This window comes from Aristolochia californica, unplaced genomic scaffold, assembly GCF_029961685.1.
Source record: "Aristolochia californica isolate CCGP_79_NKW_82.1479 unplaced genomic scaffold, dmAriCali1.0.hap1 SCAF_7, whole genome shotgun sequence".
Classification (NCBI taxonomy): Eukaryota; Viridiplantae; Streptophyta; class Magnoliopsida; order Piperales; family Aristolochiaceae; genus Aristolochia; species Aristolochia californica.
In genome coordinates, this window is record NW_027182268.1 from 874,386 (window position 1) to 938,517 (window position 64,132).

A 64,132-nucleotide genomic window follows, 5' to 3' on the forward strand; every position below is an offset into this window, starting at 1 on the left:
TCCATTATGTTATATGTTAAACAGTCGACTGGATGGAGAGTTTTCTGACGATTAATTTGAGATTAAGCTGCAAAAAGACGTTTCCGTTAGGAAGAAGGAAAATGTCGATTTTGTTTATGGGGGTGTGATATTAATGAAGGGTGACAGACTCGTAGGCCAGTTTCATAACATCGGGGAGACATTCAAATCCTTGGACCTTCCGGTACCGATGCTGTCCTTGTTTAATGGGTATGATGGCTCACTGTGTTACCGTTTTGGGATGGGTTATTCCTTTCTTGTTCTTCTTCCTGGTATTGAAACCTCAAACAGAAAAGAGCCGTTGAGCTCTGTCGTCGGGAAGGTGAAGTCGGGAAGACGAACAGTGAAAAATAAAATTTGATTTCTGATTCGTAACTTTACAGATTACAAGTTAGGGTTAAATACAATGACTAAGGGTAAAAGGGTAAAAATATAAATATTATAAAATGATAAAAAATAACATTCTAATACTCCCCCTCAAGGTGGCTTGTAAATGTCCTTGACAGCCATCTTGGACAACAAAGAAAAAAGGTGGGTAGAAGGGAGAGGTTTAGTAAACATATCGGCTAGCTGGTACTGAGAACGAATGGGAAGTTACTTGAGGACTCCCGAAGTAACACGTTCACGAACAAAATGACAATCAATCTCAATATGTTTGGTGCGCTCTTGAAATGTAGGGTTAGAAACAATGTGAATTGCAGCTTGATTGTCGCAGTAGAGCAGCGCAGGATAGTCAACTTTGACTTGAAAATCTTGAAGAAGTTGTTGTAACCAAATAAGTTCACTGGCAGTGGAAGAAAGAGCTCGATATTCAGCTTCGGCGGAGGAGCGGGAGACGGTGGTCTGCTTTTTGGTCTTCCAAGATACCAAAGAATCACCAATGAAGATGCAAAAGCCTGTAATAGATCGGCGAGAATCAAGGCATGATCCCCAATCAACATCAGAGTAAGCGCGTACCTGCAAAGAAGAAGTAGAAGAAAACAACAAACCTTGACCAGGACTGGTCTTGAGATAACGAAGCAGGTGATGTACTGCCTGGAGATGAGGAAGGCGGGGTTGGGCCACAAATTGAGTGAGCTTGTGAACGAAAAAAGTAATGTCGAGGCGAGATAAAGTAAGGTAAAGAAGTTTCCCAACAAGCCGCCGATAGTGGGTTATATCAGGAAGCAGGTCACCGTCAGTGGCAGTTAAAGGAAGCTTGGGATCCATGGGAATACTAGTGGGTTTACAAGCTAGGTAACCTGAGTCTTTAAGTAATTGTAAGGTGTAATGGCGTTGAGAAAGCACAATACCGGCCTTGGACTGAGCAATTTCAAGACCAAGGAAGTGCTTAAGACAACCAAGATCCCTAAGCTTGAACTGAGTATGCAGAAAATGTTTGAGCTCAGTAATAGTACTAGATGAAGGGCCAGTAAGGATGATATCATCCACATAAACCAGGAGGGCTACAAAGGAGGAGCCATGTCCTTTGGTGAAAAGAGAGTAATCGGATTTCGATTGAAGAAAACCAAAGGTGATTAAAACGTGAGAAAATTTTGAGTACCATTGGCACGAAGCCTGTTTGAGACCATAAAGGGACTTGTGAAGCTTGCAAACCAGTTTGTTGTGAGAGGAAGAGGACCCCCCCTGTTGAAGGTAGCCAAAAGGGAGATCCATATAGATTTTTTCAAAAAGATCACCATGTAAAAAGGCGTTATTGACATCAAGTTGAGCAAGATGCCAACCATGGGAGGCAGCAAGGGCAAGAAGAACCTTCACCGTTACTAATTTGGCTACTGGAGAAAAGGTGTCGACAAAGTCCAAACCTTCTTGTTGGGTATAGCCTTTAGCTACCAAACGAGCCTTATGGCGCTCAAGAGAACCATCAGAGTTAAGTTTGATTTTATAAATCCATTTGCATCCAATGGTATGTTTATCAGGGGGCAGAGGAGTGACGGTCCAGGTGTGGTTTGCTTCCAAAGCGGCCAACTCGTCACGCATAGCCAACCTCCATTCAGGACACTTCACTGCTTGATGATAATATTGAGGTTCAACCTGAGAAGAGAGACTGAGTGCAAAGTGTTTGTGGAAATAAAAAAGGGCATGGTAAGAGATGGAGTTAGAGATTGGATAAGGCTGAGAGAGTGGAACAGATGGAGGAGAACCAACAAGTAAATTACAGTGATAATCCTGTAAGTAATGAGGTGGATGAGTCTTCCTAGTAGATGTGCGAAGAAGAGCACCAGCGGATGAGGAAGAAACAAGTGTGGGAAGATCATGAGGTGGATGACCAGCAACTGAAATATCAGAAATAACGGGGGAAGCGGGAATAGGGGAAGAATTGAGGCCGGGAAAAGGATGAGTTTGGAGGGAGGAGTGAGGCAAAACTAAATCAGGAAAGGGATCATTAAGTTGATCTGAATGTGTGATAGTATGGAAAAGGAAAACTTCCTTATGGAACACGACATCTCTGGAAAGAAAAACCTGTTTGGTTTCTACATCATAGAATTTATAACCTTTCACACCAGCTGGATAACCAAGGAACACACAAACCCGAGCACGAGGGTGAAACTTGGTGCGATGAGCAGCTAAGGTGGAAACAAAGGCAAAACAGCCAAAGACGCGGAAGATAGAATAATCAGGAGAAGTGTTATAGAGCAAATGGAAGGGGGTGTTATGGCGTAAGAGAGAAGGAGTTCGATTAATTAAGAAAGCCGCTTCGATTAATTAAGAAGGCCGCAGTAAGAATACACTCGGTCCAAAAAGGGACGGAGATGCGGGATTGAAAAACCAACGATCGAGCCACATTCAAAAGGTGTTGATATTTACGTTCAACAACCGAGTTTTGCTGAGGCCTTTCAACACATGAGAACTGGTGCAAAACTCTATGAGTTTGAAAAAAGTCAACAAAGGATAACTCAGGTACATTATCAGATCGAAAAACCTTGATTTTGGCATTAAACTGCGTAGAAACAATGTTAAAAAAATGTGGTATCACAGAGACAGCATCAGATTTAGTCTTCAATAGGTAAATCCAAGTAAATCTAGTACAATCATCGACAAGAATTAAGAAAAAATGATGACCAGTATAGGAAACAGTTTGATATGGTCCCCAAATATCATAGTGCACAAGATCAAAGGGAGATGCTGACAAATGATTATGAGATTCAAAAGATAATCTACGTTGTTTAGCAAGAGGACAAGTATAACAAGGATCAGATTTATGTAATCTAGTTACATCACAGTTTAATTGATCCTTCAAAAAATCGAGTCTCTTAAAAGAAATGTGTCCTAGCCTATTATGCCAAACATGGGTAGAAATATTGTTAACAAAAACATGAGAAACATAATTCAAATTCTGAGCACGGAAGACATAGAGATCTTGGATTTTGTCACCCTTGCCAATCGTCCTCTGGGTGGAGAGATCCTGGATAACAAAACAATCAAGAAGAAAACTTACTGTGAGGCCAGAGTTAGTAACTAAAGCACTAACAGAGATCAAGTTGAATTTGAATTGAGGAACAAACAGTACGTCTTTAAGCATAAGGTGAAAATGCAATTTAATATCACCAGCAAAGTGGACCAAAAACTGAGAGTTATTGGGCAAAATAATAGTAGTGTGTGGGATAGCATCCAAGGAAACAAAAACATGAGCGTGAGAGCAGATATGTCTAGTGGCCCCTGAGTCTACAATCCATGACTGAGGTGAAGAAATTAGAGGATTTAAAGTTACAGAAAAACAAGTACCTGCCAAGCAGTTGGATGTAGAAGATGTCGGAGTAGTAGTGACTGTTGCTGAGCTATGCAGGTGTGTAGAAAGCATTGACATGAGTTGCTGATATTGAGTAGGGTCCAGATTCTGAACAAAGCTTCCAACAGAAGGAGCGCCTTGGCTATCATCAGCAATAGAAACTTGATGAGCAACAGCATGAGGATTTTGGTGGGTTTTGGTTGCGGGGCCAGGCGGATGGCCATGGAGCTTGAAACAACGAGCGATAGTATGACCAGCAATCTTGCAATGGGTACAAAAATATTTTTCCTTGTTCTGAGTCCGGGGAGCACTGTAAGTCTGATTCCGAGGAGCATTGTAATTCAGATTCCGAGGGGCACTGTAAGTGGATTGGAATCTCTGAGAGGACTGTGAGCCAGGTTTATGAATGGCTGGTTTCCCAGATTTAACTGTAAAGGCCATCGTGTCAGTAGGAGTATGCGAACCCGAGGCTTGAGTATCTTCCTTTGTTGTTCCTCTTGAACAACCAGAGAAAAAACACGATTAATAGGGGGCATCAGATCCATGAGAAGCAACTGACCACGAACTTGGGAGAAAGAGTCATCAAGTCCCATTAAGAAGGACATAGTTTATTCCATATGGTGGAAATCAGTAAGATGTTTAACACCACCACACGAGCATGTCCCACAAGAACAATTAGGGCGGTAATTACTTAGTTCTTCCCAAATGGTTTTCAGCTTGGTGAAATAAGTGCTAACAGAATCCTTGTCTTGACGCAAGGTCATCAATTCTTGTTTAAGCTGAAAAATACGCGGGTCGTTGCGCTGTTGAAAACAATCTCGAAGGTCGAGCCAAATTTCTCGGGTAGAAACAACAAAGATAACACTCGCAAAGATTTCCTTGGAAATCGAATTTAGGATCCAAGAGAGGACCATGTTATTATTCCGGGTCCAAGAGTTAAGCAAAATAGGATCAGCACTTTGAGGTTCAGGTATGTAACCATCGACATCGCACTTTGTTCTTCACGGATAAGGCGATCAACATCGCACGACTCCAACTGATGTAATTTTCACCGGTGAGCAGCTGCGAGACAAGAACTTGCCCAGGGCTGTCCAAGTGGTGAATATAATATGGGTTCGATGGTTCTTCAAAAATGGAATGAGACGCACTGGTACGACGACCATAATCGGGAGCAGTCGTCGATGGGTAAGTCTCCATGGAGTGCTGACCGAAGCAGTCCATCAATGCAACGCCAAAAAAAATTCACCAATCCAATAGAAATCTTAACACAAATCGGCCAACCAAACAGATCCAACCAAATATTTTCCTCAAGGCCAACCGTGAATGCTGCGCGGAAAAGTATCTTCGCGACCAGCCAGAAATTTTTTTTTAACAGATCCAACCAAATATTTTCCCCAGCCAGTTAGGTAGCGCCTCAAAAAAAATTCAATCGACCACTGCCTATACCACTGCTAACAGTTCCGTATCTCCTCAAGAACAGAAACGCCCAGACAGGAAATCTAATCAGTAGCAGAACCAGACGAAGAGAAAAAAAAAATTAGAAGAGGTGTGAAAGCTAACCTCTTTGCCGGGAGATAACCAACGGAGCCAACGGAGGGAGAAATCAGCCGCTGCAGAACGCCGAAGGCCGAAAATCTTCGCCGAAATCCATCCTCTCGGTAACGGAACCAGACTCTTTTTCGGGATGCCGATGGCCGACCCAGACGGAAAAATAATCAACGGAGTGAGCCACTGTCGAAAAACTGATGGCCGAAACCAATCGCCGAAATTTTTGGGGAAAGGGACGAGTAGAGGTCCATCGTCCGGAGATAATCAGAGAATGAGGATTGATCGCTCTGATACCATATTGAAACCTCAAACGGAAAAGAGCCGTTGAGCTCTATCGTCAGGAAGGCGAAGTCGGGAAGACGAACAGTGAAAAATAAAATTTGATTTCTGATTCGTAACTTTACAGATTACAAGTTAGGGTTAAATACAATGACTAAGGGTAAAAGGGTAAAAATATAAATATTATAAAATAATAAAAAATAACATTCTAATACCTGGCTTCTCCAACAGAGACGGATCAGCTGTCGGCCCTCTATCAATTTTAATTTCCCACTGTGTTTTTATACCATACCCTAAGCAGGAATATTTTCGCTTTCATTGAGGCCTGATTCACGCCAACAGGTCTTTAAGGAATTGAACTTCCTCTGCGTTATGAATTAGGAGACTGGAAAACAAGTAGAAATAATATTCGTCTCCTGATCTAGAAGAAAAGCCTTAGATTCATGAATTTGGATAACCCCGAAATGAATTAATTAATTTAGTGGAAAATGAAATGGGGGCACACATAGGTTTCTGCAAAACTACCGAGAAACTTAACTGGTCTCCGCCATGTGTGTTGACGATTTCCGAGATATTCTTCCACGAATGTCCAGTCTAATTAGGAGAGGTTTATACAGAAGGTGAGCAGTGGCATATCTTCAAGTATCTTTCCTTTCTGGTCTGGCCCCAACACTCAAGAGTCTCATCGAAAGAGGGCTCTTGTAGCTTCTCTTCTTCGTCTACTATTCTGGTTCCAGATTTGTATCTCCCAGCGTCTTGTGCTGCCATGCCAAACTCCTTTTCCCCTCGACTGAAACCCATCTGTCACAGTCCAATCCTTATACCTTCCCCTTGCTGAAAGAATAGAAGGCGTAGTTAGAAATGATGACTGTTGGATGCCAGAGGATCATGGACATGAATATGTAGAATAAGAAGGTTACGTTTCAAAGCTTGGAAGGGTTTCTTATTATATGTTTTTCAATGTTCGGTTATGGGTGGTCATGAAAGTCAAAATTTCAAAATATGCATGGATTTCAGCAACTCCTTATATGGTGTTCAAATAAAGACAACATAATTTGGGGCCAAAGAATCACCATTTACTTAGCAAGCTTTTTTTATTTAATATTCTTCATAAAAGAATACACTGTTTTCTTTAAAATTTAGGGTGGTCGAGTACCTCTTTGAAGAATAATTTTTTTTATAATATTGTATTTCATTGTATACATTTGATTTCATAATTTAGTTGATTATATTTATATTTTTATTAAATATAATTAAAATTTAAACAAAAATAAATATTTCAAATATATATAAATTATATTTTTATGCTTTCCCATTGAAAATCAAGTTTTTGTTGGGAAAGAAACATTGCCCTCTGATAGTGAATTTGAATATTCATTGTTAGAGATTTTGATTTATAAATTCATTGGAAGAAGTTTTTTGAAGAGTGGGTATGAAATAGCCTTACATGACTCTCACTGAGAAAGAATTAACATGGAGAAATCTTATAGAAGTATCATGGGAGGAAGCCCTACAAGACTGTCGATGTTAAAAGTATTTTAGTTATTTTAATCTTCTATTATGTTCAATTATTTAATTATTCTAGAACTTATCTTTAAGAGTTAGACTTTGGGTGTAATTAGGATATGGGTAAATATGATTCTACTTGTTTTCTCTGTTATAAATAGTGGCTCATTGTACTTAATTATAATCGAGTCAATGAATTTATTTCTCTTTCATAGGGTTTGTACTAGAGTTGGTCAACCCATAGAGATAATGTGACCTTTTCCTTACCTATCAACTCTATTAGTTTAATTTTGTGTACTTCTTTTTCTTCCACGTTAATGTTTTCCAATCCTTGTACCCATTTTCCCCTTAAAATTCATAACTCCATAATTCTTTTTTTTTATATTGCAAGTTATATATTGACGGAAAAGATTTTCAGTTTATTTTCCAACATAAAACAAAATTTTCAATTGGAATTTTTACAAAGAGAAATCGATATCTTAAACAACAAAGATTTAGGTAGTAGGGAAGGTTTGAGCTACATCGCAATGCTTCATTTTTAGAGATGTTTTATGCCAGAAAGAATGAAATTATATAAGTAATTATATCTCGAAAGAAATCTATTTGAGTTTAGTTTCTTTAGAAACAAACTCGTTTGTGATTTTTAGGCCATATTTTGAGAGATATCTATATTTGAAGTAGCAAAGGTAAATTCTTTCGAAAATATCTACTTTTTCCTATATTTTTAAACATATTTCCCTTCTAATCACAATTTGGCACGGGGAGTCCTCTATAGTGTCAATTTGCATGTCTGCATCTATTATGTATCTTTTGTATCGGCATCCCAAAAAATTATACTCACCCCCTAGAATTCTTTGAGGTCATACTTGGTCCAACTTGTTTTTTTTTATAGCTCTATCGTAATAGTCTCCCCTAGTTTTTCAAAAAAAGGTCACACTAGTTACTGATTAGATAAACATGTCCTTATTATTCTCTTTATAAACTCGGTTTGACGTAGTATGTTGCATTGTTGCCTCCTGTCAGAATTTGGATGTGATGTTATCCTTGTGTTCTTCTATTATTTCTTCAAATTATAAATTTTTAATCACTTCAAAGCAATGCCTAGAGCCACTATCTACAAAATATAGGAGTATGCACAACATCAAGCTTGAGTCTAGTCTTTTATTCTTCACCCGATAGCTGATTTTTGTTTGACCTACCTGTTGACTTCAAGTCTCCATAATATTAATGTCTTCAATGTTGAGGTGAGGAAGGAGAGAAGGAAGGAGAAGGAAAGGAGAAAAGGAGAAGAGGTGAAGATGAGAGCTCACGTCCAAGAGGGAGAGACACGAGAGAAGATCACATTGAGGAGAAAAAAAGGAGGAAGATTAGGGTTGTGGATTTGTCCAAACCCTCCCCCTTAAGCTTTATTTATAGATCCCAAAAGTATCAATATTACAAGTATACTCATCACTCTAGTAAGAGTGAATAAGAGACAAAAATCATAAACTAATTACATGAATGACACTCCAACGTATTCGTATGTTCCAACACTCCCCCTAGATCTAGGAAGTAATGTCAATTATCCCAGTTTGAAACAAATAATATAGATGTAGTAATAAGGTTATCCATCACAATGTCCCAAGGATAAGTACGAAATTGGACACAGACTCTCAAAAGGTAAAAATGGGTGATAAAACATATGTCGAAACCAACTTCAAAGGATTTCGAACAAAAATAGTGATAATAATCAAGAAAGAGGGTAATGTTTATCACTCACAAGATGAAGATAAAAACACAAGATTACCAATAAAAAGTCACTCTAGACTTAAAAATACCCATATATAAAAAGGACCAACTTTAGCAACACACCAAAAAAGGTTAGCCAATGGGGGTAAACGAGAGTAAAATAGAGGATAGAAGGAGAAATACTTTCAAATAATAAAAGGATAATGGGGAGGCAAATAAAGATAAGATGAAGAAGTCGGGGCCATCATGTGCTTTATTTTCTGAAGTAATTCAAATTCTCCGTTATATGAAATTATGAACCATTGCTGACAACAATCAGCAAATAATGAACCCAAGGCAAGCAACCGAAGATTTATTCTTCAATAATAATGTCTCAATCAATGAGACATAATAGTAGTTGTGGTAATAAGCCAATGCCCAAATAACACATAGCAAATATGTTGTTATATAGCAAAAGATAATCGGTAAATACTTCAGAGTAATAAGGACACATAAAATAATCTACAGTGAGTCAATCCTTAAATAAGGAAGTTGTGCACCAAGTAATAAGCTGGTATTCCAAAGGCATGTGCTAGAATTATCATTAAGCTAGTGCAGCAAGGATAAGTACTCGACATCTTGAAGCATAAAAAATTGTATTATGGAGTTGCAGTCGATGGCTAGTTGGAAGGAAGCATGTGATAGCAGTAGGTGCAGGCGCCTTCCATGCAGATAATTCAACACATAATGTCTCTCCGTGACAATAGTAAATAGCAAAAAATATAACAACAATAATTTGACAATATCAACTCAATCAACCGGATTACACATGTGATGTTGTAACTAAATTACCAACTAAATTGTTTCCCATATCAAGGCAGGTGACAGATGCAAAAATCTGTCTTGACACGAAGAACTTGTTGAGATAACAAATGTAAAAAAGTCCAGAAATCATCAATGATCGGAATTTAGAATTAAGAAGGTTCTCAACAGCTCGCCATATCAGAATATTAACCTCTACTACTGGTAGAATCAAAAGAATTCAAATAAAATAAAAACTCTCTTACTCTATTGCGCCCCAGCGTCTACTGCAAAATAGAGAAGACACCGAGAATAAACCAATTGTTGGAAGATAATCTCTTGATCTCTACTGCTGCAATTCTCCTCTCAAAAGAAACCAGAGAAGAAAGCAAACTTTGAAGCTAAACCAATGTCGTAGTAGAGAACTCAGAGAAGACACATGATGTGGTTAGCATATGCTATTGCTATCAGAAGAGTCACAAAAGTATTCTCGATACAGAAAAGATTCATGGAAGCACTGCTATAAGTATTCTCAAAACAGAGAAGAGTAAGTATTCAAATAGACTCGTCTTCTTCCTTATGCTGTTGTTAATCAATATGTCATACAGAGGTGAAACAGTAATGTTGTTGCAGAATTGCTGTTAGAGGACTAAATAACTGAATGGTACTTGCTGCATAAAGTCTCTAATATGTAATTACAGAACTGACACAAGTTCTGAAAGACAAGATGAAAATCTGAAGGCAAAGCAGGACAAACACGAAAAGAGACGGAGGGAAGAATGTAATAAGATTTTTTTAGTTTTCTAGATTCCAGAATAGTCTTTAATTTTCTGAAAATAAAGAGACAGAGTTATAATTGGGGGAGTGGAGGAGACGTGAGGCTACGGGCATGAGAATGCTGGAAATCGAAAGAAAGAGCCTCGCTTTTGGAATTCTGAGACGTAGACACCCTGTGTCGGCCGTGGCCATTTGGTAAATTTATCAAACACTTTCTGTTTACCAAAGACCAAATTTCAGAAGCACGAAATGTCTTCAATGGTAAGCCGGGGCCCCCTCGCATTTAAGCCAGGTTTGGTACGAGAGAAAGTGATGAAAAATAAGTAAAAAGAGAGAGCCTCTCATTAAAGCCCTCGCATTCAAGATTGGGTTGCGATTCGCTGGAAAACCAAAAAAAACAGAGTAGTTGGTGCAACAATGTAGGAGAAACAGACGCTATGAGAAAAACTATATCTCATGAAGACGATGGTGGTCAAAATGAAAGTGTTGATACAAGGGAATGAAAAGGATTAAGCTTATTGTGATCATCATCTCAATGCATTGATAAATTCCAACTTTAAGAAAGGGATTTTGATGTTTTTATTACCTTTTTGTCTTATTGGCACATAATGTAAGATCGCACATGCTAACAATTGGCTAATATGATGTCGTTTTAGGTAGCGGTCGAAGAGTTCAAGTGGCTGGAAAATAAATTCTAGTGTTAGTGCCCCAAAATAAAAAATATGATATAAAGAAGAGAATAAGTAATATTTTATAATATACTTAAATAGAACATATACCTAAACATATAATTAACCAAAATAAATATGGTTACTACACTTAATATCTTAATTAATAAAAAATTATATTATATTACTTTATGATTATAGTTTATTATAAATTAAAATAATAATTACGTATGTCTAGAATAAATTATACAAAATTAATAAAAAAATTAAAAAATAACATAAGAGAAATGGATAATTAAACCAATTAATGATTACAGTTTTATTATAAATTAATATACTAATTACGTGTGACTAGAATAAATTATTTAAAATAAATAAAAAATTTAAAAATAACATAAGTGAATATAATAAAAAATAAATTATTCTGTAATAACATAAGATATAGTTTTAAATTAAAACTCACTATTTTAATATAAAATAAAAAAATACATAATAAATAAATAAATATATATTAATTTATCAATAACATAATATATATATTTACATATTATTAATTAATAATATATTTAAAAAAATGAAAAACTAATGGTTTAATTATCCATTATGTAAAGTTAAATGAAGACTAAGGCATGATTGTGTGTGAAGCACACGAGGAGATTTCAAATCGTGAACAAACTAACGGCCCTCTTCTCACCTGATTTAAATTCCTTTTCTCCCTCAGAATCAAGTGATTTGTACTCGTCACATAGATTGCCTTTCTTGAGGTGAAAACTTGATTGACGAGATATTTATGTGTGTGGCCCATTTAAAGTCACATCGTGTGGAAGTTCATTCATGATTCATTTTTGTTTTTCCTTAAGACTCCAAAATGTTTCTTTAGCGGTGTTAGGCTACGGTTGGTTAGGTCTCAAATCTACCATGATGCCATTTGCTTTAGGCATATAAAATAACTGAAAGAAGAAGACTTAAAATAGTAAATTTTATTTTTTAAAATAAAAAATTAGAAGATGAATGATAAAACCCTGTTCGTTTTAATTATTAAGTTAGGGTTTGTTCGATTCCATGCGTCCACTCCCTTGTCACTTGTCACTTCCAATTAACCTTTTTTCTATTCTTTCAAAGTCAATTAATTGCCAAATCAGATTTTTATCTCGTAAATTAAAATATTTGGAGCTTCTCACCGAATTAAATATTTTGGTGAGCTCACAGCTGGATCTGCCCCCTTCTTTTGTTTTTTTTGTTTTTTTTGTTTTTTTTACGTACAGCGAATTCACTCCCGAGAGTATCCGATCAGCGACCCTGATTGTGTGTTCTTCAGTGGGTCCAGCCAGTTATAGCTTCTTCCAACACTCGCGACGTACGACAGATTGACGGTTGTGGGGTCCTTTTCCTCACTCGACCCTAGGATGCGGAAGCCGAGAAACGTAAAAAAAAAAATTGCTTAATTTCTTTATTAAAGAGCGAGAGTGGACCTCATCTGACAACCGTTGTCATGCGAGCGAACGAGACTTCCCCTCAACTCTTACCAACCAGGGCCCACATCCCGCTCACTGGCATTCAAGACAACCGCGACAAATCCCCACGACCGACGCACCCGAAGCTAAGAACCAAAATCGGTGAAAACGAATACGGAACCAACAGAAAAAAAGGAGTGCATTATCCGCTCGCACGCCATTCGAAGACAGTTTCGTGCACGCCAGATCTCTCAAGCCGTTCGAAATCCCCACCCCAATATCCGCTCCCGCGAATTTCTAAATAACTAGGGAGGCGTTCGTTTTATTAACCGATTTCCTTTTCGATAATCTCCACCGTCTGATGGAACACAAGAAGACCCGCTTTTTGGGTGACTCTCATCTTTTTATGTGGCTGTGATGCCCCAAGTGTTAACATGGAATGATTTGAACAACTAGGATCGAAGGATCCGATGCGCTTGTTCAGGATAAGGCTTCCCGCGCCACGTCCGGTCCTCGTGGACGTGAACGTCTTTTTCTTCTCAACTTAAACTCAAATAATAAATGCCCATATCTGGAAAGGAATCCTTTTATCTCAAGTTTTATTCCTTCGTTTATGATTATTTAATCATCAAAAGCAAAATAAAAAACAGGTTAATTAATTATTTTTCGAAATTACTTAATCAAATCAGAAACTTGAAAATAAAAATAAAAAATAAAGGGAAGTGTCAAGAGAATGGATAGGAAAAACTGACAAAAAGGGTTGGCGATTGACGATTCGGATTTCGGACACCGAAGCAGCGTCGAAAATACGCTTATTAAAAAAACGGTCACAAAGACGCTCTAAATCTCCCTCTCCTCCCCCTCCTTTTCTCGTATTTTCAGTATTCCTCTCTCCTCGTTTCTCATTATATATATATAATGAGAGGCACCGCTGCAGCTGAGTGTAGCTCGTAAGCAAAACTCTCGCTCTCTCTTCTTCCTTTTCTTCCCCAGCTCGCTTCTTCTGGTAGTGTTTTTCCACAGGGCGCCATGGGAACCGTGATTCTCTCTGACCTCCTTTCGGAGATTCTTATTCCGGTTGCGGCCGTCATCGGTATTGCCTTCGCGCTTGTGCAGTGGGTCATCGTCTCCCGCGTCAAGGTCTCGCCGGAGAGACAGCCATCGACGACGACGAACAACAACAAGAATGGATATTCTGACTATCTCATCGAGGAGGAGGAAGGACTAAACGACCATAACGTCGTTGTTAAGTGCGCCGAGATACAGAATGCTATCTCTGAAGGTATTAGTTTTTTTTTCCAGATCTGTAGTTTTTTTCACTGATCTACTGATTTTATTTAGTACTCGTATCTTTCATTTTACTAGATCTAGCGTTATTGATCTCTGTATTTCCTCTTTTACTAGTTTCATTACCTTTTTCAATTTTTTTATTTTTATTTTAATTTTGACTGTCTTGTTAGTTTTCTTTCAATGGGAGGAGGGACAGTATTTCACAGAGTGTCGGCGTTAGGGTTTGGCGGCGTTAGTGTGTGACCTTCAGGCTCTACTGTAGGGTAGGGTTTTTCTACTTTGAAAGGCCTATGTCTATATGCTGTGTCGTAAATTTTATGATAAAAATGTTAGGACACCAGTGAAGTCCTTTTTTTTTTTTTTTTAAATATATTTTTACTTTCGTTAATAATATTAAATAGTCTTTATTCTTTGAATAGTCTCCCTGGCTTAACACTGATAACGCTCAGGATTCAGTGTGTTAGAGTTTTCGTGAATGCAGGGATAGATAAAACTGAGACAAAACGTTATGTCTGTTGGGAATTATAGTATTATCTTCGCTATTTTTCTAGATTAAACCACATTTTATTTCCGATTCGGATCTTCTTCGCTAGGCAGCAGCAGCCCGCCGTTGCTTCTGAATTTTTTATGTTGTTTTGTTCAGTATTACTTTGTGGTGCAACAGACGTTGGTTTCTGGTTCTCGTTCTACTTCAATCTAACTACAGACTTTTCTTTTTGGGATACGGGATGACGGATTTTCAAATGTGTGCAAAAATGTTTTCTTTTAGATCCGTAATGTCTTTTGTCTTATCTGATCATTTTATTACCAATTTTCCTTTTATGCTCTCTCTCGTTTCTTCCTCAGTTTAGATGATCATTTTTTTGTGAACAACATTGAGCTGTTTGTATCGTTAGCCAAGTGACCCTCTTTTTTCACTGCATAAAGTCATAGGGAATCAAAGAATTTCAATGGATAACGACCTAGTTTAAGGAACAGCACGTCATTAAAATCATATCTTTTGTTATTTAAAAAAAAAAAATAGTCGTGAAAGAGATTTATAGATAGGCAAGACGAAAATTTGGATTCACTTTCTCAAGAGTCTTCCCTTTAAAATGCATCCTTGTTGATATTGTGTCTTGATCATCCTGTCTGAGCGTTTATCTTTTGTGAGTCCAAAATTTGTATTATGATGTGCTCATTTATTTTCTGATTTATGCTTGTTACAGGAGCAACCTCTTTCCTTTTTACCGAATACCAGTATGTTGGGATTTTCATGGTGGCATTCGCCATTCTGATCTTCCTCTTCCTTGGATCGGTGGAGAGCTTCAGTACAAAGGTCCAGCCTTGCACATACAGCAAAGACAAGATGTGCAAGTCTGCTCTTGCCAATGCCATCTTCAGCACTGTTTCCTTTTTACTTGGTGCCATCACGTCTCTATTCTCTGGTTTCCGTGGCATGAAAATTGCTACATATGCAAATGCAAGAACAACCTTAGAGGCTAGGAAGGGTGTTGGCAAGGCCTTCATTACAGCATTCAGATCTGGAGCAGTTATGGGCTTTTTGCTTGCTGCAAATGGGCTTTTGGTTCTTTACATTGCCATAAACCTCTTCAAGCTATATTATGGAGACGACTGGGAGGGCCTTTTTGAGGCAATTACTGGTTATGGCCTTGGTGGGTCATCCATGGCTCTGTTTGGGAGAGTTGGAGGAGGAATCTATACGAAAGCTGCAGATGTTGGTGCTGATCTTGTTGGAAAAGTTGAGAGAAACATTCCTGAGGATGACCCAAGAAATCCTGCTGTGAGTACAAGAAATAGAACCAAGATTTCTTGTGCTATTGAGTCTTGTATTTCTGTTTGAAGTTGTTCTTGTCTGCTCTTTGTATTTCAGGTGATTGCTGACAATGTTGGTGACAATGTTGGAGATATTGCTGGAATGGGCTCTGATCTTTTTGGCTCTTATGCAGAGGCTTCCTGCGCTGCCCTAGTTGTGGCATCAATCTCCTCTTTTGGAATTGACCATGAGTTTACTGCAATGTTATATCCCCTCCTCATTAGTTCTATGGGTATTATCGTCTGTTTGATCACTACCCTCTTTGCGACGGATTTCTTTGAAATCAAAGCAGTGAATGAGATTGAGCCTTCTTTGAAGAAGCAACTCATCATTTCCACTGTTCTCATGACTGTTGGTATTGCTATTGTTAGTTGGATTGGCCTGCCATCGACCTTTACAATCTATAATTTTGGAGCCCAGAAGGTTGTGAAGAACTGGTAAGAAATCCTATAATTCTCTATAATCTTCTGAACTAACAATCAGTTGCTTTAATTTGTTACTTTTTGTTGCAGGGAGTTGTTCTTCTGTGTTGCTATTGGTCTGTGGGCTGGACTTGTCATTGGGTTTGTAACTGAATACTACACCAGTAATGCTTACAGGTAACACTGCCTGGTGTTTCTTTTACTTTGGATGGGGTCAGTTTCCCTGAAGATCCTAATTTACTTCCTTCTTTGCAGCCCTGTGCAAGATGTTGCTGATTCCTGCAGGACAGGAGCTGCCACAAATGTGATCTTTGGGCTTGCCTTGGGATATAAGTCTGTCATTATTCCCATTTTTGCAATTGCAGTCAGCATTTTTGTCAGCTTTAGTCTTGCAGCTATGTATGGTATTGCAGTGGCTGCTCTTGGAATGCTGAGCACCATCGCCACTGGTTTGGCAATTGATGCGTATGGGCCCATTAGTGACAATGCCGGAGGTATTGCTGAGATGGCTGGCATGAGCCACAGGATACGTGAGAGAACCGATGCCCTTGATGCTGCTGGAAACACTACTGCTGCTATTGGAAAGGTATGGATTATTAGTTATCTGGATTTTTTACAAGGATTATCTAATATCTGCCTTTTATTGAGTATATAATTAGTTATTATACTATTTTTTTGTAGGATGTCAAATATTCTTGACCAAGTTTTTTATTGCTTTCAACAATTATATGATCATTTTTACACATAAATTTGCTTTATTTTCATGCAATGTTACTGTATATAATCATAGCTAACCAGGACAGCCCTGAAGCCAAGTTATTGTGGCTGATCAGTTGTTTTATGCCACTGAAAACTGCTTAGGCTATTAGTGCCTCCATTTTTTGAAAATGGAAATATTGAATATCTGAGGTTCCTGTACGGAGGAGGAAAGTAGAGGGTTGGGCTAGCTGCTATAGGTTTTGATCTATCATTCATTTACAGAGGGAAGGGAAACTTATATGGTTTACTTCTTAATTCAGATTGATCATCATTTTTACTGCACTCTTTAACCCATTCATGGTTGAACAGGGCTTTGCGATTGGTTCAGCCGCCCTGGTGTCTTTGGCTCTTTTTGGTGCTTTTGTGAGCCGGGCTGCAATTTCAACAGTGGATGTTTTGACACCTAAAGTCTTCATTGGGTTGATTGTGGGTGCAATGCTTCCATATTGGTTCTCAGCCATGACCATGAAGAGTGTGGGTAGTGCAGCTTTGAAAATGGTGGAGGAAGTTAGGAGACAGTTCAACACTATTCCAGGTCTTCTGGAGGGTACTACTAAACCCGACTATGCTACTTGCGTGAAGATATCTACCGATGCATCCATCAAGGAAATGATTCCACCTGGTGCTTTGGTTATGCTCACACCCCTTATTGTTGGCACGTTTTTTGGTGTTGAGACCTTATCAGGCGTCTTAGCTGGATCTCTTGTTTCTGGTGTTCAGGTCAGTGCAATAGACATCGCTTGTTTCTAGTTTATCCTTTGATTTACTAAATTTTTTTTTGCCCTCAATAGGTAGCGATATCTGCTTCCAACACTGGTGGTGCATGGGATAATGCCAAGAAGTACATAGAGGTAAACTTTTGTGCATTTAAGGAAGTCTTGAATTGTTTCTGTCAACTTTAAACATGATTTTCATCTTTTTGAGTTTTTATTTCTCCGGATTGTATTAATTTTAATTATTTAATTTTTGTAGGCTGGTGCTTCTGAACATGCAAGGACCCTTGGACCCAAAGGATCGGACCCTCACAAAGCGGCTGTCATTGGTGATACCATTGGAGATCCTCTAAAGGACACCTCTGGCCCGTCACTGAACATCCTCATCAAGCTTATGGCTGTGGAGTCGCTTGTGTTTGCTCCTTTCTTTGCTCGGCACGGTGGCCTCCTATTCAAGATCTTCTAAAGTATTGCTTGCGTCTGGAGAAGAGAGAAAATAACCAAGCTAAGCTCTGCAGCCCGTTTACTCTTTACTTGAATCTCCTTTTGCTTCATCTTTTTTAATTTAGCATTCTAGTACTAATTTAAGGTCATTTAAAATTGTTAGGGTGCCCATGTTCTATTTTTGTACGTTAATCCGAGATGGGCAAGAAATTTTTCCTTTTTTTTTGTTTTTTTCTTCTTCCTTGGGTGATAGAGATAGGAGATAGGAGTGGTGATCATTATTGATGTCGTCTGAGAAATTGAGTTTAATTGGGCAGCTGTCCTTGAAAAAAAAGAATATTTGAACATGCAGGGCTCTCGGTTCATATAACTGGTGTAACGTTTTTGGCCCACCTATGATTGAAATAGAAGGGTTTAGTGTTCTTTGCTAGTTGCTATCAAGGGTCTGGAAGAGTGTGAAGTTATCCCAAGGATCATTTTTGGCTTTTCAACGAGAAGGGGTTGATGCCTCTCGAAAATCTGCTGTCTTTCTTGAAAATTTGAACTATCATTTGCTCTTTTATGTGCCTCTCTAGGAATATCAATTTAGCTGTTTTCTTCTTCTCCCGAAATTCATGAAAACTCCACCGGACTGTCTGACAATGCTGAAACAACTAATAAATATTATAAAACCAACAGTAACAAATTTTGTAGAAAACTAAAAAATGGTAAAATCATATAAATTCTAATCTCTAAATCTTAGCTCTGGTTTCATGTTGCCATGGGGTTGCAAGTGTTACTCTATCATGCTATTTTTGAATGTTTAACGTTGCGGTTACATATTTTTAACATATTTTTAACATAGTGATAAGTAGCGAGTTTTATGACGCAATAACACTTTTAGGGGTCATTGGATTCACACACAATAAAGAATTTTAGGTTTTGTTATGGGCCAGGTTAGAAAAATATCGGGTTCCATCTAATTTGAGTGCTCTGAAGGGATTTAACACTCTCCTCCATCTTTTAACACTACTTTTAACACTCTCACTCTCTCTCAAGTTGGATGGAGGTGAGAAAACATAATAAACATCTATCTTGTTACATATAAATGAGAGGATTTTTCGATTTTGAATTTCTTGAGAAGATTCTTTCCAATTGATAAAGGGTGTTAAGTTTTATTCTTCCTTTTGTAATTTTTTTTTTGTGAAATGTTCATCTAGAACTTATTAAAATCTAGATAAAAATTGTTAATCTAGTTAATCTCTTGAGAAGATTGTTTGTAAAAATGTGTAATATGGTTAAAAGAAAATCGAAATCTCTTTGATGTAAATTAGTGAGATTTTTTAAACATGAGTTCTTGGACTGAATATTATTAGAAGAACATTGATAAAAAATTATTTTGTATTATCTTTGTAGTATGTGAATGCTTTACTTTTAAACTTACAAGTTTGCATGAGTTCTGTCCACACTTTAAGTAAAATTTTAATTTGTAATCTCAATTCTTCCCCTTCTTGAGGAATCCGAGAAATCACTTGGGCGTAAAATTTTAATTTGTAATCTCAATTCTTCCTCTTCTTGATAAATCTGAGAAATCACTTGGGCCAACAATTGGTATTAAAGCAAGTCAAACATATAATTTGAGTAAAAACTTATTTGATTTTAAAATCTATTAAATAACATCTCAAAACAAATTGTTCCTCCCCGCATGACAATCAGCCAATCGTCGTTTATTATGCAATGGGTAAATTATGGATATTTTAAAGTAAGAATAAAATTTTTTCTCTAATCCATAAATTAATATATATGGTATGTGACCAAGAATGTATGTGACCAAGAATGGGCTATTTTATCATCAAAAGTTGGAAAATGATATTCTAATCACTAAAGAATTTATATAGGTGACAAGGGGCGAGTAGCTTAAAGAACTCTAAGGCCATCAACCTATTATTGTGTCATAAGACTTTACATGTAATATCAAATTGAACTTTGCAATTTGTATTTTCCAAGTCAATCATTTGGTATACAAAACATGATTGTTGTATCATTTTTTCAATAATTATATTCATAAATATAAAAAATCTTATTAAATTTTTTGATCAATTTTCTAATTAGGGAACAAATAAAATTTTAAAAGCTAAAGATATTTGAAACTTATAATCTGGACAACCATTTTAACTACAAATTTCAAACCAAAAACAAAGGGCCTAGATTGATATTACGAAGTCTTACCTTCAAAATTTTACATTAGGTGCCGATGCCTATGTGACATTCTAGACCTCCTTAGTGCATAGGAAACAACATCATTTTGCCTTCATATTTATAAACTATAAACAGAGAAAGATTTCAGAGAGTAACAGCTCACACTGCTAATGAAGTCAGCTAAACTTTGTTAGTAATTAAAGTATGGAATTGCCGTTCCATTTCCGCGCAAAGAATGTCCAGAGCTTTGCTGACGATGTCTCTGATATTTACACTTTCTTTTAAGCTTTTACAAAAGCATCGAGAGTCCATTTTTTCATCTGGTCGGGGCGTAGAGGCTCTGTGGAAGAACAAAACAAGATACGGGATTAGCAAACGTAAACAGTTTCTGAAACTAAATATAATACTGCCGAGAGAGTCTTGAAAATAAAAACTGGAAATCCCAGTATTGGATTTCAAATCATCCGTCGAAATCACTATTCGCATTTTTACAAGTAAATAAAATAGCAGCCTCGTTTCAAAACAGAAATCGCAAATCAGAGAACGAGTAACCTTATCTGAATTTCCGGAGTAATAACCAAATAGCGAGGGATCGGGTGTCTGAATCATATGAGCTGGCCAGGGCGGCTGCGGCTGCGGATGCGGATGCCTTCCTCCGCTAGGTTGAATGTCCGGCCACGGTAGCGCCTCTATGGCCATTGAGCCAATGGCGTTACCGGCAGTTGAACTCCCATTCTGCGAAGAGATGGGAGTGTCAAAAACAAAACGGATTACAAAAATACAGCAGGATTGGGCTTCAGAAAAAGATTTTCCATTGTAGTAAGCTCCTAAGCTTGATCGTGGCCCACGAGCACCACATGAGACCGCCAGGTTTGGCGGATCAAACTGGTAAATTTCTAGGTGGCCGCGCCTGATCCAGTTAATAAAGCACCTTTCACTTCTCTGTTCCCTCTCACTTTCTTCGCTAGTTTCCGAAGCGGTACGAAAATTTACAGTAGGGAGAGGCAAAAACACTGAGGCGCACTTACTTTTGCAGACAAGAAGCTGTCCACGCCAAAGTCGATTCTCGGGTTCACCGCCGCGAGTCTCATCGACAGGAACTGAAACCGGAATCAGTGAAAAAACATAAAAAAGGATTGCGTGAACGAGTTACGGGCAGCCCTTCATGACACGGAATCTTTCACCACTAATACTCAAAAACAATAATAAAATAACTGAGTCATCTGACCTCCACTTGACGTTGCAGAGACTGTACGTGGTTAATGATCTCGTCCAACACCAACGCCGTACCTGAAATCTGCGAATTCCCGTTCCGTCAAAAAACCAAGATCCAAACAGAATCGACATGGCCGAATTCAACTCGATTCACCGTGAAAAAGCGTAAAACGCAGACGGCTAGAGTGCAAAACAGAGATGAGGATATGCGCCTCAGCAACTCATGTTTAAGAAATAAAAATTAATGGATTCTGATGAGTAGTGAGTTCCTTCCACCTAGTCTACCAGACGAAGGCATTCCAGGGGAATTCGTATTGCGGATATACCAAAGGGTCGAGAGACATGGGAGGAAGATGACTGGACTGAGGTCGGAGATAAAAAAATAAAAAAAAACGGACCTTGTTGCAACCGGGGACCAGCTCCTGAAGCAGTTTCATCCGGGCATTGATCTTCTCTCGCCTCGCCTGAGAACGTAATAAACAATTAAATAAGATAATGGGATGAAACAGAAATCTTATCATTTTTAACACGATTAAACAGCCAGTGACAAGATAATCAAGCTTTACTCGCTCTGCGAGGCTGTGGCTGTCTGTGGCTTGGCCTCTGCGCGCACGAACGTGAACGTAAGGAAGCTTCTCACCGCCTTTACTATCTCCACCCGTTTTCGAGCTGCCGTCGTCCACTTTTTTGCTTTTCTTCGCGGTCGTTTTCACCTAATCCAGTAACGGAAAGTTTCAGGACTGGACAGATTTACAACCAGTTACCTGAAAAGGAAACACCTCATCTCCATTACCTTCACCTTGCTGTTCTTCTCCGTTTCTTTTCTTTTCCAGGGGCGTCGCGTCTCGTTCAATGGAACTGGAGCAGTAATTGCCGGCGAGGAATTCGGGTTGGAGTCGGAATCAGCCCTTTCCGTCTTCGGTTGGAGCGAATTTTCACTCGAATTGGATGGATCAGAGCTGGAGGCCGGCGATTCTTCTGCAGCGGCGTAGATCGAAAACTTGGCAGCTCGCTCCACAAGAGCTGCGTTGGAAGGAAATGTTGGACAACAGGTGTAGGAAAGCGCAAGGGGCTTTTCGTTCCGTTGACGGTCTCTCCATAGTCCGGCAGCGGAGATGAGCGCAGATTCGGAATGCGGAGTATGAAGGAGCTCCAGCGCTTGGCTGGATGGAAGGCCGAGCAGGGCGGTGAAAGAGCTGCCTTTCTCGGTCGGTGAATCAATGTTTAGGTGGAGTAGGTTATGTGTCATCAAACTCTGGATCTCGTCTCCGAAATGGAAGGTTTCCTCCATCTCCTTGGAGTGATTCTCATTATTTCCAGATCCGGGTCCGGAACTCAGCGTGTGCTCCATGGCCATCCAATTCTACCCCTAGGTCACCAAAAAAAAAAAAAATAGCCGAATTCGTACCAAAACCTAGCAACGAGTGTTCGTCTCGAGGTAAGTCACAGAGGTGGATCTCTCGGCACGTCTATTATCCTCAGGACACTTTTTTTCTCCCAAGAATCCCAAACCGACCCAAAGTCTTCCAAGACCTCCCCAACACAAATTGGCAGCTCAAATTCCGCTCCGAAATCACAAAAAAAGGAGGCAGACGAAGACGAGAATGAAAATGAAACAACTTAGTCGGGTAGCCTGGCGGAAGATTGCTAGTGGAGGCAGTGTAGTTGAGGTGAAGAGGAACCCAGAGAGGCTGGAAAGCTGAAAGTACCTTTTATAAGAAATTCGACATTTGAGGCAGAGAAACGGCGGAGAGAGAGAGCTCTATATGATGCTTCCATGGCTCTCCCTCTCCCTATCCCTCTCCGTTTACGGGTTTTTACCAAAAGCGGTTGCTTTTGAGAGCAATGTGCATCACATTGCATTCCCCCGCCGAACTCCGTCCGTAACAAAGAGAAAAACACCCGGCTGTATAGAAAGAGAGAGAATGGCTGGAAACGATGACTGGATTTTTTAAGCGGTTCAACGTCACACTTAAATGCGAGTTCTGGAGGGCCCGGGCGAAGCGGGCCGTGTCCCCCTCTCTTTATACGACTCCGGTCCTCCTACTCTTTAACTTGTACATACGAGATACGAAAGCGTACTTCTACATACCACTTAAAGAATGTTTGGATAATAAATTATAATTATAATTAAATCAATATTAATTTATTTAATTCAATAAATTTATATTAAATTTAATTGATGATAGATTTATAGAAAATAATTTTATTTTCTGAATCAATTCAATTAAAATTTTCGTGATTATTTATTATTTATAATTATTTTAATTAAATAAACTATGTAATATCTTATTTTAATTTATATGTAACTTATCTGTATAGTTTATTTTATTTTATTTACTTATAAAATTTAAATTGAAGTTATTAAATTAAAATTTATTTTTATAATTTAGAGACTTGATAGTTGCATAAGTTTTCATTTTCTTCTAATTATCTCATCCTAAATCTATTTTATTAATTAATTCCATAATTTTCTACTAATAAAAAAAATATTCCATTACTTTCTAAATAATATATTAAAAATAAAAAATAATATTATCTAAAGAAAGTGATCACATTTACTTTCTCATTTACCGCCAAAGCATTTGGTAAGGCTTCAGTAGGAAACCAGCTGACACGCGATCCCGTTATAGTATTATACATCCCCTCCCGCGGCGGACACTGAGCGTCCGGCAGCCGAAGTACTCCGTCGCCCCCACTTTGCCTTTAAAAAAACGCTACAGAACCACAGGTACGCCTAAACATGAGGCAACAGGAACAGTTCTAAGTTCTAATTACGCCATTAATTTGGCTGCTAAACCAGGAAAGTTAGAGATATGGAAGGCACTTGGACTATCAATTCGACCATTAGACTCATACGGCTTCTCACTTACGTGCCGCGCCCAGAAGTCATAGATTAGATTAGCATAAACCTGGTTTTGGAATACCGGCCCTGTGCAAAATTAACCAGGGAAAAGGGTGGCTGATTCTGTAATCTGTATTGTGAGATGATGAAGCAGGTACACTCTACAGAGATTGCTCAGATGTGTCTCGGATTCAGGAAGGGGAGGGGCCGCAACAAAAGAAATATCTGCGACCGAGGGTGAGTAACGAAACAGTAACGTCTTTGTCGCGTCCGTCTTGAGTTTCGCATGGGCCACCTAGTTGCAGGAGGGACCGCTGCCCAACGAGTCTCACCACCGCCGGCTATCATCATTGAGGCTTGAACCAAACCCCGTTTTCAGGCTCTGTTTTTACGTCGCCGGAACTGGGATTGGGGACTAACGGTTATCATCATTGACGCTTGAACCAAACTCCGTTTTCACAATCTGTTTTTACGTCACCGGAACTGGGATTTGGGACTAACGGCTATCATCATTGAGGCTTGAACCAAACTCCGTTTTCACTCTCTGTTTTTACGTCGCCGGAACTGGGATTGGGGACTAACGGCTATCATCATTGAGGCTTGAACCAAACTCCGTTTTCACTCTCTGTTTTTTACGTCGCCGGAACCGGGATTGGGGGACCCTTCCATTGTCTTCTCCATGAAGTCTCTTGCTCTCAGCAGGAAATCTCTGTCACTGGGTGGAGAAACTAATGAATTACTGAATCCTCATGCGATGGGGATCATTTCCCTTGATGTCCTGAAGCAAGACGAACATATCCCCACCAGAAAATGCAACGATGAGTGCGAAAATAGATTCTGATCTTCTCCTTGTCTGTATTTTTCAAAAAAGAAGAGCAAAAAGCCTCAAATGATCTTCTCCTTGTATTTTTAAAAACCAAATCAGGCTTTTATACTTGAAAAGTGGGACGAACAAATTTAGTTGGATTCAATCGTTGTTGGGGAGCTCAGAGCTACAGGAAGAGGACCAAAAGAATTGCTTGTGACATTCTTTTGGTGAATTTCTGACATGTTTGATCTAATCTTCGATCGTTTACGTCGGCAAAGTCGGCGCACGTTCTCTGGAATTGAAGGTTACATCATGCAAGATTGACCACCCATGGAGGATGTTAACTGACATGGTAATATTTTAAAATAAAAATTATTGTAAAACTCTAATCAAGAGAATGGTTGAGCTCCACCATGTCTCTATTCCTTTACCAATAGGGAAGGGACCCCTACCCTTGCCTCAACCATATAGAAGTTCTTCTACATCAAAGACACAAAAAGAAAGGGGAGGACATATCCAATTATAATAATGTTTAAATAATGTTCTTCCCCATGAGAGCCGCCCCAATCCTTCCCGGAGACCTGCCATAAGAGGTATTCTTTAATTACTATCATAAACAGAGAACAGAGTTGGGTCACCCTTCTCTCTTATAATAGGATTAAAACACGTACAGACAAGTTACGTATGGAAGCCGTTAATATGGCTTCTGTGTCACTACCAAAACCAGCAAAGCTCCTGCAAATTGACAGACAAGTTTACGAATCGTCGCAGTGAAACAGTGAGAATTTTTTTTTATCTTCTTTCTTATGGACTGGCGACTGTAAAGAGGAAATATTTAAGAAAGACGTGACCTCCGCCTGCCCGACATGAGTTAGGCAAGACGACAGTAGATATCTTATTCGCGAGTCCGAATGAGAAGATGTCGCCAGCAATCAACCTCGGTTATTCGCTGCCCGAGGGACTACTGCTAACGTCTTAATTCCCTGTAGACAGCCATGATCTTTTCTGCTTCTAAATGGATGTTAACCTAATTGCTGCAAAGAGACGATACAGTGCAAGAGGTGGGCTTCCCCAACACTCTCCTGAATTAAGAGTCTTCTTCTTCAGAGAGCTATTTTCATCGAAAATCTTACTTTTCTATATTTGCTTAGTCGAAGAGGACGTAACGTGACTCTTACCCCATCTTAACTCTCTTTGCTCGCTGTACATATTGTCAGTTCATTCCGTTGAGTAACTCAAAAGAAGTAAAGAATGAATGTTCTCGACTTTTGTCTTTATGAGAATTGAGAGCTGTTGGTCCCCCATGGAGAATGGACCGGTGCTCAGACGGATAGGGTCGCAGTGATGCACCGATCCACAGTGCAGGTACAGTGGTGTTTGGATGCTCTGATCGTCCACCCTTGCAGCTGTTTCAATGGCATTTTGTTCTTTATGTCGGCACCATTGGACATGTTCTCAAAAAGTTTGGTGTGATGGTGGGGAGACTTTTGAGAGGGAGCCTCCTCACAAACATGTTCATGTGATCTATTCAATATCAATGGCGTCCATACAAACAACATTTCCTGTCCCCACTCTCTCTTTCTCGGTGACGCCGGCCTCAATAATGAATGCCATGTGGTCGCAGCCCATGTGGGGTGGGTGCCTTCTAAGATGGCTTAACCTTAATTGAGCTTCCTGCTGCGGATGAAGGTCAGAGATTAGAGTAAGATTAGATTAGATTAGATACATTGGAGACAAAAAATGTTGGATGCTAGTCATATTCTCTGATTTCCTCCAAGACAATGAAACAAGTCATATTGTCTAGATTTTTAGGCTATATTCCTTTAGTGGTCCATCACTGTCTTTTTCCATCCAATTTTGCAGGTTTTTTTGATTTGGGTCCAAAGGCTGTTGGAGAAATGCCTCAGTTAATTAAAGTCTGCTTACTCTGCTCTCATCCGCTTTTGAAAGTTTTTTTTTTTTTTTGTTAAATTCAAAATAGGGTAGGGGGTGTCAATTTTACCCAGTTATCTAATTTTTTTTATTTACTATTTATAAATGGAATGAGAATGGAATAAAAATTCTTACCCTATTTGGTAAATTTACAAAATTATCCATTTATCACTATTAAATGAAACATATATAAACACATATATATTATTCTATACTTAATTAATTGATTACCCAAACATATTTAAGAATACCCCAATAATTTTTTATTTGAGTGAATGTGTGTTGGAGATATTATATGACTCTATTAAGTCATCTAGATAGTGTCAAGCCCATAAAAAAAATTCCATAATTAGGGGTGGCATCGGGTCGAGCCAAGTTCAAATCTCCATATATTTGAGTTTGACTTGATCTAAATACTTCAAACTCGAACCTCGAGCCTAAAATTGGAATCAAACTCAAGACCAAGAATTATAGTTATCCAAAGAATCTGAATGTAATATAGTGCAACTAACATATATTCCAGTTCGATGATTGATAGAGCAATATCATTTTGTTTCTTTGGGAACCATGAGATTAGGCTACTTCCCAAAAAGTGAAGTTCATCCTACATATGATCAACCCAATGTAAGTCTTTTAGAGCTTGTTTAATGTCTTTGGGCTCTAGCCGGGAAATAAAGGCTTCATCTATTTCCTTTTATCCCGCAGCCCGTTCATGGGCTGGATGCTCAATTTGTTTTAGGGTGTTTTTGTAATTTTACGAGCTCTCGGTCTGTAGCTTGCAGCCTCGTCGGCCTTGTGCAGCTCTGGTGTTTGTTTTCGAATTGGCTGACGGACGAATCTCTTCCTCTTGTAAGTTTTTCCATTTCTCTGTGGATTTCATAAAACTTTCGCGATGCTTCATTGTAATTTATATCTCTTGTTATGAAGTGGGATCAGTTGACCAGACTAGTTATGTGTCTCGTTCCTAATTTCTTTCATTTGGTGAGAAATGCAGGATTTGTAGGGTTGAGACTACCGTGTCTCTGGTCCCTGTTTTCGCTTGCCTTCTTTTCTGTTTTAGAATCTGGTGCTTTATGCATTAGAGTTGTGTTGAAGGTCATAGATTTTGCTAAACCATTGGCAGGTAGGCCGTCTTCAAGTCTTCCTCACCATTTCTACCAATTTCATTTCCCCTATTCCTCTGGTTCTCGCCCGTTATATTAATTCATTCTCCGCTGAAAATAAGTATGCCGGGACTTGGTTCTTCTATCATCTTTTTTTTTCGGAAAGGAATATTATTTTAAGTCTGTAGTGCGTAGTTTTTTTTTTTCTTTTTGGATGCCACTGCATCGCAGGTTTCCATTCCGTTACTGTCCTGCTGCAAGGATTGTTTCCATTTTGTTGAATGCTCAAACATGGTGGATTCTAATCCATAGGCAGGTTTACCTTAAAGAGTAATTGTTGCTAGTAGTCATTAGGCTTTTAAGAAGAGCTATTTATAGAGTTCATTTTTGGTTGATAGTATGCTTTTTTGGATGATAATTTTTGCAGTTACTCGCTGTTTAACTTTCTTAAAAGACAATTTGTAAAGCACTTCAACCAATTTCAAGTTGATCCCTGACTGTTGATCAACTTATTTTCTAATAAGGTTTTCTTTGGTAGAAACTATGGATCCTTCAGAACTCAGGTACTTGGAAGATGAAGATTCATCAACCATGAAGACTATTAAGGGCGCAACTATGGGTTTGGTTGCTGGAACTATATGGGGCACTGTGGTTGCTACTTGGTATGATGTGCCACGTGTCGAGAGAAGTGTTGCACTTCCAGGCCTCTTAAGGACACTGAAATTGATGGGTAATCATGGACTTACCTTTGCTGCAATTGGAGGAGTTTATATAGGTGTGGAGCAATTAATGCAAAACTACAGGATGAAGAGAGACTTTGTCAATGGTGCTGTGGGTGGTTTTGCTGCTGGAGCTTCTGTTTTGGGTTATAAAGGTTGGATTTTCTTTAAAGTCTTTCAGATTATTCATTTATTATAGCTTTGTTTCAGTTGACTGTGCTTACTCTTGGTTTTATACTTTCTTTCAGATTTCTGTTTTTTTTTTTTTTTTCACTTTCATTTTCCCTAGGGATCTTCTTTCTACCTTCTCTTTCTTGATGGATTCTACTTCCCACCGACTTAAAATTTGAGCTGCTCATTGAAGAAGAAAATTCTTGGTTTGTGTGAGAGCCGAATTTTATTTAAGCTAGAAAGTGAAGTTAAATCTCTTCTTAGCCCTGATGCTGTCATAAATTGGGTTTCTAGCAGCTCTACATATGTTCATATTACCTCTTATTCTTTTTCTTTTTTAATTTTCTTGAGAGTGACTCAAGTGTGCGGGGCTTAAAACTTTGACAGAACATAGCCGATGGGTTAAAGTGTTGAAATTTAAACAATTTGTACACCTAAAAAAGTTATCTTCTGCTCTTCTTTTGTGGACTTTGAAAAATTTGAAAATCATGTTCTTCTTTCGTGGGTTCTGCAGTCCTTTTCTTTTATTATTTCTTCCCACTTGATGGGCACAATTCAGTTTCAATTAGGAATGTATGAAGAGGATGGTATATATAACTAAGGTGTTACTTTTTTTAATCAAAATCAAAATCTTTTATTCACAATCATGTGTTATTAACAAGATGTAAAGCCTTCAATGATAATGTCAGACTATTGTGCGACCTCTTACAGACTGAATGATCATATTTTATGGTGACTGTGGCTCTGTGAATTCATGCTTTTCATATTTCTTGGTGAGAAAAAAAATGTTATTGACGTTTGTTTATTTCTCATACTAGCTGAGATGGATTTCTTCCTCTCATCTACTGGCTGGTTCTAGATATTTTTCCTCCTTAATGTGTAGACCTTGCTATTTTAGCTTTAATTTTACATTCCTTTGTCCTTTGTTTCTTATGTTAAATTTGCAAATCTCAATTATTTTGTGGCTTCTGCACCATAGTGCTAGAGATGGTTTACATCTTGAGAGAACTAAAACATACAACTCTTTTTTCTTCTGTTGATAAGATTTATCTTAGCTGTTTTAGAAAAAAAGATTTCTCTTAGCTACTATACTGATGACTCTGATGGCACATGGAATTTAAAATTTCTACACCTTTGTCATGTAGTTTGGCAGATATTCAAACCATCATTGTTGATCTATTGCAGTTTGTTGGCTTGTGTGATTTATGCATTGTATGCATGTTGCTCATGTATTGAAGAGATTATACAATAGCGAAGAGGATATTCTGATTTTGCCGAAGACATGTTTACGAGCTGTCTATAGATTGATAAAATGAGGTGCTTTTTTTTTTAGAGGGGCGTGGCGCGATTCGAAGTCGCGACCTGACGCACCTAATGTAAACAGAATACTACTAGACCAAACGGCCTTAGGTCTACGCAGTAGAAAAATAAAAAAATGAGAAGCTTTAATAGCATGCACGGTGAAATCCTGATGGATTCAGCGACCAAATGGTCAATCAAACTGGACTTCTTGGTTACTTAACTTCATTGTACATGTCCAGTAAGCTCATTTTGGTGAGAGCACATGTATGCCACAGCGCAGTATAGTCCTTGTCAGCAGATAATTAATCTAGTGATTCTTTGATGGAATGTATCTCATCTTTCTTCTCTGTTCACTTCTTCCTTTTCTTCTTCTTCTTCCTGATCCTACTGTTGTGTTTTCCATTCCTAATGAAAAATTTTCAGCTACAGATGTGCAAGAATATCTGTCTTTTCTTTGAAAATTTTGCATTGCCTATGGCAAGTTTCTTGGCTGCAGTTCCCCAACAAAGACTCTTCCATTAGTGGAATAACTAAAAAGTTATTAAGCAAATCCTGTCTTGAGAGTTTCCCAAGTGTTTAGATAGAAGGAGTTTGGCTTATGTAGCTGGTCTTAATATTTACTATCCAGCCACTATCTCCCATTGGATTCCTCATTCTGCTCATACCATTCAAGGTCCTTTTCTTTTTTATCGAAATTCAGTCTTAAAAAAAAAAAAAAAAAAAAAAAATAAGATGGAAACTCCAAAGGCACCAGGGGAGCATTAGATGTAGACTTTTTTTCTATCTCATGATGTGATCATCACTCACCTTTATGCTGGTCCTTCGGCATTATTAGTTCTATGTCAGTGGAGCACAAATCCTTGCCTTTTGGTTTGAGCATTTTTAAGGATGGATTATCTAGTTCCCTCCAAATTGCTAGTAATGTATTTTCGGTCACTAATTGGTACAAGAGAAACTTGGAACACCCTTTGAAAATAGATTTCTTAGTGCCATATCCGCTGAGGAGGTGGCATCGGGTTGGGTTAAACTGTGAACCCAATGCAACCTTACCTGAAATCCCAGTAGATGGGGTTTACCCCTCAACTCATGGGACAAGGATGGAGTGAGGGGGGAAAAAACATGCTGAACCCTATCCATGAGGGCTATTAATTTTTTAAATATAGTTATATAAAGGGTTAAATAGACAATGGGTTGAGATGGGATGGATCAAGGATGGTGGGGCACGGGAGGGATGGGTTTGGGGTTGAGGAGTTAGGGAAATGAAGTGGTGACAGGATTAGATTTCCAACTCGGTCATGGGTTTTGCCCACCCTTAATCTGGTGATCAGCTAATACCTTGTCTAATTCTTTTGATGGGAGGGCTTGTTGTGTGTCCTCCAGTTCCCCCTTTTACATTTTCTCTTTTACTTTGTTACCTTCTCCATTTCTCAGCTTGCTGTGCTTCTCATATCCTCCCTGTTTTGTTTGGCTTTTGTTAATAAAACTATTCAACATCACCAAATTTTTTTAATAAACAATGGCTATGTGTCAGAGTTTTCTTGCTGCCAGGCTGCTGTGGTCATAGGAGTAAACAGTGTTCTGATTTCTTGACCAATGTGGATGGCATTGCTAATTCCTGGTTCCTTGAACATAAAACTTGCTTCACATGATGGTGTTGGAGAGAAAGTTCAAGCATACATAATGAATGTATAAGGAATTCATGTTGTACTATATTCATGTCAGGATGCTGAGGCTCAGACCCTACTTCTGCTTTTAGAAGTTCATGCAGTCTAACGTGAGTCCAGGAGCTACTGGCTTTGTGTCACAGTCCTTGGCATTGTTGAACATGAGATCTTATCTGGTGATCTGTCCTTACTTTGACATGTTTGATGTTCGTTGCATTTGCTGGCTTAAGGTGGCAACTGCTTTGGAATGAAAAAATTTCATGCTTTATCGTTTACACAAATATAGACATGAACATATCAACTGGAAGAAAAGGGTAAATTTTATTATACTGAGAAAACAAAGTAATAAAAAAAAAAATCAATAAGGATTTACTAATGTTTGTGTTGTCTAAATATATGCTTTGTTTCCTTCTGAAACGTTAATATCTTGAGACTGGTGTGTTGTGCTTTTCTTCAAGTGGGTGTATTTAAGCTCAGGCTAGATTTTGAAAAACATTTGTTCTGTATTGTTCTTTGATACTGTTGTTTCCATATTTATTTTGTCAATTTGCAGGGAGAAGCATCAAAACTGCAATTTCTGCAGGAGCAGCTTTAGCATTTACATCTTCAGTTTTGGATGCTGGTGGTCAGACGACAAGAATTGATACCGGTAAAGAATACTACCCATACACTACTCAGAAAAGATCATCTGTTAGCAATTGATGGTCCCTTCCTGCTATTGGATGGCTTCTGAGATTTGTGAGCATAGTGTTCGTCCACATCTCATGAGCACGTGCATGTGCTTTTTCAGTGACAGTGTTTTTTTACTTATTCAGAGATATCAATAAGTACTCAATTTTGGGGTGCTACATTTTACTTTTGGAGTTAAGAAGGCTAGATTTCAAATAAATATTTTCCATGCGATCTTTTTTCTCTTGGTGCTTATATCTTCTGTAACGCTTCCAAATTGGTGCTTACATCTTCTGTAACACTTCCAATTCTGTGATGTTTTTTCACCAATGTAAATGGAGATCTTAGCCACACAAGATGTTGCTAAAGACTGTATCGTATGTTTCCGAATGTCTAACTATGAGATGACCCATCCAATTGGGTTTTTATTCTAGCTGTTATATGCGAAGTGTTTTGTGATATCTAGCCAATGCTTCCCCTTTTGTGTTTCTTTATTCCTGCAGTTTTAATTTGTTGATCCCTTACGGAGATCTGCTGTAGTCCTTGAATCTGGTGTCTGCCTTGAGAAATTGCAACTACTTCTTTATAGCGTCCACGAACGAATTACCGGAAAAAGGCTCGGAAGTTATCGTCGTGCCTATCCCCTCAAAAAGAGCTGCTGTAATGTCGACCGGTGGGATGATTCTGCAACTTCACTAGCGCTTGGGATAAATCAATTTGAGGCGCTGCGGAGACACCTTCGTTTCTTTGACCAGAAGATGCATCTCTAAAAATGATTGCAGTGACGAATCTTCTTTGTAGGGAGGAAGAAATTCATCGTCCAACAGGAACTCGCTCCCACTGAAAGAAGATGATGATGCCGAGGGAGTGGTTTGAAGAACAGGAGTTTCGGGCGGCGAAGTGGTCTGCACATCCTCATCCACGGTTAAAAAAAAAAATAACCAAAAACGTTGGCAGCAATATAACTCCTCCTAATAACATTTCAGGGTACAATTCTTGTTGATCTGTGGGGGATTATAACAGCTAGAGTTTTTGGCATGAGATGTTTTTTCACTCAGAAGCGATGTTAGAATCAAAAGCTTGCATCTGATCAAGGCCGTATAGCTATAGATTTACGTGGAAATGCGTGGCATAGAGGAGCAAGTATAATATATAGATCAACTTTAGAAGAGTTCATCGACGAAGACAAGCATGAAAAAAATAAAATCTAGATAGAATTCTGATCTCATTTCGGATGGGGCTTTATACACATTTTGAAAAAAGCAGTGAAACGAGATTTCTTGGGGGTGGCGGGAGTGGTGGAAGGAGGATCGGGGGGGCTAATCTCCTCCTGCTGAAGAGGATTTCCTCGTGGACTGCCGGCAGAAGCTGCCTTGCCGCTTTTCAGTTCCCATACGTTAACCTGATTGTCCCAAATGTGACCGGACGACCCTTGCCGCCTGAACGAAAACGATGATCTTTGCAACGTGCTCATCTACCACCACTTTTAAAAAAACATCTATCTATCCGTCTCTTCTCCCCGTCCCTCTCCCCCGCTTTGCTCTTTTAGAGGAGAAGGACATGGTTTTCATCATTCCATGCTTACCGAATCAACCGCAATGCCTCTTATTTTTGGCCTTGTTCTTGTTTTAACGAACGAGGACGGTTTCCAGGAAGATCCCTCCCCTACTTCCACCTTGACACGGTCCTGTTTTGTAAGCAGCCTTAAGGGGTGGGGTGCTTCATCATCATATACACAGTTTGGAAAACCTATATCTATAAGCTTGCTTTTATCACAGAGTTCAGCTCCATAAAAACCTCCCAAAATGCTTATAATTAGTCATAGTTTAAAAAAAGTTAAAAAGTTATTAAAATACTCTTATTTCTACATTAAATTTTATAAAATTACAAATATACTACTTTAAGACCATATTTTAAAAGATAGATTACTCAAATATGCATTTTTACCTTAAGTTTTAAAGATTTGATTATGGGTCACCAAATTTCTAGGATTTGTGGGTCAAATAAACTAATTACTAATATTCTAGTGAAGAAAGAGAAGAAGAAAATTAAAAGGATTTTAGGGAAAACCAAGGTGCAGTAACTCCTTTGAATGTTCTCAATCAATAATGAATAAAGACTGAAAATAAAACTGAAATACAAGCTGAATCATATGTTAGATTCTAAGGTCTCATGCTTAGGAAATTGATTTCAAATGTGTAAAAGTTTGCTCTAATACCAATTGTTGGCCCAGGTGGCTTCTCAAAACGGAGTTGAATTGGATTTTTGTAAATTTAAAATAAGTGTGTTGAATTAAAAGTTAAAGCAAATAAAAAATAAATCATGCACAGACAATAATTGACCCAAAATATTTTGTTATCGATGTTCTCCTAGTGCTGCTATTCACCACCCAAGAATTTTTTTTCTTGAAAATTTAGTTGGAATTTACATGAAAAAGATTTTGGTTATCTTTTAAGCCACATGTATGTTGACCTTTGGTTGACTCCATGATTGATTTTGATGATAACAAAACTTTACCTTGAGGAGTCAATGCATCTCAAGGTCTAAAGCTTCAAAACTATCAAGCCTACACAAAATCTCAAGCAATATTGAAGAAATTTCCATGAAGAAGAAGACTGAGAGGACTAGAGTTGAACTGTCAATGTTATATCTCAAAACTCAGTCACAAATGTAAAAGAACTTTCCTCACTCCCTTCTTCAAAGTACAATGGTGAACATGGAGTTCTAGGACATACATTGCATATAAACATGTTGAGGAACTTTATGTACATCCTCTAGAACATGTTAGAGCACTTAGTCAAAATAATTATCATGCCTTAAAGTAAATTTAGTTGAACTAGCACTGGAATGATCGATCAACCTTTGCCAATGATTGATCATCCAGGAGTGTGTTGGCCAAGACTATAAACCATGATCAACCAACCTTAGTCAATTGATCGGTCATCCAGAATATGGTCATATCATGCTATCACGCGTGATCAATCACCCCATTTAGATTAATCGATTAACATTGTCTAGGCAAGAAAAATTTACATGGAATGATCAATCATCCCACACGATTGATTGATCAGACAGAATCTTGTTAGTCAGAGACATAAAGCATAATCGATCATAGGAAGTTCATTAATTAATCAAACTTACATTGCATAGCCAGAGGGAATTCTCATTGATCGATCATTCCCAACTTAATGATTGATCAACTTAAATTTTTAGGACTAACGGTAACATATTGATCGATCAGTCCATTGATCAATAAGTCACATCCTGACACAAAAAGGGTTGTTATGATCGATCAATTACTTTACAGTGGTAAATCAATCAATGCACTGATTTTTGCAAATGGGCAAAAAATAGCTAGTTTATTTTGGGAAAGTTATAAATACCTCACCAAACCACACATAAGAGTAGTGAATGAGTATTTATTAGCAAATCTTTTGAACCTTTATTATTAATCATGAAAAACTTCTCAAAAGGGTTTTAGAATTAAAGAGAGAATCTCAACCTTGCAAAATCCTCTACTCTTGCCTCTTCCGATCAATGCATTTCATATTAGATAAACTCCTTTACTCTAAAATTGTACTTCAACAGATGTGGAAACTTGGATATCTCAAGGAGAAGGTACTCTCCAAGTTTCGAGTGTAATTTTCCTTTTTTTTTATTTTCAATTTGTGAAAGGTTCATCTATAACCTATTTAATCTAGATAGAAAGGGCTAGTTAGAGTTAGAATCCAGGCAATCTCTTGGGGTGATTGTATTTAAAAAAAATGTGTATTGAGCTACATTAGCTTAAAGAGAGTTGGAATCTCTTTATGTAAATTCTAGCTATTAGAGCCTTAAAATAGTTGAATTTCCTAAGCAAACGTTCTTGTGTAGTGAATACCAATAGGGGATCATCGATAACAAAAATTCTCTTGTCTCATATGGTGTGTGAATATCTATTTTTTATTGAAATTGTGATATTATGTGATTATTTGTTTACACGTCTAACTTAGTTTTTAATTAGAAATTCTCAACCCTCTTGAGAAGCCATATGGGCCAATAGTATGTCCTCAAATACATGATTCCAAGTAATTTTCCCAAAGATTTGGCTATATTCGCTAACTCTTTTATCAAGAATTCAATGTCCTAAATAAACCTGTGAATTATAATGTGAAAATACAAAAATAAGAAAACTTACACCCTTGTATTTGATGAAGAGATAACCTTCTTCTTTGAAATCTCCAAGTATCCAACTTTGAAGCACAATTTGAAATGAATTTGGAGCTTGTATGAGTGAGTGCAAGGAGTGATTTTGAGAGATGAAAAAATTGCAAGATTGATGACACTTTTTCTCCCAAAAAGGACTTTGAAAGGGATTTCAAGTTTGGAAAACTTCGATAAGTATAGGTTTGCCAATAAATGCTCATTAACTTCTTTAAAACACGTTTTGTGAGGTTTTTATAGCTTTTGTAAACCAAACTGACCATTATTTGGTCTTTTGCAAAAGTTAATAGCACAATGATTGATCATTGTCAAGGTATGATTGATTAAATGTTTAACAACTATATTTTTGTTAGACATTTTGTTATATAATCAATCAAAATTTGTCTGTTGGGTCTGACAAGTTAAGTTGATCGATTGGTGCACCTGGACTAATTGATCATGCATTGATCCCACTAGTTGTGCAATACATGTATGATCAATTAATGACAATGGACTAATTGATCATGCATTATTTCCCTCATTGGCCTGGTCCTATTTGATCGATCATGCTTCATAATTTTTCAATACCTGGACAAGATTGATTGATCAGTCCATAGGGATTGATCGACCATGATTTATAACACATTTTACCCACGTTCTAGATCATTCTTTGTATTTTTTAGCAGCGCGCATTCTGGACGATTGTTCATCGATTGACAATGATCGATCATGTCAAAGCCAAGTTACTAATCTAGGCTTCAAAACATAACAAAAATTTGTCCCAAGTGGTTCTAACATGTTTGAAAGATAGGTATGCATTAGTAAAACATGTTTGAGTGCAAGATGTGCTATAACTCCAAAAAAATTATTTGTACCCCAAGTTTGAAGAATTGGGGCTGCTCTTTTATATAGATAGAATTTTTGAGATTTGCTAGACAACTTATACTCTAATCTTCCATTATTCATTTCTTCTCTTATGGGTGCTTCTTTAAGATGACTTACACGTGTGGAGCGCGTGGTCTTGAGAATGTTTATGTCGGTTCTTTTGCATAAACCTTGATTTTTTTTTTTATCTCTTTAAGGAAAAACCATTTAAATGCTAAATTTATAATTATTAATTCAATTAAGTTTTGTTATCAATCAAAATATAGATAAGAGTCAACAAAATCAGTTTATCAAAAGTGGTTCCATTCACATAGAGTTGCAGAGAAATAAGAAAAACAATTAGGTTATAACATGCTTTCTTGTGCATCTTGATCAATCTTAAACCAATGCAAAAAGCTCCTACTGTGACTTGGGTCAATCGTAAGAACTAAGGTTGGAAGTATGAAGTGTAAATTTTGAAGCTACTAACTCCTAAAACATAGAAAAGATGGGCATTCTGCACTCAATGGAGAATGGAAATGGGCTCGGCCACTTTTGGCATATACAAGGCAAAAATCTAGTATCGTAATAAATAAAATATTAATAAATTCCGCATCTTTTCATTTCTTACCAGTTACCATGGCCACGGAGCTTTGAATTCATCGGTCAATTTGATGATACAGCTTCCAAAATGGAACTAAAAAAAACGAATAGATTTAGCCCCCAAATTGCTTGTTAAAAGACCCCGTTGACCCTCCTTAAAACTACCACCTTTCTCAAATAAAGCCCCCAAAGTAACAGCAAATGCACCAGCAACAACAGTAAAAACCCAAAATCCCTTCATGTTGCAACAATAGAATAAACCCAAAATCAATTCATGCAGGAACAGTGCAAAGGCGGCGAGAGCTCCATACAAAAGCAACAGAAAATAGAGACAAGTCAGACCCAGTTGGGGATTTCGAAGAAACGTGAAGCAGAGGAAGGCTGGTGACAAGTAATAACTGGTCGAAACAGAAGCTAACAAAACTCTTAAACATGTTCCCCAATTTGCCACCAACTGGCAACAAAGACATATCATAACTCAGATTTACTCCCTTGCTCGCAATCTATAGTTTTGATTTTAATTGAATTACTATAGCACCAATTTGGTTAAATGCTCTCTCCGACAATAAGGATCGAGCAGCGAATGCTTTCTTTCATCGATAATAACATCTAAAATATACCCCCTGATAATAGAAAGGGGGGAAAGATTCTCTTCTACACTACTGCTGGCCGATATATGACCTGCCATGCCCCAGGGAAAGTATCGCCTTTGCCCATCAGACTTGGACCAGGCAGACTAATTGAAAAGCTGAAGGAAAAAATGATCAAAATGTGTCCACAGAAAAGATGACTATGATCTCAAAGAAAAAAGATGACCAAGGTGGGCGAAGGCCAAAAAGAAAACCACCAAAAGAAATAGGCTGATTATATTTTATTGATCGGGGCAAATATGGGAACCCACAAACGGTTTGCTGACTCCCAGCTAAGTTGTAGATAGTAGCTGATAATTAGAGTAATCGATCCTGTTCAATCGTACACAACATAATACCTGCTCAGGCAATTCTTCTGGCTTATTTCCCTGTCAAAAAAAAGTCAAAATGTGTCTATCAAACCGTAGCCCATCGATTGAACCTAAAATTCTGCAGTAGCTCATGCTCATTACTAAGCTTTTGAAAAAACAGTTTTACCTGAATGGTCAAGCCTATATCCAAGACACAGTGCTTAAGTCTATCCTGGAATGCTTCAAACCCTTTCCTTGAGATATAACTGAATCTATGCATATCGATGTCTATCTCAAAATAGTTTTCTCCCTACAAAAAAATTAATTACATAAAATTAGGGACACAGTAAGATCAAATCTAATCGTTTTCAAAAATAAATAAATAAGTAAAGATCAAATCTAACCATAGCAAGAATCACCAAATGGGCATACCAAGTAAAATTCATGCTGAGGACGAGAAAGAACAGGCTTTTCATTGTATGCCTGCATAAGCTTTCTCTCAGCTGCACTCAAGTGAAGCTCCTCCACATTTGCGACTCGCCCCAATATCTTCAACCTCTCTCTAAATGCTACAATTGTATCTACAGGGAAGCCTCTAACCCTTTCTACTTCATCATCAATTAACTTCTGCTCAAAACAAAAGAAGAACAAAATTTAAAAAGTACACCCAACGATACTTCATATAAATGCTAAGAACACCTCGTGCAAGATGGTGAACTACCAAGCAAGCAGAACAGAAAAGATGCACAGTCATTTTCAGTGTAACAGTCACCATTACTAAAAGTTAGTTCTTATATTCCATTTTTTTTTTTTTTTGGGCTAAATGGAAATAATTAGAGGTCAAAGAATCACCCAAAGGACTCCAATTACTCAGTCGATACCTTAAGACATTCATGATAATGAAGGTCAAGTTAGATGCCATTCTGTAACAGAGTACAGCCTCACAAAAACTAAAATGAAAAATAAATTCATCCGCATACACTGCAGAAGCAGAAACATAAAAAACTGTAAAAGTGCATGTCCAAAATCATACTCTGATATTCTCCTGGAAATGAGGTGGAAGTTCTTTTGAGAAACTTTCAGAAATCCGAAAATATAATACAAAGCTCAGGCCTTCCCCATCACTGTCATTCTGGAAGATTGAGGCAGGATAAAGTGGGACCTTGAAAAAACAACATAAGATTTTAGCATAAACATGGCCTCCTCATAGCAAGTCAATGTTAATCAGAAATAGAGAGTTTGCCAATCAAACAAGGGATGCAACCCAATGAACTTGACCTGGCCTAATTCCCATTTGAAACTTAAACAAAGGATTTGTAGCATTAATTATGCCATCCAATAGTGTCATATTAATGCCTCAGTCAGATTTTCTCACAATGGCCTATAGTCAACATACCTATATATATAAGCACTTAGTGCTTTTAACATACATCATGTATTGACTAAAAGCTTATTTAGTTTTAGTACGAAAAGGTGAGGAATCCGGCATTTCATATACACAAGATGAATAAGCCAACAGACCTACTGTCTTGACAGCTTGACCATGAAAACACCTTGCATATATTTAAATCAATACAATTTAAAGTAAACCAAAAGTGGGACACACGAAGCAAGTGCATCAGGGATTTACCTGAACGTTTACTACAAGAATAGGTGGAAACTTGCCAGATGAATTCGTAACTGGAAGATCCACAAACCTAGCAATGTGATCAATTTTCCGCTGGCACAAAAAGACATCAACACCAAATGGGTAATACCCAGCATAATTTGCTGCAAACACTTTCTTTTTGTCCCTGACAGATAATATACAGATTCAGTAACTTTAGATAAAGATTAAAGGAAATGTTAAAGACATATCACCATTCCATACCTAATGTAATTTTCCCCTCGAACCCTGAACGAACCAGGCTCAACCTGTGACCAGCAATCAAACATTTTCTTCTCTATTGGGCAGAATGGAACTTGGGTGCCTGCCATTGGTCTCTCCAAGAAATTCTTTGTGGAAACTGAAAATGAAGACAACAGAAGATGAGTTGAAGTTCATTCAAACCATTAGTTTTAGTTAGTCTAAAGCATGGTTTTGAAAATTCTGATTAATCTAACTGTCAGAGGCAATGCAGAAAACAAAGACATGAGTTGACATGGTTGAGAGCATGGAAACGGACAACAGAGATCTTCTCAAAAACAAATTAAATTAAGCTTCTACAAATGTGTGCAAAGAATGGTAAAACTAGTTTAATCAAAAGTAAGAATTCCTGAACAGGAGCATCAAGGTTATCCAGAGCATGCTACACTAGATTAATCAAAAGTAAGACTTCTTGAACAAGAGGAGCATCAAGATTTATTAAAACATGAAATAAAAATATATTTGGTCCAACAATAGTTTTTTATTCCAGGCGACCAAAATATCGTCATTGGACTTACTCATAAGAAGAAAAGCAGAAATAAAAGAGGAACATGACAATCACAAGAACAAATATTACATTAAAAGTTACAACATAGCCAATGTCTCCAACAGAATGCATTTTAAAATGAAGGGTTTATTTCAAGCAGCATTCATCTACGGGTTTCTCTGGAATGATTAAAAACAACAAATGGTACCAGAACCAAACCACAAACTTAAGAAGAAGATCACTCACATAGTGTGGGAGTTGGTTGACCATCCACAGACTTCCATTTGAAGGAAAGCCTTAAGGCAGTTTTTTTCTTCATACTTGATGGGCTTAGAGGTCTTCTCTTCTCTACTGCAGGGACAACAGGAACTAGACAAGGCAGGCAAGCATTTGGCAGAATGCCACAAGGATCCATTGCCCCCACTTCCCCTCTGTTTGTAACTTCATCTACTGAAACTCTGCTATGGATTTCATCAAGGACAAGAGGTGGATTTATTTTATTACCAGAGTCACTACAATTATCAATTTTTCCATTAGAATCCTCATGATTTGGATCTTTTAGAGACGAAACACTGGAGATTGATGCACCTTCAAACCCATTTAGGGATATTGTATCTGCAAAATTGCAAGATAACTTATTTGAGAAGTCAGGATATCTGCGTCAAATGCACCTAATCTGAAAGGAAAGAAATGTCTCAAACACTATATTGTTTTATGCTATTCACATAAATACCATCTTGAATGCTTAAGTAATCATCATCGCAGTCAGACTCGAATATCGGTATTGAATCAAACCATGCTTCCTCAGTACTTCCTCCTGATGCAATCGTGAGATAAAGCAAATCAGCTAAAATAGATATCAATCGATCTCCAGTTAACTTATGACTTTAAAAAAAATAGAAAGATCCTTGAGTGAATTACTTAAGGCACAAAACTAAGCAACAGATCAAACTCAAAAACGTGCTAAAGCTAACAATCAGTCAAGAGAATCCACACTTAAGGAGTTATGGATGCAAAGCTGACATTCTGGACTGTTTGACCAAAATAACTTCATTTGAAGCCAAACAAGTAAAATGCTGAAGAAATGAACAGGTAAGAGTCTGAAAAAGTGTAAGTTTGAAGAGTATAGAGTGAGGACGTAAGAGGAAGAAGGGGGGATAGAGAGATAAGAGAAGAGAGTCTGGAAGGAACTCTCCTTGGGGGTCATGCTCGATCCCCATCTTCTATAATAACTTAAGTTTATGGATAATAACAACACTTAAAACTTAATTAAACCCTTATATCTCCCAATATACATACTCAAATTACACCAAACTTAAACTAGAGATAGATCTAAACATGTAGAACAATATAATACAAACTCTAGAGATTACAGCTATTGTAAAAAGACAAAATTGCCCTTCAACTGTTTTTCTAACAGAGTCAAAATGTCAAAAATAAATTAACTTCACCATCAAGGAACAAGAAGCCACATAACTAACTTTGCAACCCTGAAATAGCACCTGGTTGGCTATCCAGCTTATCCCTCTCGAAATACATTTCCATTCCAAATAGAAGTCTTCAAAGAGGGGAAAAAATCCTCAATCTGAAAAATACAGGAACAGTGTCCCAGCTTGCATCAATCACAAACCCCAAAGATAAATCATGAACAGATACACAACGTTTCAACATCTCAAAGCACAAGAAATCATAAAGTATTCCATCCCCACACATACCAAGAGTGCAAAAGCAGTGGTTATAGACCCCAATCCACACATTCCAGTTCCTTAAGGGATGTAAGGGCCATTGCAACACTGTATTTTCAGATTCTAGAGATTTCATGGCTGCTGATTCCCATTTTCCTTCTACAAATTGAACCAGCCAAGTTTTCTAGCTAAGCATGTTGCATGGCACGGCATAGTAGGCACAAGCTCAGAGTGGAGGATGATCATTGGTGGCTAGAAGGAGGACGATGCAGATGCTTCTCAGCAATTTGGAGAGCTATCTTTTCCCATCCTCCCACACTTGCAAAGAGGAATCGAATTTTACACCAGTAAAGAGAACACTATCAAATTCTGGACAGATCGCTGGGTTGGAAAATCCCTCCTATGCTCTGACTTCTTGCTATGCTTCAGATTAACTACCCAACTGAGCGCAACAATTCAAAACGCAGGGTTGACAACTCATCTGGTGGAGAATTGGAATCTGGGTTTCAAGAGCTCTCAACGATGAATAATCTGTTGAAGTAGGAAGGCTCCTGACCTCTCTAGAGGATGTCAAGCTCATATGGATGCCACCAAACAAGGGATATTTTACAACATCATTTCAACATATTCTATGCTCATTAGTGGAAATAACCAGACCTCCCACACTACTATTATAGAGTGGAAGTTCTCTACCCCTCCTAAGATTCGTTTCTTCATCCAGAGAGCTATCTGGAGTAGGATCCTGACATTTGATAACCCGAGGAAAAGAGGTATAGCTCTCACAGTCCCTCTGCCCCCTTTGTAATAATGAGGAAGAAAGCATCAGCCTTCTTCTTCTTCATTACACGTTCTCATGGAGTATTTGGTTGGATTTTGCAATAAGATGGGCATAACCACTTGCCTACCGGGCAATTGACCAAGTGTCATGGAGTACTGCATGCGATCGCCCCAAGCTTGGAAGGCTCTACTGTCAGTTTGCTAGCACATATCTCTTCAGAAATATGGCTGGAGCAAAATAGAAGACATTTCAATGGTAAAAGCAGCAGTAGTGAAAGGATTATTGACAGCATAAATAGCATCATCCATGCCTGGACTGCCACACAAAAAAGACTTCCAAACTTTAAATGGCAGGATTATAGCAGAGATTTCTGACCTGAAACATCCCAAGATCCTAAAGTGGATTCCCCTCCAACTGGGGTCATTATGCTAAATTTTGATGGCAGTGCAATGGGTTGCTCAGGGCCAGCAGGAATAGGGAGAATATTAGAAATCATGAAGATGCGCCATTGCAAGCAACTCAGGGCCAATCAGCCATGCAGACTTCACCACAGCCGAGCTCCTTAGCCTGCCGCAAGGGCTACGAATATTCAAGAATTCTATTGGAGGATCTATTTGGATAGAAGAAGATTCCAACAATGTGATTGGCTGGTGTTCAAAATCTCAGCCACTACCATGGAAACACTGGTCTTCCTTCCATGAAATTTTAGACCTAATTTTTGGTTGGAATTGTATGTAGACTCAAGTCCCAATATCAGCCCACTCCTTGCCTGATTCTCTAGCAAAAGAAGGGTGTCTCTCTAATCCCTCATTGTAAAGGGGCCTCTATGTAAGATTTTATTTCGTATGAAATAAAATCTCATATTTCTCAAAATCTCTCTCTCTATATATATATCGAAGCAGCTAAACCCAGAGGCACAGTGCCGCATACGCAGACACCAGCCAAGTTAACTAACTTCCCGCATGAGATTGCGGACCAAATCCCAGTCAAAACCAAGCAATAGAAGAAACAAAAGACCACAATTAGAACGGCGTAAGGAGAATAAAAAAGCACAACCTTGGAAAGTAGGATTTACGTAAGCATGATCTGAAGCTCCCTGGACGCCAGTTCTCTCCGTAGGATCCGCAACTACAACTTTGGTAGATGAAACCCGTCGTCTCCTGATCAAACGCCTCGGCTTCCGTACCGGCGCCGAAGAATTCGTCCGGCGGATGCAGAGTTCCGGCCTCGAAACACAGCCTCCCATTTCTCTTGGTCCAACGCAAAAATGAAAAGCAATAAATTCCAAATGGAAATCAAATGCAGAAATTCCCAATTCTCATCAGATTTGAGAAATCGCACTAGTCTCATATCTCCCATCCACCCACCTCCAGCACCCGCACCAAACCCATCTGCGTTTGATCACACCCTCCCTCTCAAATCGTAATAAACTAAAAAGAAGCAGAGAAGTAGCTAGAGTAGAATGGGGCCAAATGGAAGAGATGGAAAAAAGATGGAAGCGCACGTAAGCAGTTATAGAAGCGGTGGAGGGAGTCGTGCAACTTCCTTACTCTTGAAACTTCAGACCTCGGCAGGTTCCAAAATAATAATAAAAAAACAAGAGTAAAAAAAGTCTCCATTTCCCTGTTCACAGCGATTGCCCGCGTACGGTATCTTGCTCCAGATTCCAGCCATGGGTCAAGGATCTCGCTCTTCCCGCGCTGCCGAAACGTGTACGACCAAGATGAGTAGTTCCCTTCCCTCTTTGTTGCGTTTGAAGGCGGTCGGCTCCGCTGTCTTTTTCTCTCATCTTCTCCAGTTACTCTGTAATGAACATCGGGAGGAAGGGCTGGGATTCAGATCAGAGAAGTCTTCCGGGTTTGGTGGTGGCTTTCAATCTTTATGGATTAATTTGAATGCTTAGTGGGGAGAGGCGTTTTCTTAATTTTAGCTTCATTCTTTTTTCAGCTCACCCACTCACTACCCAATCTTCCGGACTAAAAGTAAAGTCAGTAATCATTGATTTGATTTGATTTAATCAGCCCTAATTTTCGCACGCAACCGTTTCGTTTGACCACATAAAAACTAAGGAACGGTGGGCCCCAGTGAGTCCCGATACGGTATCTGGCTTAAAAAACGGTGAGTTTTCCCTCTCAAAGCAAGCCTTAAAACGATTTTACGAAAGCCGGCAACCCCCTCTCTCCTCCCCCTTTTACGACGAATTGAAGGAAAAGGCGAGACGAGAAACACGCCCCCACCCAATACAAAAAACCTAACACTCCTTGTGATCGTCAGAATAAGAGGAGACATTGGCGACAATTTTTTGTCCTCTTTAGTCTTTTGTAGGAGGATGATATAGAGAATTTATGAGATGTCTCTCACCCGACTCCTTCTCATTTTCTGTATTTGTGTTTCTGTCGGTTACCAAGGGTTTGATTCCAGCAGACGACCCGCCTGAGCGGCAACCAGCGAGGTAGAAGCTCGAAGCAGTAGCAGAATTTACTCCCCCATTGGACGTTCTGATTTGAATTTGGAGACCTCAATTCGGTCACCACATCTCTACCAAACCTTCACTAGCCGTATACAGACGACGGGGCATCCTCCAAATTCCAATGCGATCTTAAATTTTAGTCAAACCGTCGCGTCCTGTACCTGACACATATCATATCATATATGCATCCGACAAAGGGTCCTCCTCATCATCGGGTAATAACAAAGGAATTTATGATAAACGGGGCCAATAAAATTAGAGCACACTAATACATTCATGATGTTGAAAACGCCATGGGCTAACTACAAAGTATTTTTATCTTTTTATTGAATTGAGTAGAGACATGACATGGAGTTATTTAAAAATAAAAAGAATTTTTCAAACCTATTAACTTGAGTAAAATAATCAAAAAATGTAATGAAATAGTTAACTTGAGAGATATTTTAGATACTCAATGGTCTCCATACATTTGAATGAATCAATGCAAATGGATCGACACCTTTAAGTTCAGTTTGAGGAAAATATATAGTCCTCTAGTGTTTGCTTAAGTGACATACTTCACAATGTAGACCAGACAAAGATTACAAAAAAAAGTAGACCAGACAAAGATTACAAAAAAAAGAAGTGTTGAAGTGATGATGCTGAAGAATGCTTAAAGTTGTTGTGCCATAATTTTGATTTTGTCTAAGAAGTGGAAACTACAGTCATTGTAGGCAAGTCCAAATAATAAGACCCCCCTATTCATGGTCTCCACTAATCACCTGATTTGTTGTTAGATCCTAAAAAACATAATAAGAAGGTGAGAATGTGATAGAATAATTAATCTTTTTTGTTAACTGACTGACAAAAAAAAATTAACGGGAACAGAGGAATAAAAAAACATCCGTAAGAGAAAGTGTGGGTGTATCAAAGGAGGATCCCTTCCCAAGAACGTTGGTTTGAGATCCATCTACTATGGTAACAAACTTGTCTGGTAAGCATGGGGTCATAAAATGTAAAAAACTCTTATTACCTGAAAGATGCTCGGAGGCCCCTAAGCCCATGATCCAATATATGGAGGAGGAAGTGGTACAAATCACACCTGCTGCATTAGTGGCAGCAGTAGTAGTAGAGGATGTAGGAGTAGATACCATCAAGTCTTCATCTTCTATAGTAATTTATAATCATCATCTGAGATAGTCTTCTTGCCTTTCAGCAACTCGGTTATTTCTTCATTCTTCTCAGTGTTATTAATCGAGGCCTGATTAGCAGTAACCTAGTCTGGCTTGCCATGAAGCAACAAGTGTCCACTAGATGATTCAATCCTCCACAGTGAGTATACACCCAATTATCAATCCTTGAAGAACCAAAACCAGTCCTACCACCTCTTCCTCTACCTCCTCTATGATTTCTACCACACTCTCTGTTGGTAGAAGTTGTACTTGAAGAACCAAAACCAGTCTTACCTCCTCTATGATTTCTATCACACTCTCTATTGGTAGAAGATGTACCTCTATTGCTTGAGTTAATAGCATAGGATACCTTAGTCTGAGTGGAAGAGGGGTTTGGTATCCGAAGTAGTGTGATACTTATGTTTTCGAAGGATGGAAGTGTTGAGGAGCTGAGAAGTTGAGATTTGGACACCTCTAGATATTGCTTGATATTGGCTAAACAAATAGCAGTTGCTAAGGCCTCCCACTAATTTTCTTGAACCGAGATGTCAATGGAATAGGGTTGAGCAATTTTTCACTCCTAAATCATCTCTATAAACCGAGTCAAGTACTCATGTAGATTCTCCCCTTGTTGTGTATTAAACATGTCTTGAATCACAACATATAACTTTTGTAAATTCTCAATACTAGAGTACAACTTGGCACAAGTTCCAATATTTGCTTTGTAGTTTTAAGGTGGACAACATTATTGGCCACATGCTCTTCCATGTTGTTTATTAACTAGCAAATAACCAGTGTATCATTCTTCAATCATTTAATTTAGGAGTTGTCTTCCTCATCAACTCGTGGAGATGGTTTGATTAAATGTCCTAAAAGGTCTTGAGTAATGAGAAACATCTTAATCGATTGTCACCAGCTCAAGTAATTAGACAACCATCTAAGGGGTATAGTGGTCATCTTAAGAAGATCAATTTTACTTACCTTGTAATATTCAGCCATTAATTAACAAGTAATCAAATCACTTATATGTAATATGTCAACCAACCCAACCCAAGTTAATGAGCAAACAAAGGCAAAAATATAAGCCACCTCGAGAGATAAATCAACCCAACCTGAATTATCATTCATCATCAACCATGCATCAATGAAAAATTCACGTGTTTGTCTCATAAAAGGTAGATCTCGTAAATTTTAAAAAAGCACATCAAATCTCAAGAAGTCCAACAAAGATCTTAAGCCGAGAGAGAGAGAGAGAGATGAAAAATCAATCTCTCTCTCTCTCTCTCTCTCTCTCTCTCTCTCTCTCTCTCTCTCCGTATTCTATAAGTAGGAATGTGAACAACAGCACACACAGAAGGCTTAAACAAAGACTAAACTCAAGAGTAATGTAATACTTTGCACAATATCATAAAATACTTACAGAAAACTTTAGGTAACGTACACACACAAGTAGGCAACCTTGATGACAAAAGAGAAGGTGATTCAAGTGATGCCTTAACAATTGAAACTAACTCCTTATATAGACGGAGTGAACTAAAGTGGATTTGAAAACATTTGAAATCCACCACTAAAACAAAAAAGTAATCCTCTATGATTGAGGCGGCTGTGAGTCATCATCTCTATAATTGAGATTCTTGGATGAGTCATCTTTATCATCTTTATCATCGTTATCTCCATGATTGAGATTAGGACAAGACCTTTGATGAGCTTGGTCCCATAACACCTTTGATGAAGAGTTTTTACTCTTATCCGATGAAGGCGGCTACTGGCTGCATCCCATGATTGTGACTTTATGGAAAATGGCCGCCCAAATATACTGTAGGAGCCTTGATTGATATGACAAATAGGCCAGCTGTGGGCCGGAGGATAAGATTTCCTCTGTGGCTTTTGGACGGACTTGGCCGACGAATCTGGAACAGATGTGTCTGTCATAGTCATATCCTGCAAAATTATTTTCCTTTAGATGTTGCTTTAAACATCTCGATCATTGCATTAATATATTCGTCAGGATCCTCGGGAGGCTGACTATCAGGTAAAAATTCATTAGCATTATCATCATGCTCGGTACTATTAAAGTCTTCGATGTCTTCATCATCTTCTGCAACTGACATGTTGTCATCGGCAGGATGAGATGATGTGCCTTCATTGCACTTAGTAGCTATAGAATCCTTCATTGATTCTAATAATTTTTCATAATATTTTTTTCCGATATATTCAGAATCAAACTCTTTAATTGAGTTTTGAAACTTGCAAATAAATTGTCGGAGTCATAATGGACTTCCGGGACGCGATGATATCCAAGATTATTTTCATTCTGTAGGATAGCAGACTCAATTTCTGCGACTTTTGTATCAATGTTGGGAAAAAAATTTCACCAGCGAACATGAAATGTTCTTAATAACACTGGTAGGCTTTTGTCATTAAAGCCTGTAGTACAATCCCATCTCCAAATCCATGGTAAAGAAAATACCATAAAGAAGATCATACTATCCCAATTCTTTGGGGGTTTTTCATAACCCAGAGTTTTAAGCTAAGGACTGGTTTTAGTCCATTTTGCAAAACGAACCTTAATGGGCTCAGGTAAGATAGAAATGGGTGGCCCAAATTTGTTCCACCATGCAAAAACCCAACTGGGTAGAGGTAAGGACCTCTGAAAAACATTCTTTTCCCATTGGAAAAACCATGAATGTCTATGGGAGGGATTTTGGTAATAAAAGGTATTATACCAAGAATCCATATAATCCCAATAATTAAATTCCTCATCATTAGGAAGGTTAGCTGCTTTAGCTAAATCAAAATTTCCCCATGTTGAGGGATGCATGAATCTTTGTATCGTACATTTGCTGTACGCTCATGGGCTATCCCATTTAGCCACATTAGTCAGTGTATGATGCACTGATATAAAATTCAGGTGAACCAAAATGGATTCAAAGGAATACCATTGTTTTCTGCATGGATGGGACAATAGGCTTCTCCAAGCCATTTCTGTAACATCTCCCAGGAATCCAATGTACCCTCAAGGTCCTCTTTATTGAGGAGTAAAATTGTCTCCGTATCCGGAAGAGTAATATATACTCTGGTTCGACTTCAAGTGTCTCTTTATACGACACTGGGGCTTTGCCCTTCTTGTCTGAGGAATTTCCTCGTTCTGGATTCTTTCGGCCTCGACCTCTTGATTGTTGATTACCATGTCCTCTCATTGGGAGTGGATTGCCCCTTGCGAGGTTATATATGATTTTGACCCTGGAGAAAATCAGGTAAGGAGTTTAATTCTCCTTTGATATGTTCTATATCAAAATCAAAGGCGCTTAATTCTGCCTGCCATCTGGCAAAGATTTGTTTGGAAGTAAGATTCTTCATATCCTTCTGAAGAATTGATTTGGCAGCAGAACAATCAACTCTTAAAAGAAATTTTTGATTTAATAAATCATCTTGAAATTTATGAATGCATTTAATTATTGCCAAAACTTCCTGTTTTACAGTAGAATAATTAATTTGTGCATTATGCCAATTACCAGAGTTAAATCGAACAAGTTCTTCTTTACCTGTGGGATTTCTTTGTGTTAAGATGCCACCATAGCCTAGATGGGAAGCATCAGTCTCTACAACCTTTGGATAAGAAGGGTTAGTCAGGTTAAGACAAGGGAATTGTTTAACCTTACTTTTGATTAATTGGACTGCCCGAGTATGTTTGGGAGTCCATGGCTCAGGATTCTTTCTGAGTCATTTATGCAGTATTGCGGAGTCATGTGCAAGATGAGGGTAATAGTCCGCAATATAATTGAGACTGCCTAGAAATCTCTGAAGTTGAGTTTTCTCTAATAATTCATTCGAAAACATAGAGGCAAACTCAATACTTCTATCAATGGGAACTATTTTTCCTTTATGAATATTGTGACCTAAAAATCTAACAGAGGTCTGAAACAATTTCATTTTCGGTGACTAATCTAGGAACACCTCGTTCCTTTTCTGCATTTTTATTAACATAAAAAGCAGTACAACTCTATGGAGAGTAAGATTTTCTAATTAAGTTTTTATCCAATAGATTTTGGATTTTCTTTTTGGAAAGATCTAGCAAAGCATGTTTCATTTGACTAGGTCTTGCTTTTGTTGGAATGGTTCTTTCTTTGAACCCATCAATATATGGTAAAGAGACAATATATTTATGTCGATCCCAAAAAGTTGTAGGAATATCACTACAAATTTCTTGGGTTAATAATTTCTGAAGAGAACTAATTTGCTCTTTGATATCTATAGTTTCCAGCTGTTGTTCAAGAGTTAAAAATTGAATTTCTTTATGCAAGAAACTAAGATAATGTTCTTTCACATTTCTCAATTCGGAAATCTCATTGATAAAACTAATTTGAGGAGGAGATTTGAAAGAGAAATATATAGGTTTATTATTAACCTGTCCATGAATTCCATGGTTGTTGATGCCTTTAATTGACATTATTTTCTCCAAAAAAGAAGTACCTAATATGACTTGTTGAGTCATATTCTTGACTAACAAAAAGTCGGTAATAATGCACTGGTCATTAGTGCAAATGGAGGCATTATTTAATTTATATTTAATTTTCATTTTGTTTCCATTGGCATTGGCCAATTTTTGAGTTGTCTTCTCAAAATATTGGGTTGGAATCAACCCTTATTGGATGCAGTTTAAGTCTGCTCCACTATCAATCAGAGTTGTCAATTTAGGAATGACAAAGTTCTGATCAATAACTAAATTAATCACAGTATGCCATCTTTGATGGATGACTTTAGTGATTTGATTCAGAAAAGATTCCTCAGATTTCTTTTCTTGTTGTATACTATTTTGTGCACATTTTTCTTCAAGCTTAATTTCTTTAATTTCTCCTTGTAATGAGGAGATAGATACATGTTGTTTTGAAGAATTGATTTCTCCATAACGACCAATAATTTCCTTCAAAGAATAAGGTTTAACACCTTGAATGGGGGAACTCTTTGAAGAAGTACTGTGAATTTGATCAAGATATTCTGTGATTAAATATCTTTTAGTTTGAGGATCTTCCTCGTGATCAATGTTCTTAAGCATAAGCTGTTGATCAGTGGTAAGAACATTAATCTGATGCATTTGAGCCACAGATTGTAGATGAGAACAACTGCAATCTGGATCATCTTCTGATTGGCTGGATGAGGCATAATCAATATCATCCCTAGAATCAAAATTTAAAAGAATTTTAGCCAACTGGATTCTCAATTCTTCATCGATTTGAAGTTGGTTCAATTTCTCTTTTGTTTTGCATCGATTAGAATAGTGGCCTAATTTACCACATTTATAACAGACAATTTTCTTTTTGTCTGTTGGAGTTCTTCTAGGAGGTGGTCTCTGACGAGAAGTCTGTTTGGGAGGAGGTCTCGTAGATTCCTGACGAGTCTTTTGATGAGACTATCTTTTAGGATATCTCCTACTCTGGTGTGAATAGGGTTCCGATCTCTTTGTATGAGAGACATGTTTGCCCTTCCTTTGATAGGAAGATTGTGGTCCTATGTCATAGGTAAACTGTTCACAGAATTCACCAAGCTCTTTCTTGCCAGTAAGATTTTGTTTCTTAAGCTAAGCTTGAAGTTTTAAATCATTACATAAGGTCAATCCTTCTTAGATGATAGCACTGGTAAGGAAACCATATGTATATTGTTGGTAGTTAATTATTCCTACCTCATTACCTAACCTTGTGCGTACTTTGCTAGCAAAAAGTGTTGGTAATCCATCAATAAATTTAGCTTTTCAATATTCATTATTGGCATTGGTTCTTTGCATAACCGTAGTAAGGAAAACATCTTTATACCATCTAAAATGGCTAAGTGTTCGACACCTAAGATAGTAGTGGAAATCAAATTGCCAATAAAATGATGAACAATACATGAAATTAAGGTATACACTGCATCATCCTCACCAAGGTAGGCTTGGCCTGATTCGGTTTTGATTACCTTTTTGGAATTGTAAATTTCATGATGTTGTTCGGGGGTGAGGATATTATCCCACCATCCTTTGAGGGTTCCAGAAAACCCAGCAGTTAACATTTCTGCTATGCCTTGATCTGAATTCTTATGTTGTCTACAGATGGTAGCATACATAAGCAATCGTCGACAATGTTCTAAAATATGATATTCAGACATAGAATCTATGTTCCATTCATAAATGGATCTGCCATCATAGGCTTTTTGATCTATATACACATTCTCTTCATATAATAGGTCTTGAGGTGTAGGCTTATGATAATAGAGTTTGTGATTTAGATCCCATCTCCGAGTAGATTTTGTGGTATAATCCAATTTTTGAATACTCGGTTGGTCTTTAATCATTTCTGAAGAATTGCTTCAGTCTGATTGATATTAGTTAAACCCAAATCATGAAGATTAGGGTTTTGACCTTCATCAGAATCAGAGTATGCTGAAGGAGTTCAATCTTCAGTATTATTTTGTGATAAAGAATCTTCTTGAGATACTTCATCATATGATTCGTCAGCTTCCAATACATGGAGACCTTTTCGAACCACCTCAGCTTGGGCTTCATGCGCCTGTTGGGCTTGTTTGATTTGGTCTTCGGAAAGATTGAGTTTTCCAAGTCTGGTTAACAATTCTTCAACAATCTCAGAATGATTGTCCAATTTAAAGTTCCTAATTGGAACAGGTGGTTTATCATTCATCAACAGAGGTAATTTACGAGAAGATAAGTCAAAAGGATTCTGACAGTATTTCTCGGGAGTACCGTGATCTAATAAATCTTCAATACGAGTGAGTTGTTGGCCTATCGTTTGGAGATTTAGATTGGTAAAGTTGTTTTGTCGCCTGATCTGACCCATAGGATTTAGGGAGATTTCAGGATTGACAAAACCAACTACTTCCACAAAGTCAGGGGATTTCCCTGAAGGACTTGGAAATTCAAGTCGGATTGGATCAGTAGGAGGATGAATTGATCTGATATTGATACTAGACATCAAGTGCCATTCTTTCATAAGGGTAGAAAGAGTAGGGGCAGTGGAAGAAACTAAGGGTCATTTCTCAGCCTGCTTTAGTCTGGTTTGCATGAACCAATCGACAAAAGACATAATAACTTTATTTGTTTCCAAATAAAGATAAAAGTCATTTGACAATTCCATGCGTTCTGTGGCCCCATAGGTGTCAAAAAACCAATTTTTGAAACCTAGATTATTGGGGTGAAAGAATTCAGCTTTAATGGCTGCTCGGTCCACCACAAAAGGTGGTGGGTCTGGGTTACTCTATTGAGGTGTAAAAATCATAATCACAGAGTAAATCCAGTCATTTCACTGGGAGTGGGAGAAGTCCTTTCATGCTCCCTTTCTCGGTAGACCCCATGAGGTATCTGGGTGTCTGATATGTGGATTCCTTTTAATGAGGAATCATCCTTTATGGAGTGTTTTGCATCCAATTCGTGTAGGCGAGAGGATTGGCCTGCATCCGAATATCTGGATGATGAGGGTGGTAAAGAGACCCTGTAAGGAGTCTTGTCCTTGAAATTAATTACCACATCACCATTTGCTGATTGGATGACTTGATCAATATCCTGATTGATCAGGAGTCGTGGAGGAACAGCCTGAGGAATAGTCCAGTTAGCTGGGAAATGAATTTCCTCCCAATTGATCATCCTTGGAGTGGCAGCATTTGCACTCATAAGATCGGTCTCGATCAAAACTGTCTTACCTTGATCTGGTTAGTGTAATACCTTAGGGACTAAAGTATTCAATATTTTGAAATGAATCCTTGCTATAACCGCAATGGTTTCAGTTCCCGGAATAAAATTGTATCCCTATATTAGAATCCTCAACTGGATAGATTCTAACAAATTCCTATCTGTTAAAGATAGGGTAAGGTTTGGATGGACATTAAAATATACAGGTCCCCTATTGAGACTCGTTTCCACTATACCCATTAATGAGGGTTTCCAATCCAAACAGCGACCATCTCGGAGTATGGCCTGCAAACATGTGTTCATCCCTAGTAAGGTCAAGGTTTGAATGCAATCTGTATGCATCTAATATGCATGTGTTTCTTCTCAGTATCTGCAAGATACTTATTTAGATCTGTTAACTCTAATAATTTAAGAGTTGAATCTTGATTTTCAAGATTAATTGTTTGTTCCATGGTTTTAATGCCCATGGTACTAGAAAGGGTGAAGGTTCCTTTCTTGTATATTGATGTAGGTTTAATGGACGGAATTGTCCAATCATTTAATTGTTGTTGAACTTTATATTCAACTAAAGATGCATTCTTAACTGATCTAGTAATCCTACTATTGGAGAGAGAGAGAGAGAGAGAGAGAGAGAGATGAAAAATCAATCCCAATCCATCTACTATCCTGTTTTAATCATGCACTTAAACAAGTAGAGATTAATAATCACGTCCCAGTCATGCCTTTTGGAAAATATTTCTAATCTTCCTCAATTAGGAAAAATTCTTTAAATCAAATCAAATTTGTAAGAGATTTTAAATCAAAATAGAATTTATTTAAAAAAAGGAAACTTCCTTTTAAATAAAATTGCCAACTTTGTATGCCAAATCAAAACTTTGACTTTCCTTTCCTTCTTGAATAATTAAGGTAAGAGAGTCCAAGAAATAACTCATTATAGAAGATTGGGTATTTGCTAACTCCAACTTCTTTCAAATAAAAAAAATACTCCTCGGCATTCAACTTCCAACCATTCACGAGCTCTTTAGAGAGCAAAAGAAACAACAACATGCAAAGTCTTCAACAAGGCCAAAAAAACGAGAAAGTTGGTACAATAAAAAGCTTTAAATCATGATAATCAATCTGATAATACATCAAGGATGATAGAGCTCAATTCAACCATATTTTTTATGCAAAAAAAATTGAAGTTGTGTAAGACACTATTGCTTAATCGATATTGCATAAGGGAGAGCAAACTGAAAGATAAAATTACTCCAAAGCATAATAGAACTTGTATAAGATGTAATAGTCACTCTTCTACCTAGAATGGATAAGAAAGATCAAACAACAAGCATCTTTTGGAGATAAAAAAAAACACCATTAAAACCATGCCATGAAAGGTGGAAAAGAAAAGTTAAATCTCTGCATAGCTTGAACCTTTGATTCACCAACACAATCCCATGTTAAGCTTAATAAAAAAACCACTTAATCATCACTTTAGAGTGGATATCATAAATCCAATGCTCTAATACTATATTAAATTTAGGATCCCATGATAAGTATAATAAAGGAACTAGGTTAATGGAGAAGAAGGTAACGAGATTGAGAGAGAGAGAGAGAGAGAGAGAACAAGTGAAGGAAGAAGAAGAAGGAGAAAGAGAGGAGAGGATATTCAGCTAAGAGAGTGAGAGAGGAGGGAAGGAGGATTAGGTTAAGTGATGTTCCTAATCTTCCCCCTCAATGTGTATTTATAATTATGAGAAACTCAAAAATTACATCAATACCCTTTACCTTAATAAGGAAGAAAAAAGGACAAAAATCAAAGATAATTTACATCATGCTACTATAACTCGAGTTTATCTTCTAACAATCCCAATCTAACTCAAAATTTCAAAAAACTTCAAAAATAATGCTTAACACACAATGTGTCATGCCTAAACCGAAAAGAAATCTAAATTTTCATAACCCTAATGGCTCAAATCCGAATTCAAATTGTCACTTCCATATTAAATTTCCATTTATCAAAGAAAAAAAATTAAAAGGAGAACAAAATGGTAGATCAAATAAGCTAATGTGAGAAACTGAGATAACAAGAAGGGTGATTTTGGATTCGAACTAACCTCTTCCTCCTTTCCTCCCTTTCTCTTTTCCTACGGTTTCTTCTTCTCACTTCTCTCATCGTTTTCCCTTTCTTCCTCTTCTTTTTTTCTCCTTATCATCCTCCTCTTCCTTTCTTTCTCTCACTTTATCTCTTCTTCCTCCTCTCTCGTTGGTTTCCCTTTCTTCCTCCTCGCCACCTCCCCTTCCTCTCTCTCTCTCTCTCTCTCTCTCTCTCTCTCTCTCTCTTATTTTTCTCTTCTTCTTCCTCCTCATATCCTCCTCTTTCTTTCGCTTTCTCTCTTGATTTTTTTAACCCTCTCAAATCTTCTTATTATTTCTCCTCTCTTTAATTATTTTAAATTTTACTATAATACCCTTGTTAGTATCCCCCTTGTATCATGTAAGTTTTAACATCACTATTAATAAAAATTCTTCACATCTAACTAATGAATGGACCACTTGAACTTTGCAGCGAGATAAATAAGAATGTGTACTGAGTTGAGCGTAGCACCAAGTGAAAAAGGTTTCTTCATAATTAACAACATAAGATTGTGTGCAACTTTTTGCCACTAATCTTGCTTTAAGTGTTTCAATGCTGCCATCTAAATTGTATTTGATTATAAAAACCTATCTAAAGCCAATAACCTTCTTCTTTGGTGGAAAAAGGGTGAGCTCCCAAGTCTGATTGACATACATGGCTATCATCTTTTCTTCCATGACATCTTTGCATCCTAAATGTTGACGAACTTTCCTATATGACTACGGCATAGGCATAGAGGATAAGGTTGCAATAAAGGAGCAACAACTGAAAGAGAGACTAAGGCTTATTAGGGCTTGAGAACAAGGAAAAAACCTCATTTGTGCTTGAGAAGAAATATACTATACCAACCATGTGTAGCACGAACAACATCAAGTAGTAGAAAAAAAGGAACCCTATAACCCTTGCTCTAATACCATGTAAATTCTAAGGTTCCATTTCTACTTATTTAGACGAGAATTAAAGAAAGAGAAGAAAGAGAGCAGATTAGAGTAGCATGAGGAGAGGAGAAGGAATGAGAAAGAATGTGAGTGAAGAGGAGATTAGGGTATAATAATGTAGTTCTCTCTTCTACCTTTATTTATAGAGAGCTCATAACTTTTCATATGACTATAACATTCCTAACATGGGCTAGAAGAACCAAATGAATAACAAACAGAAAATAAAGGAGTTACGCAGTGTTACCCTATTACATTTAACTCTCCAACACTTATCATTCTTCTTGTTGAAGTAGTCTGACTCTTTTACATGTAGTCAACTCTTTTTGCCCTTTCTACTCTTCTTGCCTCTTTTGGGTTGGTCGCTCTGACATCTAGACAACTGGTCTTCGATAGGGATTTTTTTTCTGTTGTTCAATCGAATAATGCTACTAGACCATTTGAACGGCGTGCTTTCTAGCATGAGTTGTTTGTTTCCTTTTTTATATTGGTCGTTCAGGCAGTCCTTCCAGTCAGATAGATATGCTACCAAAAATCGTTTTCCATGTTTTTTGAAATGCAAGGTATACTTTATGTAGATCATTATAATTTTAATGTTTTGTCATTAAAATTATCTCAATGAAGAACTATAGACCAACAAGAGGTTGGTAAGCAAGATTGAATGCCTAAATTGTCGAGAATAATCTCTAAATTAGGCTACTAAGAGGTAATGAAGGTGAGACAGTAATGAAGGAGCATATGATTTATAGTTCTTCAACCTCCTTGTATAATTTTCATAAGCTATTGATCACAAGCTGCCCTCTTTCTTGCCAGTTCATCACAAGTTAATCACTTTCCTTGTCCACAAAAAAAAAATTGTAAGTTTTTTCAAGATCAAGCAATTTCCATATTGTTTTAATAGAACTGAAAATGCCTTGCAAAGCCTTCCATTACTATAACACTACAAAGGGAAGAGAAAAAGTGTTTTCTATTATTTATTTGGTAACATAGAATGGTTGAGAGAAAAAGAAGTAATTGGTAGGGCAGAAATATGAGATCGAATTTGAAAACATTTCTAGATATTTTCAAGGAACCACAAAGAATAAAGAATTGAGATCGAAGTCGAAACATTTCTAGATATTTTCAAAACCACTCAACACGGCAGAAAAAGAAGCGACGGCACGCGGGTTAGTATACACTCGTATAAACCATCCAAAGATGAGGAAAACTCGGCTTCCTACGCGCTTTCGATTGTAAGAGAAAAGTCTCGCTCATTTGCGACAATTAGCGCTGGATTAGGCCATACTCCCGCTAATCGGCAATTTTCTACAGCACCTCAGCGCTTCCTCGAAGCCTTGTGAGCTACGCGTCCATGTTGAATTCAACATCTTATCTATTGAAAATAAGGATGATGGTGAATTGTTAACGGTTTGTGTATGAGGATCTCGCCTCCGACAAGCTTTCCGCCTGTTCTTTATCGACAGTTGCTCGTTTCCTCATCCCCTGCACCTGTTCTTCTCTCAGGTCGGTATTTGATTTCTGCCTTTCGGTGCCTTGACGCTTTCGCATCCTTCTTTTGGCTGTGAGTTTCTGGCCGAATTTAGGCTATTTATGCGCACTTTGTTTGTCTTCGAGTTTATCGTCTGCTGTATTTTTGGTATGCTCCCTCTTTCTACTGCCTTTTAAAATTGTCAGAATGCGACTGCCGTTTGTGTTTGGTTTTTCTAGTGGCAGCTCGACCTTGTGCTTTTCTTTCTTTTTTTTCGGTTTTTTACTATTACGTTTACGGAATTTGCGTGTATGCTTACAGCGGTTAGAGATCTGCCTGGGTCATGATTTCCAACTGCTCATTTTGGGCCATACTCGTAGGCTATTTTACGTTGCAAAAATGTTCGTAGACGATGTGAAAGGTCGATAATTTGGAAGAATATGGAGAACTCTGCCTCCAGTTCCTTAGTGATTCTCTGCATTAATGATGGATTGAAGCAAGCTCCTTCTGTCCGAATATATGAAGAGGCTGACGGTTGATGGGAAGAGTTTTTTAGCATAACTAAACTCAGGAACTTTGTTAACTGTTTCATCCTTTTCCTTTTCTTTTTGTTTTTTTCTCAGGAAAACGTCAAGTGATTCTCTTAGAGTCGTTTGTCTTTCGAAGACCAGTGTTGCGACCGCTGATTGGAAATCCTTGTGTGTTTTACTTCAAATCGTCATGTTACAGTTGAATATACCTCCTTTGTCATTCCTGCATTTGATAAGCAAACTACATTTCCTGCTGGCTTTTTGGCTGTACTCCTAATTTGCATTTTTCAATCTCTTGTCTTACGTGGTCTCGCGAAAATATAAGATATCAATGCCTATTCCATTTTAATATTTATATTTTGGGACATGGTTAGCTTGTTATTCTGAAACTTGAATTGTTGAACGTTTGCAATCCTCAAAATTTTTTGTTTCATTGTCTGCAAGACAGGAAAAATGCCAGAGATTCATTTGGGAGCTCACACTATAAAATCACATGGAGTTACAGTGGCGAGATTTCACATGCATGACTGGCTTATACTGATACTTCTTGGCGTCATAGAGATTGTCTTGAATGTTATCAATCCATTTTACCGCTTTGTGGGACCGGACATGATGATAGACCTTAAGTACCCATTGCAGGACAATACTGTGCCTGTCTGGGCTGTTCCAGTATGTTTTGGTTCTAATATTTTTTCTTATCACTTGAAAATATATTATCAATATTTAAACAAATTTCTATGTTTCTATTTTCTTGCAACAGTTGATTGCAGTTCTGTTGCCTTTTCTGGTTATTCTTGCGTTCTACTTTTACAGGAGGGATGTATATGATTTTCACCATGCTATACTAGGTATCACCTTCTTTTTATCTGTTGTCTCAAGGGAATGCTAGAGATTGCTTTAAATATGTGATTTGCTTTCTCTCAATGGCTAAGCCTCGTTCATCTCTTTGACAAATAACTGGTGATGTTTGCACTGCCAGGCCTTCTATATTCAATTTTAATTACTGGGGTTATAACCGATGCAATCAAAGATGCTGTCGGTCGGCCTCGGCCTGACTACTTTTGGCGCTGTTTCCCTGATGGAAAGGCAGTAGGTCCTTTGTCATGACATCCTCAATTCTGCATCCTTTAGTTTCATGATGTTGAAATGTAATTACTCCCAAAACCCTTGCAGAAATATGATCCTGTCACAGGGAACGTTATTTGTCATGGGTTGAAGCATGTCATTAAAGAAGGGCACAAGAGTTTTCCAAGTGGCCATACTTCATGTAAGCATATTCTCAATTCTTTTTTTCCATGACTCCAACTATTGATAGGTTCCCAACCAGTCCTGTATGAAAAATGGCATACTTGCTGTTCATGTCTGCTGCTATATGAGAGGATTGAATGACGTTGGTGGCAGGGGTAATGATGTGCATGATTTTTCAAAACCTAAACCTGCACCACCTCATCCCATGATATTTTCAGAATAAATTTAGTTATTATGTTTTGCTGAATACATTCTTCTGAAGTAGTGGTGGTTTATTTCGAAGATAATAAATTGGTGGTCTGTAACATATTAAAAGTAAAAGTTTCTAGAGATTTAAATGTTGTGAATTATACAATAAAAAAACTAATTTTATTGAATATATGTTAAACCTCGTGCTGAGTAGGCTTTCCATGGGGTGGGTTTGTTTTCGCACCCAGTCCAGTCCCTTCACTGTACAGGATTCCATCCCATTTACTCTACCCTGTTGCCATCCTTACATGGTGGCACCACCCTTTGTTGAAGGTTCTAGGTTATCATCTTTAAGGTCACAGGCTCAGTTCTGCCATAAACCAGTGTAGAGTGGCATAGAAGGATGTGCCAAAGAAATTTTTAAAGAAGGTGAACTAACAAAAAAAGCTTGAAAATGGTGGGGCAGAATGGAGGATGATTCATGTAATGGGCTTCAACTTGGTTGGATAAGGTTTTTGTGATGATGATGGCAAGAGTTCCATGATGTAACTCTCCCACTTTATAGTCTAGCTGCTTAGAACAGTCTTGAAAGTATCTAGTGGTCTGGAAGAATTTATTTACTTGAATCTCCTTGCAGGGTCATTTGCAGGTTTGAGTTTTCTTTCCTGGTACCTATCTGGGAAAATCAGAGTGTTCAATCGTAGAGGTCATGTAGCAAAACTTTGCCTTGTGTTTCTCCCCCTTCTTGCTGCAGCTCTGGTTGGAATCTCGCGAGTGGATGATTATTGGCATCACTGGCAAGATGTGTTTGCTGGAGGGTTTTTAGGTTTGTTCTATGCGAGAGGACAATCTGTTTGCTGTCAAACATTTCTCTTTATGCACATTACATCCTACTAATAAACATAATGTTATTTACAGGACTGGTAGTTGCATCATTTTGTTACTTGCAGTTCTACCCACCCCCCTATGATTCTGATGGTATGATCTGATTCTTTTATCAAATGTTAACTGGCTAATTAGTTAGAAATTTTTATATTACTGTTCTGTCAGTCACTGTTAAGTTAGTAAAATAGCTTTCTAATAAATCAGATTAATAAAATGCTCAAATTTAGTAAAATAGCTTTCTAATAAATCAGATTAATAAAACGCTCAAATTTGCATTCTAGATTATGCAGAAGAAAAGTCTTTTTTTTGGTGCCAGAAATTAATTTGGAAAATACTTATTTGATTCTATTTAGGAAATACTCATTCATCTAACAGTCTTAGTTGTATCTTTTTGTCTATTGGCATCCAATATTTGTTTTTCTGTTACGACTTTGACGTTTTATGGGATGAATTTTGTTTGAAGATGATTTGGAATCTCATGCCAGATAAATATGTGCTGTTCTTGCACTTTAGTGGCTTTATATATATATGATGGATCAATTGGGAGTTTAGCTTGCAAAAGAAAAAGAACTTTTGTGATCCGAATTTCCATGTACATTATGGATGTAACTAAGATTCTTTTTCTATATCCATTACAGACTCTGTTGGGAAGGAAATGTCACTATTTTATTGTGTGATCTTTGTGATTGTTATCATTTTGCTTGCTCACTAATTAAGACGTTATCTTGCTTCAATATAAGTATCTAAAATTGCTAACATGGGAATTGTGCAGGTTGGGGACCTCATGCCTATTTCCAGATGCTGGAAGAGTCGCGTAACAGTGTTCAACAGGCCCATGCTGCAAACCATCTCCGAGTGCAGCCAACTGAACTTGAGAGTATTCACATTGCTTCTGAAAATGGCATGGGCGTGTCTGAAATCCACCAAGGTGAGTCTAGTCCAATTCTAGACGTTTCAAAAGCTGGAAGAAGATGGTAACCCCATGAGTCCAATACGTCAGAAAGCACAGATGTGGGAAGACATCTCGAAGTGGCATCTGGAATGTACTTAGGTAATATGGGTACATCTTCTACTGCACCCTCAGGTGGTAGAAGATGTACCCCTATTACTTGAGTACATAACAGATGACACTTCAGTATGAGAGGTAGAGGAAGGATCTGGTATCCAAAGTAAGGTTGCACTTATGTCATCGAATGATGGAAGTGCAGTGTTGAGTCTTAGCCACTTCAAAGTATGACTTGATGTTTGACAAACAAATAGCTACTAAGGCCTCCCGCTATTTTTCTTGAATTGAAATATCAATGGAGTAGGGCTGAACAATTTTCCACTCTTGAATCAATCCTCTAAATCGAGCCAAGTATTCATGTAGATTGTCTCATTTATTTGTATTGAACTTGTTTTTGAACACATCATATAACTTTTGTAAGTTTTTTGTACTAGAGTACAATTTAACACAAGCATCCCAAATTCGTTGTGTAATTT

The 64,132-nt window shown here is 37.8% G+C and overlaps 5 protein-coding genes across 9 annotated transcripts; 3 read left to right on the top strand and 2 right to left on the bottom strand.

The window, feature by feature from the left end:
• The first annotated feature begins 13,416 nt into the window (after window positions 1–13,416).
• On the top strand, window positions 13,417–18,367 carry LOC137936161 (pyrophosphate-energized vacuolar membrane proton pump). The gene is made up of 8 exons (XM_068780720.1): window positions 13,417–13,770; window positions 14,987–15,561; window positions 15,652–16,031; window positions 16,107–16,193; window positions 16,272–16,602; window positions 17,085–17,495; window positions 17,567–17,626; window positions 17,748–18,367. The coding sequence occupies exons 1-8, from the start codon at window positions 13,518–13,520 to the stop codon at window positions 17,952–17,954; spliced, it is 2,304 nt and encodes a 767-aa protein (XP_068636821.1). The 5' UTR covers window positions 13,417–13,517; the 3' UTR covers window positions 17,955–18,367.
• A 1,726-nt stretch (window positions 18,368–20,093) lies between these two features.
• LOC137936481 (transcription factor bHLH48-like) lies at window positions 20,094–23,249 on the bottom strand. 2 transcript variants are annotated; one of them, XM_068781192.1, is made up of 7 exons: window positions 22,125–23,249; window positions 21,892–22,038; window positions 21,724–21,789; window positions 21,339–21,407; window positions 21,139–21,210; window positions 20,663–20,845; window positions 20,094–20,450 (listed from the first exon to the last, which is right to left on the bottom strand). In XM_068781192.1, exons 1-7 carry the CDS (start codon window positions 22,680–22,682, stop codon window positions 20,427–20,429), a joined length of 1,119 nt encoding a protein of 372 aa, XP_068637293.1. In that variant the 5' UTR covers window positions 22,683–23,249; the 3' UTR covers window positions 20,094–20,426. The 2 variants fall into 2 exon arrangements, with proteins under 2 accessions (XP_068637293.1, XP_068637291.1); XM_068781190.1 differs by having other exon boundaries at window positions 22,119–23,249.
• Window positions 23,250–27,630: 4,381 nt separating this feature from the next.
• Window positions 27,631–32,971, top strand: LOC137936946 (outer envelope pore protein 16-3, chloroplastic/mitochondrial-like). 2 transcript variants are annotated; one of them, XM_068781923.1, is made up of 3 exons: window positions 27,631–27,759; window positions 28,552–28,887; window positions 32,423–32,971. In XM_068781923.1, the coding sequence occupies exons 2-3, from the start codon at window positions 28,557–28,559 to the stop codon at window positions 32,569–32,571; spliced, it is 480 nt and encodes a 159-aa protein (XP_068638024.1). In that variant the 5' UTR covers window positions 27,631–27,759; window positions 28,552–28,556; the 3' UTR covers window positions 32,572–32,971. The 2 variants fall into 2 exon arrangements, with proteins under 2 accessions (XP_068638024.1, XP_068638025.1); XM_068781924.1 differs by lacking the exon at window positions 27,631–27,759 and adding an exon at window positions 27,894–28,033.
• A 6,056-nt stretch (window positions 32,972–39,027) lies between these two features.
• On the bottom strand, window positions 39,028–45,878 carry LOC137936514 (uncharacterized). 2 transcript variants are annotated; one of them, XM_068781236.1, is made up of 9 exons: window positions 45,040–45,868; window positions 42,254–42,337; window positions 41,767–42,135; window positions 40,998–41,133; window positions 40,758–40,920; window positions 40,161–40,289; window positions 39,560–39,754; window positions 39,315–39,437; window positions 39,028–39,205 (listed from the first exon to the last, which is right to left on the bottom strand). In XM_068781236.1, exons 1-9 carry the CDS (start codon window positions 45,227–45,229, stop codon window positions 39,110–39,112), a joined length of 1,485 nt encoding a protein of 494 aa, XP_068637337.1. In that variant the 5' UTR covers window positions 45,230–45,868; the 3' UTR covers window positions 39,028–39,109. The 2 variants fall into 2 exon arrangements, with proteins under 2 accessions (XP_068637337.1, XP_068637338.1); XM_068781237.1 differs by lacking the exon at window positions 39,028–39,205 and having other exon boundaries at window positions 39,321–39,437; window positions 39,532–39,754; window positions 45,040–45,878.
• A 13,635-nt stretch (window positions 45,879–59,513) lies between these two features.
• LOC137936021 (lipid phosphate phosphatase 2-like) lies at window positions 59,514–64,114 on the top strand. Of its 2 annotated transcripts, none has more exons than XM_068780511.1 (8): window positions 59,514–59,833; window positions 60,777–60,997; window positions 61,089–61,176; window positions 61,308–61,417; window positions 61,502–61,595; window positions 62,403–62,591; window positions 62,684–62,743; window positions 63,423–64,114. In XM_068780511.1, the coding sequence occupies exons 1-8, from the start codon at window positions 59,746–59,748 to the stop codon at window positions 63,626–63,628; spliced, it is 1,056 nt and encodes a 351-aa protein (XP_068636612.1). In that variant the 5' UTR covers window positions 59,514–59,745; the 3' UTR covers window positions 63,629–64,114. The 2 variants fall into 2 exon arrangements, with proteins under 2 accessions (XP_068636612.1, XP_068636613.1); XM_068780512.1 differs by lacking the exon at window positions 59,514–59,833 and adding an exon at window positions 59,859–59,891.
• The last annotated feature ends 18 nt before the right edge of the window (window positions 64,115–64,132 follow it).

Bases quoted from the DNA above. Each gene is read 5' to 3' on its own strand.
- LOC137936161 (XM_068780720.1), top strand. From the start codon at position 13,518: ATGGGAACCGTGATTCTCTCTGACCTCCTTTCGGAGATTCTTATTCCG. The intron at 13,771-14,986 runs GTATTAGTTTTT...TGCTTGTTACAG, and splicing joins ACAGAATGCTATCTCTGAAG to GAGCAACCTCTTTCCTTTTT. The intron at 17,496-17,566 runs GTCAGTGCAATA...TGCCCTCAATAG, and splicing joins CTCTTGTTTCTGGTGTTCAG to GTAGCGATATCTGCTTCCAA.
- LOC137936481 (XM_068781190.1), bottom strand. From the start codon at position 22,682: ATGGCCATGGAGCACACGCTGAGTTCCGGACCCGGATCTGGAAATAAT. The intron at 21,790-21,891 runs GTAAAGCTTGAT...TTACGTTCTCAG, and splicing joins GCCACAGCCTCGCAGAGCGA to GCGAGGCGAGAGAAGATCAA. The intron at 20,846-21,138 runs GTAAGTGCGCCT...ATCTCTTCGCAG, and splicing joins ACAGCTTCTTGTCTGCAAAA to AATGGGAGTTCAACTGCCGG.
- LOC137936946 (XM_068781923.1), top strand. From the start codon at position 28,557: ATGGATCCTTCAGAACTCAGGTACTTGGAAGATGAAGATTCATCAACC. The intron at 28,888-32,422 runs GTTGGATTTTCT...GTCAATTTGCAG, and splicing joins TTCTGTTTTGGGTTATAAAG to GGAGAAGCATCAAAACTGCA.
- LOC137936514 (XM_068781236.1), bottom strand. From the start codon at position 45,229: ATGGGAGGCTGTGTTTCGAGGCCGGAACTCTGCATCCGCCGGACGAAT. The intron at 41,134-41,766 runs GTGAGTGATCTT...CTTCATTTTCAG, and splicing joins TCAACCAACTCCCACACTAT to TTTCCACAAAGAATTTCTTG. The intron at 39,755-40,160 runs GTATGATTTTGG...TGTTTTGAGCAG, and splicing joins ATTTCCAGGAGAATATCAGA to AAGTTAATTGATGATGAAGT.
- LOC137936021 (XM_068780511.1), top strand. From the start codon at position 59,746: ATGAGGATCTCGCCTCCGACAAGCTTTCCGCCTGTTCTTTATCGACAG. The intron at 62,592-62,683 runs GTTTGTTCTATG...TGTTATTTACAG, and splicing joins GTTTGCTGGAGGGTTTTTAG to GACTGGTAGTTGCATCATTT. The intron at 62,744-63,422 runs GTATGATCTGAT...GGAATTGTGCAG, and splicing joins ACCCCCCTATGATTCTGATG to GTTGGGGACCTCATGCCTAT.